The sequence below is a fragment of the Rutidosis leptorrhynchoides genome, unplaced genomic scaffold, assembly GCF_046630445.1.
Source record: "Rutidosis leptorrhynchoides isolate AG116_Rl617_1_P2 unplaced genomic scaffold, CSIRO_AGI_Rlap_v1 contig47, whole genome shotgun sequence".
Taxonomy (NCBI): domain Eukaryota; kingdom Viridiplantae; phylum Streptophyta; class Magnoliopsida; order Asterales; family Asteraceae; genus Rutidosis; species Rutidosis leptorrhynchoides.
The window spans coordinates 508-72,596 of record NW_027266702.1 but is presented as its reverse complement, the minus strand read 5'-3'; the positions used below and the strand labels follow the sequence as shown (position 1 = coordinate 72,596).

Here is a 72,089-nt window from a genome sequence, read left to right as displayed (position 1 = left end):
ATTTGACATTACAATTTACCAAACGGTGTAGCATTTCGGAAAACCCCTTTACGTCAAAGATATTTGCATTTTCTCAAAGTCATTTCCCCATAGCTGAACCAAACGAGCCCTTAGTACGGGACCACAAGTCCTTATTCATAATCTACCTGAAATCAAAAACTTTTCTACATAACATGGGATCGGTATGAATTGGGTCGGGTATGGCAAAATTAGCGATTTGGGTCCAGAAAAGAAATCACTTCCTTAGGTTCATTTGTTCTTCCCTTTGAGCCAATTGAGCCTAGTCGGGCTTGCCCCACCTACAGCTTGCGTACATACAAGGGGTGAACCCTGAACACGAGGTTCACCCATCGAATTCATGTGGATCGAAATGCTCTAGTCCATCCAACTCACAACAACTCTATGCCCCAATCATGGATGTTTTCAATAAATTGGGTCACCTTTGACGTATAATAGGAGTGGGAAAATCATAAATGGGGGATGAAGAGGGGATGGTGGTAATTAATTTCACATGATAATGGTGTAGAACACGAAGTCACCTTTGATGAATAATAGAAAGTGGGAAAAACCATAAATGGGCGATAAAAGGGGACTGGTGGTAATTAATTTCACGGGATAAGGGTGTGGAGCATGGGGTCACCTTTGATGAATAATAGGAAGTAGGAAAAACCATAAATGGGCAATGGAGGGGAGGGACGGTTGTAATAAATATCATGAGATAAGGGTGTAGAGCACACCAGATGGAAGTTTCAATGACCTTTGGGTTTGCCATCATCGTCATTCTCATCTTCTTCATCGTCATCTATCTATCAAATTTTGGATGTGTGAATGTTATCATGATCGTGATAGAAAGAGACCGAAGAAAGGTCTTGGTGTCTCTCGCCGCTCACCACCTATGTGGATTGAGAGCTCAAATGAGGTGGCTAGTTGAATGCCCTGCTATGTCAAGCTCAATCCCCCCACACCCATTTTTTTAGTTGTACGGCCACTCACTCTGCTTTCAAGGAGAGGCGAAGTGCTCGCCCAAGCATCAACAACTATCTTTAATCGAGGTGAAAATGACACAAATGGTCGTTGAAGTTTGATCAAATGCACAATGTTATTCATGAATTTTTAATCTATTTAATGAGGGTCCCTGAATTTGAGCTAATATATGATATCGTTTCTAAATCTTTAATTTGTTCAATATTATCCATAGACTTTATCTCAATATTTGACATTGTTGACACCTAAATTTTGTCATTTTTAAGGACTTAATTACATAGAAAATTAGATATTGATCTCTAAAAAAAGAGAGTAAAAAGTAAAGTAAATAATTTTCACTAAAATGCATCAGGTTCTCATTAAATCATATAGGCATTAGGAACATTTGCATTACTAGTATTAAAATTAAAATCAAAAATTGAAATTTTTTTAAATGTTATTATTATAATAACAATTAAATAAAAAAGGAAAAAGAGGGAAAAGCGAGATCGGGCCAGGGGCGGCCTGGCCTCTTTCTTTTCTTTTCCTTCTTCTCTCCTGCTTGGGCTTGGCCCACCCCATTCTTTTTCTTTCTTTCTTTCTTTTCAGCCCAAGCCGACCTCTCCTTCCCCCCTCCCTCAAGCTCTCATGCGTTCTACTAAAAAAAGAGAGAGAGGACCAAAGAGGGAGGCATAGGAGACAAGCAGAGGAGACAAGCGCGATCGTCACACTGGAGTTAGTGGTCAGAGGCAAACCGATGGCAACAGCTGATGTGGTAGGAGGCCATCCACATCGATGCTTAAAACAAGAGAGGAAAGAATGAGAAAGGGGGTCTTAGGTGAGAGTCCGAGCGAAAGGGGGGCTGGTTCTTTTCTTCGGTTGAGAGTGATAGAAAATAAAGATAAATGAACTAGGAGAATTTTCTGTATATTCATATATCGTGTATAATTACAATGATTCACTTATAGTGTAAGAATACAAGGAATTTAGGAAATAATATACAAAGAATCATAATCTCCATTAACTAAGGCAATTACAAATCTACTGAATCAATCACAATCAGCACCAAAGTCAAAATCTTCAGTTATATCTTCAACACTCTCTCTCAAGCCGGTGGCCTGTATATGTCAAGGACACCAAGCTTACTCAGTAAATATGCATGTTGTTTAATGGCTTAGTAAAAATATCTAATGGTTGATCCACAGTTCCAATTCCCTTTGCTACTAGTACTCCCTCTATGATCTTGTCTCGAGTGAAATGACAATCAACTTATATATGCTTTGTTCTTTCATGAAATACAGGATTTGCCACTAATTTGAGTGCAACATTATTGTCAAAAAACAATTCAGTTGGTACATTGACTTGTAATCCGAGGTCTGAGAGCAATCCTCGAATCCAAACTACTTTGTAAGTAGTTTTCACCATGGCCCGATACTCTAATTCAGCTAATGATAATGATACAGTTGACTATTTCTTCATTTTCCATGAAATCAACAAATCTCCCAATTTAATGCAAAAACCAATGATGGATCTTCTGGTCATTTGGCAAGTAGCATAATATGTATCACAAAAAGATGTCATTTTCTTCTTGCACTCCCAAGATAAGAATATTCCAAGTCCAAGACATCCCTTAAGATATTTTACAACTTTCAGAGTTACATTCATATGAAACTGCTTCAGACTATGCATGAATTGACTTAGAATTTGCACCACATAGCAAATGTTGGGTCTTGTCATTGTAAGATATATCAACTTCCCAACAAGCCTCTGATATGCCGATGAATCCTTGAGCAAAGGGTCATCAATAGATAAAGAGGAAATCATGTCATACTCATGAGTAGTCAGCTTTCTATTATGTTCAACTAGTATGATAGCTGGCTTACACCCTGACAATCCCGCTTCTAAAATGATTTCTAGGATGAATTTCCTCTGGCTAAGACCGATACCCTTTTTCAGAACGAGCAATCTCAATACCAAGAAAATATATAGGAGGTCCCAAATCCTCGATGTGAAAAGTAGAATGCAAATATTCTTTGAATTTTGCAACAAGCTGTGACACCCCTCGACGGCCCCTGAACCACTAGGGTCGCCATAGTCCGCTTACCTTTCACTTGACCTGATAATATAATACTCCGATACCAAGGAATTTCATTATAATTCATAAATCCTGGAGGTTTTACATCTTTTAGATCGGTTCCTACGCAATTTATATGGCAAAAGCACATCTATCAACTCCATTCCCTATATTCAGAAAACGATGCACACCTACTAAACATTTATAGGTAAAAGCCGGACACTTTTATTTACTTAAACCAGATAGACATCATTCATCAGTACATCAAAATACCATAGTCTTCTATACTCGGCTATACTTCAAAAGATGACCGACATCTCCTCCAACAGTCATATACTTAAAGTCCATCGGTCAGTGTCGGCGTCCAAAAGTTCGTTCATTTGATATCCTCCTTCTCGCGATCACATCCAACCCCTCGATCCATCTACCGATAGCAGTGGTAGCAGAGGTATCTTATCTAGTCAGAAATGTTAGTCCCCAAAAGGAGTGAGTATAACCACTCAGCTGTAAAAATCCATCAAACTACATGATGCAACAAGCAAGACAATCAAGATATCACGAGTAAAGCACATATCATCCATGCTATCAAGCATACATCACCATACAGTCGTGCATATATCGTCATGCAGTCGTGTATATCTCACCATGCCATCATGCATATACCACCATGCAATCATGCTTGTATTTCCATGAGGTTCATTCCATGCCATATGCACATACATACGCATGATTCATATTATCCAATTATGTATACATCTCCATGAGATTCATTCAAGCATTCATGATCGTATTTTCAATGTCAAATAGCATCAATTTACTTTCATAAGCAGATCATACATCATGCCACATGCACACACCCATGCGTATGATTCAATTTCAGATTTTATCTTTCAATAGGATCTCATCATTTTTCTTCCAGGGACCAATGTTTGCATCCCTCAATTTATCGCTCGCACCCAACCTGGCGTCGTAAGGAACCTCCGGCACAAACCTCTGGGCATCTCGCATCCCAACTAACATCACAAGAAATCCCCCTGCACAAACCTCCAGGGCTTCCGGGATTACGTACTGACAGGAATTACGTACCGTATACCACCGGACATCTCGAAACTCTCGAGGACCCTCCGGCACAAACCTCCGGGCATCCGGCGCACACACTCCAGGCATCCCAACACTCCCGGAGCATTATCGGCTCACACCTCCAACGATATCATTATTATCACAATATATTCACATATATGTCTCATTTTTAACATGGCTTTTGATGCAACAATGTCAAAGATCTAAACCAGCTTTTTGATATCATATAATATGCCAAATTTCACCATATATGTAGCACACATAACACCCACGATATCACATTTCATAGAGAAATTCATTGGTTTTTGAAAATAGAACCAATTTTCGGGTAAAACAGAATGCACCTCTTTAGTAAAAATTCTTGGAAAATTAGTAACAAATCTTCATAACTTCTGAAAATTTCACATAATGCAAAAAAGATCCAGAGGAAGATATTTCACGAAGAACACCATGTCAAAAAAGTTTCACATCAATCACATAAGCTCATACATCACAGCAAAAGAAATCCCAGCACCACTTTTTGCACAGTTTCAGAAATAATTTCAATTAAGCCCTTAAATGAACTCCAAAAATTCTAATATTTTAATATGTTTTATATGAGATCAAGAGGTAAAAGTCCCATGAATAAATTGAAGTCTAATTCTTTCTTTATTAAAAGATATAATTTTTATAACTCTCCCTGACTCTCAGTTCACTGTTCAGATTCATCCTCTTCAAAGAAAATCATTTTCCCCAATCATTACTTGTCCGTTTATTATAAAATTTTAGTATGTTTCTCCTCAAGATGTCTTATACAACTCTTATTAAGAACATGAGATCAAATTAGGACTGGATAATTTCACAAAATTCACAGAATCACAATAGACCAACATAACAGTTTCCAGATCTAGCTTTTTCAAAGAAAAATGGTTTCACCAACCTATACTTGTTAATTTCCTCTCAAATTTTGATATGTTACTCTCCAAGAAGTCCTCTACAACTTTCATCTAGAAGTAAAATTGATATTCCAACTAGAACATTGCATGCAACTCACGAAATCACCAAAGGTCGGACTGTTTTTCCAGAAAACAGAATACTAGGCTAGAACACAACTTCTATAACTCCAAAATTTCTCACCTCTACCACATCCGAAATTTCACCATTCATTACACACAAACACAGCAAGCAAAGGGTAGATCAATGGACTCTACTTGCCTTTAATCCAAAGAGAATCACAGCAAGCACACAGCAGGGCAAGGCGGCTCGATGGCGGGACTAAGTGCACGTATGACAGGCGGTCTTCTTCTCCTTTTTCTCCCTCACACGCCCTCTTTCTCTCTTTCTCTCTTCCTCTCCTCTTGTACGACAACTCTCTCTCTCTCTCTCTCTCTCTCTCTCTCTCTCTCTCTCTCTCTCTCTCTCGGTACCTTGCTAAATCCACCCCCTCCCCTTTTCCTTTTTGGTTGTTTAATTACTTGCCTTTGGTTAATTTTGCATGGAATGACACTTGTCTTTATAAGAAGGACACTTGGCTTCATGGGAAGGACACTTGTAGAGTCCCTCCCACCACTTGTCGTTCTCCATGCAAGCTGATGGGCTTTCTTTGGGCCAGATTTGGGCCAGCTTTTTTGGCCAACCAAATGGGGAGAAACGGTGGGGGATTCGGTGGGGCTATGGGCTGGTTTTGGCCTAAAAATTTCGGCCCACTCCTTCCTTTAATACTCTACTCTAAATCCCTACTTATATAAATACTTAATTACACTTATTCACTTGACCATAAAACTTTGTAACATCAATGAAAATCCAACCTATAAAACACATGGCCAAGAATAGAATTTTCTTTCCTATCAAATAATTCCATTGAAAAGCTTGGCCTTAATCTTATTGCAAATCATGGATCAAATGGCTACAATATAATTTGATGGTGCTTCCATCACCTATCCATGGTCCATATATATTTCTTCATCAAGATCACCATGGAGGAAGGCATTGTGGACACCCATTTGATGCAACTACCAATTACGAATGGCAGCAACAGATAAGAAGGATCGGACAGTGACTTCTTTTGCAACCAGAGAGAAAGTCTCATGATACAAAACCTTCTCTCTATGTAAAACCCTTGACCACCAAGCGAGCTTTGTAACGTTCAACGGAACCATTAGCTTTAAACTTGATTTTATAGACCCATTTACATTCGATTGGTTTCCAGTGTGGAGGAAGTGGAACAATATCCTAAGTATAATTCTCCATTAGTGCGTTAAGTTCTAATTCCATGGCACTTTACCATCGAGGATCACATGACGCTTCATAAAAGGAAGATGGTTCATGTTCTTCTGAGAGACAACTAATGCAACACATGTATTCTGGTGATAACCAATTAAATGAGACGTACGAGGAGACTGGATATTTTGTACCTAAAGAACCTAACACTAAGCAGATATAGTCCTTTGTCCAAGTAGGTGGGCAAGTTTGTCGACTAGAACGTCGAGGTTGATCAGCTATTAGATGTTGCGACGCTGGAGAAGTCTTTATATAGTCAGGTGAAGTCGTAGTTGCAGGAACTTCCTCAAATAATGCTTGAGATACGACTGGTGACCCAATTTCAGATGAGGCTAGAGAAACAGATGACTCCTATATAACTAGCATTGATTGTTCTGGGATGGCCAATAGGTATTGCGATGCCATGGACAAGTCTGCCTCAGATAGAAAAAGACGCTTGCCTTTTGATGATGGAGTAGAAGATATCATATCTTTGAAAGGGAATATATCCTCGTGAAATGTGACATCTCTTCTTATAAAGAATCACCTAGTAGAGATATCCATAACTCTATATCCTTTTTGAAGTGGAGGGTATCCCATGAAAACACATTAGGTAGCATGGGGACCCATTTTATCCAAAAAGCCAACATTTGTCGCATAGCATAAACGACCAAATACTCGAAAATGATCATTTATTGGTTGTTTCTTGTATAGCATCTCAAAAGGAGTTTTACCATTAAGGATTCTAGTCGGCATACAATTAATCAAATAAGCAGTTGTGACCACACAATATCCCCAAAAATCTTCTAGAATAGAAGCTTGGTATTTTAAAGCACGGGCTACTTCCAAGAGATGTCTATGTTTACGTTCAACAATTCCATTTTGTTGTGAAGTGTAAGTACATGAGTTTTCATGAAGTATTCCATGTGAAGATAGAAATTTGATGCAATTAGAAGTAAAGAATTCATGTCCATTATCTGTACGAATTCATTGCACAAATATATCAAATTGGTTTTTGACTAAAGAAACGAAATTCAATAGATGAGCAAAAGTCAGACTTTTTGATTGCATAAGATAGACCCAAGTGCCCCGTGTATAATCCTCAACAATAGTAAGGAAGAAACGGGAGCCATCATGATGAGGGGTATGATAAGGGCACCAAATATCCATATGAAGTAATGAGAAGGGTTTATTGGCTCAGGAAGTACTTATAGGAAATGATTTTCTAGATTGTTTAGTCAAAGGACATACTGGACATTCAGGATGCGGAAAACAAGCACTATGACCCAATCTTTGATGAAAAATATATTTTTATTTCTACTAATAGCATTACAAGAGATGATGTTATTCAATAATTCTAAATCTCCTGAGGAATCAATCAAGAAATACAGTCCTTAGGCAACACTACCCAAGCTCATTAGTCTCCTAGTCGAATGGTCTTGAAAGAAACAATTATCGGAATTGAATATTGCACAATATGAATTATCTATGCAGACTTTTGAGATAGAGAGCAGGTTGAATTCAAAATTAGGAATGTATAGCACATTCTTGAGAACAAAGTTTGGACCAAGATGAACAGTTCCAATCTTGGTAACATAAATGATGTTTCCATTTGGAAGACGTACTGATATGGGAGATTGTGATTTTCTATCCACATGGGAAAATAAATGTTCATTGCATACTATGTGGTCACTAGCTCCTGTATCGATTATCCATGCATTAATAGAAAAAAGGAATTCTTCTTTTGAAGAAAAGTACCTGAGAACCTTGCGCCTTTGTCATTGGTTTTCAGTTGATTCAAGATTTCAACAATATGTTGGTATTGATCCTCAATAATTGTCTATTGTTCCGCATCAATCCCTTTTGTAGAAACTTGATACACTGAGTGATTCTTTTTTGTTTTTGTCAGTAGGCTTTCCATGGAGTTTCCAACATGTCTCAATAGTATGATGGGGCCATTTGCAATATTCTTATTTCTAAATTTACCATTTTGCCCACTAATTTTTCCTGATGACATGGCCTGACGTGGACCGTAGGATCCCTTGTAAGAGGTAGACGTGGCCTAACAAGGGCCCTCTGATCCGATCAGATTGAGCAACGATCCTGGGCCGTCCATCAACGCGTGTGATCCTGAGCCGTCCATTCTAGCACGCAATCTTGGACTGTCCATCAGCGAGCGTTGATCCCAGCTACTCATTCCCATCTTCTAATCTAGACCGTCCATTGCGAGTGATGATCCAGGCTATCCGTGCAAGGAAACCTAGGGTTCTCGTCACTTCTTCTCCTTCCCGCAGCCACATAACCCATTTTTAGGTATACAGTAACTTCGTGAGATCTCTGCCTACAAGACCTCCGGCCATCTTGCCGAAGCCGACTCCAAAGGAAAGAGCCACGAGACTCATCCCTTCTCCTCCTCGGGTGTGTTCCGTCACAGCAAGACAGTGATTCTCCTCCTAGACCGCTAGCTGATATATGCTGTCGAGGGGTGGTGGAGGATCCATGGCAAGAATTTGAGATCGAAACGTCAAATAGGACTCATTTAAGATGACTAATAATCTCGTAGCCTTCTCTCATTCTTTGATTTCTTTATATTGCATTAACTTACTCTCAAGTCCTTGCAGGCATTCTTCAACGGCCTCGAGTTCATTCCATAGGGTAGAGAGGCTGTTGAAGCAAGTGGTAACCGAGAGGTTCCCTTGTTTCAACTCCGTTAGTGCTTGGGTGATAGCGAAAAGCTTTGCTCGGTCAAGGCGTCCGTACATCTACTTGATGCTGTCCAAGAATCGCTTCGCGTCTTTGGTTGGTGGAAGCCCACCCACGATGTCATGGGCGAGACAGTTGCCGATCCAAGTACGTACTAACCGATTGCATCTCCACCAATGCCTCTAGTTGCATTCATCTGTCGGAAAGGGGACAGCTCCATTAAGGAAGTTGTCCTTGTCTTTGGTGACGAGCACCCGACAGAGATCTCAAGCCCAGGTGGTATAATTGTTCAGTTCGATGAGCTGAAGGTCGATGAGGCAAAGTTCCAATCCATCAGCCGACAAGATATAGAGAGGATCGCCTGGTTCGGGGCAACCGCTGCTGCCAACGGGGAAGGTGTACGGCAAGAAACAGAGCGAGTAGGCTGGGTAGGGAGTTGTCCCTTGAACCGGCAAAGATTTGGGTCTGGACCCAGATTTGGTTGTCCTGAATCAATTGTCGGGTCATTCTCATCCGACGAAGGAGCTGGGTGGTTTACGCTGGGCTGATTTGCAAGCCCCAAATAACCAGATTCACAAGTAGATGCTGAACTCACGCTTGTCCGGGTCTAGTGCCCCATTGGGTTTGGACGGTATACCACTGAACTGGATGAAGCATGGGAGGTCATTAAATTTGACCCGAAGGAGGAAGTTGCCCTCGAATGGCTGGTCGTTCCTCCTCGGGTAGGTTGGTAATATCTAACGGTAATAAGGTTGGATTTTGGGGATTCTCCTCTGTTAAAGAGCTCTTGATGTTCTTATATTTTTCCATGGTAAAGATGAATTCCTAATCATTTGGCTGATTTGTTTTGCAAAATGAAGAACTGCAACAACACCTTAGAAAGAAAACGGAAGCAATTCTGGAATTTGTAGAAACTGGAATTTGCGGAAGCTAAGCCAAGATCAAGGGCTACTCTAATACCATGAAAGAAAGTAAAGATGAATGAAGTGGGAGAATTGTTTGTATATTCATATATCATGTGCAATTACAATGATTCACTTATAGTGTAAGAATACAAGGAATTTAGGAAATAATATACAAAGAATCATAATCGGTGCCAAGGTCAGAATCTTCAATTTTGTCTTCAATAAAGAGCTGCTTGATAGAGAATCCTAGAGAGAGCTTGAGGGAGAGACCAAGATTGAGAGCGAGAGAGAGTTTTTGGGCTTAGGGAGCTTGAGACTGAGAGGAGGGCGAGAGCGAATGCAGAAGGAGAGGTCCATGCGCCTGAGAGAGAGTGAGGGAACCTCAGCCAAAGCCTCGGCCGCACACCGCGTCTAATGACCTCCCTGGGCAACGTCCTCAAGCCGCACAGGTACGCTCAACTCTACTCTTGCCTTATTTTAGGCACGCCAGGCCAGAGCTCGTGACCGTCTGGCTCGCGCAAGATTCGGCCCGCATCTCCCCGCATTTTGCTTCGAGTGTTGAGGCCATCGGTGTTGGTTCGAGTCCCGCTTTTGGGTTAGGAACCCCTCGTTTCCGCAGTGCACCCCCTATGTTCGACGTAATGCCTTAACTAGATTTGCATTGGTTTTCTTGGTTCGTCTGATCTGGACACTTGCGAATTGAGAGACACATTTCTTTATGGAGTTTCATCACCGTCATTATTCTGGGTGTCACTCGTGTTCACGTCTTTGCTTCAGCTTCATCTACCTCGTACTACGTTCATTGGGGGCCAGATGGGATGACTCATGGCCAGTGTTGATGTGGTCGCCGGAGGAGTGACGGCGTGGATGAGAAGGTCGAGGGTGTGGTTGGAGACACGGCCAGTGGTTGCCCGTCATGGCTGTCCGTGGAAACCGTGGTTTGGTGGTTTGGGCGTTCGGTGGTCGCGGCTAGAGTTGTGGTGACTGGTAATGATGATTGAACATGACAACCAACGGTGGAGGCCTGGTGAACGAGCATATATCGATTGACTGTAAGACATTATGTTCACGGCTGGAGTTTTGGTGTTCTTGAATCAGTGCGCAAATCTTCAGGTGTTTTGGGCGCGCTCGAAGAAGACAAGTCGTGGGATTGGATAATTGGTGAGAGAGAGTAGTGGACTTTGGGCTTAGTTAGACTTAGTGAGCCTTGACCTTGGAGTGTTGATTTAGGTGAATTTCACACGAAGGAAATCATTTCTTCGCCCATGATCAACTTGTCCACAAGTGGATGACATACTTCTCTCATTATGGTTACTTAGGATACTTCTCCACCATGATGGATTAAACTGAATACGGATGGAGCGTCGAAAGGTAATCTTGGACTTACAAGAGTTGGAGGATTATTTTGTAATGAAGAGGGAGATTGGCTTAGAGGTTTTACCTCATTTCTTGTAATATGTTCGTCTCTACAGGTTGAACTATGGGCATTATGGATGGGACTCATCCTTGAGATGGACTTCAAAATTATTATCGAACTCATTAACCTAGAGAGAGTAGCGGATAACATCGATCCAACACTACTTAAGGATATCAAAAGGCTATTAAACTTCCATTTTGAGTTCAAAATTCATCACATTTTTTGAGAAGGCAATCAGCATACTAATATGCTTACTAATGTTGGTATAGTGAAGCATTTGGATACTACAGTTTACTTACAGCCTCCTAAATAATTATCTTATATTTTGCTTAGTGATAAAATTGGTATTGTAGACTTAAGACATTAATTTTTCTTAGTTTGTACCTTGTATTCACCCAAAAAAAAAAAAAAGCTGAATTTTGGCTTCGTTTTTACTATAGGAGTAGTGAGTGTTGGGCTTAAACTGGCTTGTTTGGGTTTAATTGGGTTGAGTGGGCTTTGCATTTGGTCTTGTAGTGGCCGAATTGGGTTTTATTTCATTGAGCCCGTTCCTTTTTTAAGGCCTTTGATGTCCGTGGCCCAGCTTGCAAAGCAGTGGTAGCCCATGCTCGTCCATGGGCCTAGCCCAACTCCCCATTTCAGATAAAAAAAATATTTTTAAAAGATATTTAAATTTAAAAAATCAAAAAGAAAATATTTTTTCTAAAAGTTATGAAAAAGCTTAAAACTTAGTTTTTGACTGGTTTTCTCTCAAATGTGCAAAAATCCTTGATAAAGAAAAACTTGTTATCAAAATTGAACAAGATGTTACAGTTTCACCAAAGGATTGGAGTGTTCTTAGAGACAAATGATAGGTTATCATATGCATATTTTCATTTCAACTATTATGTGATTGTGCACTTTTAATGTTGATTTTGGTTTCTCCTTAACCTAGTTAGGAATGGTATTTTTCTTATTCCTCATCGTTAGATTTTTGTTTTTTCTTACAATTTATTTAGTGCTTCATCAGTTGCCGATTGTTATTTCAATGATTGCACACCTGTATGATTGTGTCATATGTTAGTGAATAAATTTAAAATCAATCCAAACTATATGACAAATATCTTTTTAAAAAGAACAAAATTAGATATCGAAGGGGTATTAGTTATCAATTAGTATAACTAAGTCCTCGGCCCTAGATCTCCGATTGCATAGGAAGTACGGCATGCTCTCATACCTCACTTAGATTCTAGTCGACCTCTACTTTTTAAGCAATTCCCCTAAAACTATGTCTTTTCCTCCTCTAGACAGAAAAGGTAGTTCGCGACAATGGGGAGGCACCCAAGAGGTAGGTGGCATTAATTAAAATCCAAATTTTCTTGCTCCAACTTTGTAAATACCCAAGAAAAGAAAAAGAAAATCAAAGACTTATCCATTTGTTACAATTATATTTGACAAACGGGTAGGTTAGTTAGTTTTAGGTTAAGTTGAAAATGAACCTACCAAAATTGATCTATTTTTATGTAACAAAAATCTCATGACCCATACTCGACCCGATCCTAATTGTCAAAACACTTTTATATTTAATCCAATTTAGGAAAACTCATACCTAAACTAAAATCCATTCATTTTGTGGAAAATGAATGATTTGAAAAATATTTTCCCAAAAAAATGATAATTAATATTGCTTAGAAAACAAATTAATGGAAAAAAAATTCATCCACAAAAATAGTTACGCATAAATTGTTATCGATGAAGAAAATATTTTCTACTGACTAATTTTTCTCAATAATATAAGCAATTATTTTTTGCAAAATATTTTTCAAATCACTTATTTTCTGTGAAATGAACGCATCTATTATAAAGTATTTATTTAAAGGTGTATGATAACGTTTAATTCATTATCAAACCAAAGAAAATAGTCAAGCTTATAAGAGACTTGGAGTAGAACGTGGAGAATACATGGGCAAAAAACAAATAATGAATTGCAACTATCCTTTAAATGCCCATTAACAAAGTACTTATTTATTATAATGAACTCATGACAGAAAATGAAAATTTTATATTACGTGTCTTGAGTGTGAAAGTGTGTTTGCTTAATTTGACCCTAATAATATATATATATATATATATATATATATATATTATATTTTGACTACACAACCAACATGAAAACTTCTTCAATATCTCAAAAGATCATAGATGTAGATTTTCATAAGGAATTATTTGTTAGCATATAAAAAATAAAAAATAAAAGTCAGGGAGAGACAAAACTTTAAAGAAGAAAATGCGTTGGTCAACAAAATCCTTCCAATAATTGCAATCCTATTGACTTGTTTATATCGATTAAATAGTGCTATATTGCTCCGCAATTGAAGGAAAATTATGGATTTGGCTTTACCTCAAGAACAGTGCTAGTGTTGCCATGCCGACCACCATCCCCACATAATCCTCCATGAAAATGGACTGAAACTATTAGAAATAACGATTTGATATAGATTCCTCTTCATGAATTGATTGATTCAGCTAATCAATAATCGATTCACAAAATCCTTGATTGGCTTGGTAGATAGAAAATACAATCATGTATATTTTTCTTTTCCTATTTTACATTTTCTTTCTATTATTGCAAATAGAGCTTGTACATGTACATTTGATATACAGAAATATAGAAACCACAATTCCTTTAAACTTTTCCTCGATTCTTGTCATGGTACTAGAGCGGTCTATTCTTGCCTAGCTTCCACAACCCTAGAATTGCCTACGTTTTTTCTCAGACTTGTTGCATTTCCATACCTGCAAAACAAGCCAACCATCTTATAGGAATTCAGCACTTTTTTTTTAATACCGTGTCAACCAACCAACATCACCAATGGAGGAAACCCACAACTCACCTAAGCAAACCCCAAGTCCAATTCATTTGCATAATTTGGGTCTGGTTGACCCAAATAAGGAAGATAGCTTTATTGCGTCTACACCTGCTTCAGTAAAGGTTACTAGCCCAATTCAATGGCCCCAAGTATGGTACCCAGTTTAAGGCCAATGGACTGGCGGGCCAAGTTACACATGAGCCCAACATGGCCCATTTGAAGAGGAGTATGTTCCAAGTTTTGGAACTCGGCTTGATGGATGTGGGCAATTCCATCTTCATGAGAAAATATTTCAAATAGAGGTGGACCGGGTTGGATAGGCTCAGGTTAGGGACTCAAATCCATTCCACTAGGTCTAGGGATGAATCCCTATCCGGTTCTCTAACTCGAGTTTTTACCCTATGCTGTTCTAGTCGCCAACGACCCCCCTAAGCCCAACGGCCCACTTTACACATTACTGGGTGACGGCCCAAAACTCCAACTAATCATCCTACAGCTCGCCAAACTGGATAATTACAGCGCCTGGGCTCTGGACTTCTAACAAACACTTGTAACAAAGGACAAGGACAGCTTCCTCGACGAAGTCGTCCCCTTCCCAACCGACAAATGGCTTCGGTGGCACTAGAGAAGGTGCAACCAATTGGTTCACACATGGATCAACAATTGTTTGACACCGGATGTCGCAGCCAGTTTACCACCGATCGAGGACGCGAAAACGATCTAGGACAGCATACGAGAGGCTTGACTGAGCAAAACTCTTCGCACTCGCGTAGGGCCTCTCATAATTGAAGCAAGGGAACCTCTTAGTTACCTCTCGCTTCAATCGGCTTTTAGCTCTGTGGAATGAGCTCAATGCGGTCGAAGAACGGCTTGAAAGGCCTAAGGCTAAGCTTCAGCAGTACCACAAAATAAATAGAAAGGGAGAAAATTACTCGTTTTTTGTTGATTTTGAGCAAATCATACTCACCTTTAGATCACAGATCTTGACAATGGAACATATGTCGACTCTTAGTTGGATCTACTAATTGGTTGTCCAAGAGGAAAGCCAACGACTTGTCATAGCCAAGCAAGGGAGAGCTGGTGAAGGCATTGCTCCTACCGCCTTCACAATGAGTTCTGGCTTGGTTGAAGCAGCAATTGGCATCCATGGAGGTCTCGGCTCCATTTGTACAAGGGGGTTGCAAGAAACAATGATCAAATGGTTACCATTATAGGGAACCCTAAAAATCAATCAGATGGTTGGGATCAAAGAAAAATGAACGAATGGATCAAACGAGATTGGACAGCTGGGATCAAAGAAGATCGAACGGCTATTTTTCGCCCATATGTCCAACCAAATTGAACAGCCCATATCAAGCCACGATAGCACCAGCTTACAGATCATCCAATGGCCCACATAATGCCATGTCATTACAGGGAAATAATGGGTAAACTTCAAAAAATAAGGGTAAATATTATGAATATTGCAAACAACCGCATCATACTATTGATACATGTTGGAAATTATATGGTAAGCCAGGTGACAAGGACAAAATGGAGAAGGAACTTCTGCTTATCAAGTTTCAGCACAAAAGATTGTTGGGGCACATGAAACAATTACCCAAGATCAGTACTAGAATATTATGAAGGCCCTAAATCAATTGACAACCAATGACAAAAAGTGCAACTTTGTCAGGTACTTTTCTTTGCAAGACAAATGTAATATCAATTGATGAATGAATCATTGATTCAGCTGCTAGTGACCACACAATTTGCAATGAGCAATTATTTTCTTATATTCAAAAAATCTGGATTCTCCCATATATGTATGACTCTTGAATGGAAACGTTACTTACATCACCAAAATTGGTATTGTCCAAATCAGTCTGGATATTCTCTTTAAAAATGTCTTGTATAGTGTTGCACAAGGGTTGGGTAGTGTTGAGTTATGGCAAACCGATGGGCTTGGGTAGTGTTGCACAAAGGTTGTATTTTTGGACTAGCTTTCCAAAGGATTTGATTTATTGAATAAAAAAAGTTCTTATAATGCCATTGGCAATAATTAAAATCTTATTCATCATCAACGCTTGAGTCACACTGCACGTTTCTCTTATACTAGATGTCCAATCTGCCCTTTGACAAATAGTATCGAGCTCAATTTCCAATTAGCACATCTCGAGCTACTAATGCTTTTTCTCTTCTTCATATGGATATCTAGGGTCCCTATCACACCCCCACATCATGACGGTTCACGTTTTCTTTTTCACTATTGTCGATGATTAAACTCATGCCACTTGGGTTTATCTTATGCAATTCAAGAATCAAACTTTTTTCAAAATTTCGAGTTTTCTTTCTCTTGTCAAAAATCAATTCGACAAATCTTTCCAACAAACTTGGACAGATAGTGGACAATAATTCTTTTTTACTATGAGATCTGCTAGTGGGCCCAAAAATAAGAAAAAAAGGGAGAAGAGTTGAAAAGTCAAAAGAAAAGGGGGATATGGTGGGAGGGGGAGGGGGCTTCAATTTTGAGAGAGAGAAGAGAGAGAGAGAGAGAGAGAGAGAGAGAGCTTAGGAGAAACAAAAAGGGGAAAGAAGGAAGAAAAGAGATTAAAGAAGAGAAGGGAAGGAGGAGGTAGACATTGGTAAGTGATCAAAGCCTTTAATTGTCTATTCGAACGAATCATCGCAATTAGAATTCAAAATTCGAAATTATTGGAGATTTGTGTGGTGAAGTTCGTTTTTGAATCGTTGAGTTGCATATTTTTGTAGAAATAACAATTTAGAATAGTATGGAGATATAGCATTTTATGGATTTGATTTGAGCTTACCATTTGCCTAGAATGGAATTTTCAAGTTTGACGCAAGTTCTGGACACGTAACGCATAGTAACTTTAGGCATGAGTTTTAGCCATTTTCGATGAGGTTTTGGGGGAGGGGGCGAGTTGGGGTTGTTGTAGTGTATTAAGAGATATTCTAAAAACTGTAAGATGGATTGAAATGGAATTTTGTGGAGGAAGTTATAGCACGACGAAGTTTAACGCACGAGCTGCGCTTAATAGACAACAATAGGTTTCCGCTAGAAGCAAGCTTTTCCTTGGTGCATAGGTGTCATTTTATCAACAAATAGGCGTAGTATAGTCAAGCTGTTATTAGAATATCATTTTACTTGATCTTTGATATTTTTTTTCAATTAATTATTAGGAATTCGAGTGCTTCGACTCGAGTAAGCACTGTAGTTGGTTTTTAGCTGTTTGCAGGTGAGTGACTATTTTTTTTTTTTTTTTTTTTGTATTTTAAACTCATGTTTTAAAAAAACATTATGAATTACATATGCTATGAGCTAATAAATAGCATTTTTGTTGAATAAAACAGGATCAAGCTTTTACTACCATTTTGTCCTTTGAAAAAGATCATTATCCTTTGACTTCAGTTTGAATGATTGCTTGTAAATGGTTTGTAAAAATCTTTTATGAAAGAATCTTGAAATGTTTGTGGTTCTTAAAGGACAGTTTGATATTTATATATCAAATGTCTAAGTTTTGAGATGAATCTCAATTTGATGTCAAATTACTAGATATTTGTGATTGATGGTTGATGCGCAGTGTCTCTATGAACCCTGAGGAGTATGTGGGTATGCGCATACTAGTTTAGGATATTCTAGTGGGCTGAGTTACTGACTAATAATGGGTGAAAAGGTTCTTAGTCATCTTGTCACGGGCATTACGCATGACTATGGCTAAACATTTTAGCATAAGTTGGTCAAAGGAGTGGACCATTGATATGTGATTTTAGTTTGATCGATGGAATGGACCATTAACATATGGTTTGATAAGATTAATCAATAGAATAAACCATTGTCATATGTTTTTACGAGATTGACCAATAAACTGGACCATTGGTATTTTTGGTATTTGTCGTATGAATATATATTGGTGTGTGCGTTGTTATTATCTTGAGTATTTGGTTATGGACATATTATATGCTAAAGAAAGAAATATCCAATTTTCAATCTTAAAGGTTTGTTAAATTCTGGATTTGGCAAAAATGAGTTATGTTTAAATTTTAAATGTGCATAGTGATTTCTCGATCTGCTTAGAAGAAACGTATTACTTACTAAGTCGTGATAGCTCACTCCTCTCATCTACTTGATTAGTGAGCCATAAGTAGGCGTGAGCATTTATATCTGGGAGAACTTTTTGTGATAAGGACTATTTGGTATGATTTATATATAGTTGATATGTTGTGAGTTTTTGTGTGGAGGTATGTATATATAGGTTTGGTGGCTTATAGAAAACTCTGATATTATAACCAAATGCCCTCTATCATGTGTGTGTGCGCGCGCGCGTGTATGTGTTGATCTAAAGTTGAATTTTGGTTATGTTAAGGTTGTGTCCTTTGGTGAAAGGATTGCCGTGTCATGCCTCTATTCTTGTGAATTGGGGTGTGACATCTACTGAAAATGCATCTTTCTTATCATGTGAAGGCATATTGCTCGAGAGTTCATGGACTTACCCTCCCTAACAAAATGGGATTGTTGAGCGCAAAACATCAACACCTTTTAGAAGTAGCCCGAGCCCTCAAATACCAAGCCTCAATTCCTGAAAAATTCTAAAGAGATTGTGTAGTTACGAAAGCCTATTTGATTAATGGGTGAACTCCCTTTGAGTTACTATATGAAAAACAACCAGTGATTGATCATCTTAGAATATTTGGTTGTTTTTGCTATGCAACAATTGTAGGTCCTTGGAATAAGATAGATCTCTATGCCATTCGGTGTATTTTTATGGGGTACCCTCCTCTATAGAGAGGTTATCGGGTCATGGAAATCTCTACATGACATTTCTTTGTGAGTAGAGACGTTTTTCATGAAAACGTCTTTCATTTTTGAGAGCATGCATCTTCATCTTCTTCCTCAACATCATAATGTCGTCTTTTTCTATCAAAAGAAGATTTATATGAGCAACCTCAATATGTAATTATTGGCCCAGAGCAACAAGTTCCGATCACAACAATGTACACATACCAAGCTATTGATCACTAGGCTTCCCATCTAGAGACGAACCTCCATTGAACTCGATGTTAGCACCTGGGGACGATCTTCCATCTAATTCATCAGCAACTTTTTCATCGCAAGGTAGACATACATCATCTCCTGCAATTTCCATTAAGACAATAGTGGAACATCCTAGACGTTTTGGTCACCTTACTTGACCACTTACAAGAAAAAAGGACTATGTATCTCTTACAATGGATACTTCAGGTACACAATATCCTATATCTTCATATGTTTCATTTAGTCGGTTATCACCAGAACATGTGTACTGCATCAACCACATTTCCAAAGAAAATGAGCCATCTTCTTATTATGAGGTGGCACATGACCCACAATGGCAACGTGCTATGGAGGCTAAACAAAAAGTTCTAGATGAAAATCATACATGGGATATTGTCTCATTACCCCCACATCGAGAGCCCATTGGCTACAAATGGGTTTACACGATCAAGTTCAAGGCAAATGGTTCCATTGAAAGGTATAAAGCCTATTTAGGGCTCGTTTGGTTCACCTTTAGGGAAATGTGTCACGCGCCGATCCTTCGAGTATGCGTACATCCCTCTATGGTCGATTAATAACAACATCCCAAGACGCATCACCGACCCATTCATTTTAATACGCATGCAAAAGTATATAAATAATCCCCAGACAATAAAACAATGGAATAAGAAAGTAGGACCATAAATTTTAAACCTGAAATAGCCACAAATATATACATTGCACACCAAAATGTATATAGTACGATACAAACTATTAAAGTCACTCAAGCCAGTTCAAAAGCAAAGTCTACAAGTAGAGTAGGGGTTCCCGATCTACATTAGTTCATCATCATCCTCGATCTCTCCTTCTTCCACGCTCCAACTAGAGCCTTTAGCAGACTACACTTGGGACTCTGGTACTGCAAGAGCCGCATCTACTGCATCTATTATTGAACCTTAAGGAGGATCAGCCATGCCCTTCCCAAAAACGACCTCCTAAATGTATAGAGGAATCTCATATTTCGGAATAAGACCCTCTCTCTGGCCATCTTAAGCATGGTGGTACCACAATCTATATTAGTGAGGCACCATGTGGGTGAGACCCGCATTAACCCAAACCGTGGACCTCACTAGCTCATAGGTCCAACCCATTGGGCTCCTAGGCAATGGAAAATAAGATGCCTACTCTGTAACACTCTTAAGTCATCCAAAAAACTCTTGAACTGCCATCTAAGGACCTGAAATGTTATCCCATAACGGGGTAAGATGACGTCTCGGTGAGTTCTACCCCCTAAGACTCGATTAGAAATAAAATACACCATGAGTGTTGCCAAAGCATAACACGAGTCAGAGGTCTTATCTTTGCCTCTATTCCCTTTTGCAAGTTAGTATATCTCATAAATACACAAATCACATCAATCAATCAGATCAAACTATCAATCAATCAACTTAGTCGATTACGTGTCATCATGACCTCTCTCCGGTCGGCCAAATCAATACTATCTAATAAGTCCGATCATATCGAGATTGCTCGCTTTAAGCTGATATATAGAGAGAGCATAGCTCGTGCTAAGCTAATAAATAGTATATTGCTCGCAATCTAAGCTGACATATTAAGTTGATATAGTATACTAATAGTGCTCCCTCTAAGCCGATAAGGTATACTGCTTGCAATCTAAGCTGACATATCAGATCCCATATCTTGATATAGTATACCGGTATACTGCTCACAATGTAAGCTGACATATCGTCCACAAGCTGATATATATGACAATCTATTCAATTTACCACTTTTGTCATACTTGATAAAAATAATCGTGTATGGGTGTACGGTCGGCCTTAGCCAAAATACCATAATTTCCTTTCCATAAATCTCACCATTTTATATGGTCCACCAAAATATTTTCAGCGTTGTAAACCGACGCGCAGTTACTTTCCAATTAATTACGGAAATTAAATAAATTTAGGAATAAATTCCTAAAATATAAATCATACATAATTAGCACAAATTAAAGCTCAATTAAATAAACAAATCACACCATTGTAATCAGCATAAAATTTCAGCCACCAACTATCCCAGTCTAATTTTTGGAAATTAATTAATTAATTAATTAATTACGAAAGTTAATTAAATAATGCCAATAAATTCCAAAAAGGCATACTTAGGCCCATAGAGCCTAATTATATGCCAGAACGAGCCTAAAAAAATTCTGAGACTCGTCAAATAAATATTAGAGCCTATTTACTCGATAATTACACAAAACTAACCACCTAACATTCATCGGTAATTAACTAATTCACTAAACTATTCTAATTATCCATTAAATCAATATTAGTCTAAACTAATCAACCCCTAAGCATCATTAACCTACTAAGCGAGGATTAGTGAGTTAAACTCACTTGATCAACTAACTGCTCAGTTTGAAACGACGGGGATGCCACAGGGATCAACTCTCTTAAAAGTGGGCCTAGCTTTCGGGACCGGGAACACCTCCAAAACAAGCCAAAGGTGCTACTGGAAACCCACTCTGTTTGCTTCTATTCGAGGGCTACAGAGGGCTGATCCAGCGAGACCAAAGCCAACGAAGCTGCAGTAGCGTTCAGCAAGCCTCACGGTAGTGACACAGTGGCGGTTTGGCAGTGCAAGGAGGTCCGACAGCCACACGAAAGGACTCTGGGACACCACTAGGCTGAGACAAAGGCGTGAGGGAGGTGGAGACGTGGCTAAGGTGGGGGACATGCATGGCGAGCGGACGGTGGCACGAATAGGGTAGCTACAATAGCAAGGGGCTTCGATTGGCTTCTCTCTGGGTTGCTGAGCTTGAAAATGGCACAATGAAGATGATGGAAGGGGCGGTCCATGGTTGAGAAAGGGAAGAGGGGACCAAAAGCTTGAAGGGGGCCTATTATGGTCTCTCATTATCCTTGTGTTCCCTTAACCATTCATCTACCACCAGCTTCCTTTCTAGGCTGAAAATCAGCCACCAAGGCTCCTTCTTGCACACTTGAAATAATCTCTCTTTGAATCATCCTAATTTGGCTCTCAAAAATTCAATTGTCAAACCCCCAATCGAATTGGTATTTTTCCTCATCAATACAACCCACTTACTTCCCAATTGCACGATAAAAAAACGGTCCCTGGCATTTTCTACACAAAAGCAACCCTACGATGACTTTTTCTCAAAAAGTCTCGGTTTGCAAAAAAATCTTTGAAGACTGAGTTGACATTCCTAAAATGACTTGTGACATGAAAGAACTTTCAATTTCTAAAATCGGATTCAAATTCACGGTTAATTTCAATCCGGCGTGTTTTAAACGTGACATAAGCTACCGGGTGGCTTTCAGAAATTTTTAGTGCAAATGACCTATGGTCGATTTTCAACCTATTCGACACATTGGTGACTCTCGATTGTCGTGAAAATCTCGAGATTTCAAATACGAACACAAGATACCAAAATGATATAAAAATCAGTTTAATGCCGGTCGACGAGAATTTTTCAATTTAGTGGAGTCACCCACGTTTAGCCACACATCTCAGTCGAACCGACCTATCTTTGATCCCTAATCGATTTTTAATTATATCGTAATAGCCTCTAAAGATGAGCACGGTCGAGTAGCCGATTCATAGTCGAATTCTCAAGTCTATTGCATTAGAATTCCTTAATGACTTCCCTAGATAGTCTAGTTATCTCACGAGTGATCAGCTCTGAGAATAACACTATAGGCTCGTCGATCAAAAGCTCGATTAATTTAATTGAAAGCAGAAGTGAAAAATCCAAGATGTCACAACTCTTCCCCTCTTATAAAAATTTCATCCTCGAAATTTAAACCATTACAATACTTAAACAAAAAGATGGGGCTACATATATCCCATCGACTCTTCAGTCTCCCAGGTTGCTCTTTTATTGCCGTGGTGTTGCTAGATCACTTTGACCAACGGGATGGTCTTTGTACGCAGAACTTGTTCTTTTCAATCCACGATCTAAACCGAGCTTTCAACATACAACACACGGTCGTCCACGTCCAATTCCTCGAAATTAAGCACGTGGGTCAAGTCAAGCTCATACTTCCTTAACATCGACATGTGAAAGATGTCATGCACTTGCACTAATCTCGGCAGCAACGCAAGACGATACGTTAAAGTCCCAATTCTCTCAAGAATTTCAAATGGACCTATGTACCTCGGACTCTGTTTTCCCTTCTTGGCAAAGCACGAAGTTCCTCTCATTTGTGACACCTTCAAAAAAACGTAATAACCAACTTGGAATTCCAAAGACGTCTGGCACTTATCTATGTAACTCTTCTGTCTGCTCTAAGCGATCTTTAATCTGCCTCTAATCACTGAAACTGCATCCACTAACTGCTGCCAACTCTGGGCCTGTGATCTTTCTTTCCCCGGCTTCCTCCCAACACACGGGCATTTTATACGATTTGCCATACAACACTTCGAAATGTGCTATCTAAATACTCTGCTGATAACTGTTGTTATAAGCAAACTTCACGATATGAAGTTGTTCTTCCTAATTCCCCCTAAAATCTAGTACACAAGCTCGCAGCATATCCTCGAGGGTCTAAATTGTCCTCTTAGATTGGCCATTCGTCTGAGGATGATATGTCGTATTATATTGCAGCTTTGTACCTAAAGCACTCTGTAAGCTTTTCCAAAAGGCAGTGGTAAATCTCGAGTCTCGATCTGAAGTAATCGTAACCGGCACTCCATGCAAACGAATTATATGGTGCATGTATAACTTAGCATGCCTATCCAAACTGAGATCCTTTCGTACTACAATAAAGTGGGCCGACTTGGTTAGTCTGTGGACCACTACCAAATCGAATCATTTCCTCTCCGACTCCTGGGTAGTCTAGTCACGAAGTCCATTGTAATAAGCTCTCATTTCCACTCTGGGATCTCGAGAGGTTACGGAAGTCCTCCCGGCTCGCAATGCGGAGCTTTGACCTATTGACACGTCAAACATTTGGTGCCATGCTTTGCGATGTCCACCTTCATACCAGACAACCAGTAGTGTTGATGCAGATTCTGATACATCTTGGTACTATCAGGATGAATGATATAACTGCTACGATGGGCTTCTTATAAAATATCCTCTCTAAGCTCCACATCGTCAGGTACAACCAGTCGTCCTTGGAACCTCAGTGTTCCATCATTAGAAACCTGAAAGTTAGCTTTCTCTTATCTTTGTCCTCTTGCAAAATCTTCTGAACATCTGGGTCTATCGGCTAAAGTAACTTGATCTTGACCTACACATCTAGTTCAATTTTGAGGGTGGCCATTAGATTTGAAAGGTGGCCTACCTCAAATTTGAACACCAAATCTTGAGCTCTCTCGATCAAATTCCAAATCTTAACCAACATATGAGCAATTGGAGACTTTCGACTCAAAGCATCGGCGACCTCATTCGCCTTCCTAGGGTGATATAGGGTATCGTAGTCATAATCCTTCAGAAGCTCCATCCATCGGTGCTGCCTCATATTCAACTCCTTTTAAGAGAATAGATACTTAAGACTTTGATGGTTTGTGAAGATCTGGAATCTTTTTCCACACAGATAATACCTCCGAATTTTCTGTGCAAAAATGATGGATGCGAGTTTCAAGTCATGCATCGGGTAATTCTGTTCATGAGGCCTCAACTGATAAGAGGCATATGCAACCACTCTGGTATGTTGCATCAGCACACAACCCAATCCTCTGTACGAAGCATCACTGTAGATCTCGTATCCTCCGGGACTAGATGGAATGGTCAGCAAAGGTGCGGTAGTCAGCTTCTACTTAAGCTCTTGGAAACTACACTTGCACTTGTCTATCCAAACGAACTTCTCTTCTTTCTTCAGGAGTCCTAATACTAAAAACTCTTCTACGAACCTTCTGTAATAACCTGCCAAACCCAGAAAACTTCTAATCTCTGTCACTGTAGTCGGTCTCGGCCAGTTGATCATTCTTCAATCTTGGACAGGTCCACAAAAAGTCCTTCACTTGAAATCACGTGACCTAAGAAAGCAACACGAGTCAACCAAAACTCGCACTTGCTGAACTTGGCATACAACTGATGAACTCTCAGAGTCTGTAGTACCATTCTCAAATGACTCTCATGTTCCTCATCACTCCTCAAATACACCGGAATATCATTGATGAACACGATCACAAACTGATACAAATATTCCTTGAACACTCGGTTCATCAAATCCATAAAGGCAACTAGAGCATTCATCAACCCAAATGGCAACACGATAAACTCATAATGACCATACCGAGTACGAAATGCTAACTTTGGAATGTCCTCTATCCTGATCCTCAGCTAATGATATCTTGTCCTCAAGTCGATTTTAGAAAATATCAACGCTCTATGTAACTAATCAAACAAGTCATCAATCCTCGGCAGGGGATACTTGTTCTTGATCGTCACTTGATTGAGTTGGTGATAGTCGATGCACAGATGCAACGAACCATCTTTCTTATTCACGAACAGAACTGGTGCTCCCCAAGGTGATGCACCGGAACGTATAAATCCCTTATCCAACAACTCCTGCATCTGCACCTTCAATTCCTTCAACTCAGATAAAGTCATCCAATAAGGAGCCTTAGAGATTGGCTCTGTCCTGGGTGCTAACTCAATCACGAACTCTATCTCTCTCTCCGGCGGCAATCCTGGCAATTCCTTCAGGAATACATCTAGAAACTCTTATACAACTGAAATATCTTCGATCTTCAACTCCTCAACTGTCGTATCCACGACAGTAACTAAGTAACATTGACAACCCCCGTCTAATAAACGGGTTGCCTCTTGTGACGAGATTAGGGAAATCGAGGGTCCTCCTCGGTTCCTTACAAACTCGAAGCTCTCACCCTTTAATGGATTAAACTGAATCAGCTTACAATAGCAGTCCATTTTAGCTCATTGCTTGGTGAGCTAGTCCATGCCAATTATCAAATCAAAGTCATACATAGCTAGGACTAACAAGTCTATTTTCCCCTCTCACTCACCAATCGCTAACTTGCAACGGGAACAACCTAAAGCAGCTAACACCTTATCCTTGAATGGTGTAGATATGCTAACAACAGATTCCAACAATATAGGACTTAACCCTATCAGCTTAATATAATACTCGGCAATAAAGGAATGGGTTGCTCCTGGATCAAACAAAGCATAAGCAGAATGGTCGTTCAATGAAACGATACATGTGATCACGTCAAGCGCAGCCTCTGCCTAACCTTGAGTGATGGCATACACCATGGCTTGAACCAAGGGTCTGAGCTATCCACCCTATAGTGCATTCTAAGGCGCGTACCTTCTGATCTGACCCATCTGCGGCGGCGGCGGTAACTACGATTGTCCTTTTGGTCTCCTAAGACAATCTCTAGCCAAGTGACCCTATTGGCCACATTTAAAACAAGCACCCGATCTTCGAGGGCACTAGTTCACACCATGTCGTCTTCCACAGAGGCAACACAGGCCATTCTAACTTGGCCCTGACTTCCCAATTCCACCCTTCCTGCTAGGCAGAACTGGAAATCTACCTCTAGACATGGGCCTCTTTCCTTGTTGGATCCCTTTTCTACTTGAATTAAACCTCGATCTAGATAAGGTGACTTGCTCGTTTAGGCTTCTTTCGAGCAGCTATGCTCGACGGTAAATTTCTCGATGATCAATCAAATTGAATGGCACTAGCGGCTGCTTCAACTCTTGTTGAAGGCCATTCTTGAACCTTCAAGCCTTCTTTTCAAGATCTTCAATCAACCTCGGAGCATATTGGGAAAGCTCCGCGAATTTGACCCCATACTGGTCAACAGTCATTGTCCCCTGACGAAGACACTGAAACTCTTCCATTTTCTGCTCTCTAGCGCTCCTCGAGAAATACTATTCATTGAATGCCCTGAGGAAGGCATCTCACAGCGAGACCACTCCTCTTGGAAATACAGTCTCTCTGGCGGCTCTCCACCAGGTATTGGTGTTACCCTATAATTGATAGACTACCAAGGTTACCTTATCCTCCTCATTACACCTTAAAAGTGCAAATGCCTTATCCAAATCCCGAATCCAAATAGAGGCAGTCTCTGGATCTTCAGTACCCATGAACCTCAGCCGGCTCAGTTTCAAGAATTGATCCACCAACTTGTGGATCGATCTCTCCCTATCCACAACTATGTTCCCGGCTGGAACCTTGGCAAGTGTGGCGACAGGTGCGACGGCGGTTGCAGCCTCAACAGCAGCGGTAATGGCAGTAGTAGCAGTAGCTTGAGCGACGGCTGCAACAATGGCAGTGAAGGCAACAGCTTGATCCCGGGCCTATCGCCTCATCAATTGCCTCATCGCATCTAAGGCCTAGGTGATCTCGATGGTTCCCTGATCACCCAGGGCTGTTACCCCAGCACCAACGGGAAGTAGTGCTACTCCACTGGTGCTAGCCTATGCTGGCGCCTTACCTTCGCCTCTTCGGGTACCGACCCTGGTCGGTGTCCTACCCTGAGTCGCAGGCCTAACTAATCTCTTACTAGGAGTCCTCTACTCCTAATCGTTCATGGCTCAGCTTTACTGAAACCTAGCTTCAAAATCCTCACTAGATTAGAAGCTGGTCGATCCACACAACAAACAATTTACCAATCAACTATCAAAGACATGCACCGGCATGAAATTAAAGGCCATTCATACTATTATCCCATAGACCATCGCACATTATCACTCCAAACACTAACCTTGGCTCTGATACCATTAAACGGGAATGTCACGCCCCAATCCTCCGAGTACGTGTCCATCCCTCCATGGTCGATTAATAGCAACGTCTCAAGACGCATTGTAGACCCATTTATTTCAATACGCATGTGGAAGCATATAAATAATCTCCAGACAATAAAATAATTGGATAGGAAAGTAGGACCGTAAGTTTTAAACCTGAAACGGCCACACATAAATACATTGCACACCATAATGTATATAGTACGATACAAACTATTAAAGTCAGGTTCTACTCAAGCCACTTCAAAAGCAAAGTCTACAAGCAAGGTAGGGGTTCCCGATCTACTCCAGGTCGTCATCATCCTCAATCTCTCATTCTTCCACGCTCCAACTAGAGCCTTCAGCAGACTGCACTAAGAACTCTGGTACTGCAAGAGCCAAGTCTTCTGCATCTATTATCGAACCTTGAGGAGGATCAGCAATGCCTTTCCCAAAAGCAGCCTCTAGGATGTACAGAAGAATCTCATATTCCAGATAGGATCCTCTCTCTAGCCATCTTGAGCATGGCAGTACCATGATCTGTATCGATGGGGCACCTTGTGGGTGAGACCCGGTTAACCCAAACCTTGGACCTCACCAGCTCATAGGTCCAGCCTCTAAGGCTCTCAAGCAACGGGAAATAAGATACCTGCTTTGTAACACTCTTGGGTCGTCCAAAAAACTCTCGAGCCACCATCTAAGGACATGAAATGTTATCCCACAACAGGGTGAGACGACATCTCAGCAAGTTCTACCCCCTAAGACTCGATTAGGAAGAAAATATGCCATGAGGGCTACCTAAGTACAACATGAGTCGAAGGTCTTACCTTTGCCTCTATTCCTTCCTGCAAATCAGTATATCTCATAGATACACAAATCACATAAATCAATCGATCGAACTATCGATCAATCGACTCAGTCGATTATGTGTCATCACGACCTCCCTCCGATCGGCCAAATCAATACTATCTAATAAGTCCGATCATATCAAGACCACTCGCTATAAGTTGATATATAGATAGTATAGCTCGCGCTAAGCTAATAAATAATATATTACTCGCAATCTAAGCTGACATATCAGAGCCGGTAGGTTGATATAGTATACTAATAGTGCTCCCTTTAAGTTAATAAGGTATACTGCTCGCAATCTAAGCTGAAATATCGCCCGCGGGTTGATATAGTATATCACCCTGACCATCTATTCAATTTACCACTTTTATCATACTTAATAAAAATACTCATGTGTGGGTATACAGTTGACCTTAGCCAAAATACCATAATTTCCTTTCCATAAATCCAACCAATTTATATGGTCCAGCAAAGTATATTTGGTGTTGTAAACCAATGCTCGGTTACTTTCTAATTAATTACTGAAATTAAATAAATTTAGGAATAAATTCCTAAAATACAAATCATACACAACCAGCACAAATTAAAGCTCAATTAAATAAATAGATCACACCTTTGATAAAATTTCAGTCACTGACTATCCCGGTCTAATTTTCGAAAAATAATTAATTAATTAATTAATTACATAAATTAATTAAATAATGCCAATAAATACCAAAACGCATACTTTTGCCAATAAAGCCTAATTATATGCCTGAACAGTCCCAGAAAAATTTCGAGATTGGTTAAATAAATATTAGAGCCTATCTACTCGCTAATTACACAAAATTAGCCACCTAACTTGCATCGGTAATTAACTAATTCACTAAACCATTCTAATTATCCATTAAACTAATTTCAGTCTAAACTAATCAACCCCTAAGCATCATTAACCTACTAAGCGAGGATTAGTGAGTTAAACTCACTTGATTAATGAACCGCTCGGTTCAAAACGACGGGGACACCGCAGGGATCAACTCTCTCCAAAGCAGGCCTAGCTTTCGAGGCCGGGAACACCTCCAAAACAAGCCAAAGGTGTTGCTGGAAACCCACTCTGTTTGCTTCTATTCGAGGGCTACAGAGGGCTGATCCAACGAGACCAGAGCCGATGGAGCTGCAGCAACGTTCGAAGAGCCTCACGGCAGCAACACGGTGGCAGTTTGGCAGTGCAAAGGGGTCTGACGGTCACAGGAAAGGACTCTGGGACGCTGCTGGGTTGAGGCGAAGGCGTGAGGGAGGCAGAGACACAGCTAAGGTAAGGGACACGCACGGCGAGTGGACGATGGTGCGAACGAGGCAGCTCAGCATTATGGTGGTCCAGCGGCAGCTACGGCGACAAAGGGCTTCGGCTGACCTCTCTCTGGGTTGCTGAGCTCGAAAATGGCACAATGAAGAAGATGGGAGGGGCTGTCGACGGTTGAGTAGGGGAAGAGGGGACCAAAAGCTTTAAGGGGGCCTACTATGGTCTCTCCTTAACCCTTGTGTTCCCTTGACCATTCCTCCACCACCAGCTGCCTTCCTAGGCTAAAAATCAGCCACCAAGGCTCCTTCTTGCACACTTGAAAAAATCCAAAAGCCATATATGGTGGAAGGTTACGAATTTCATGTGATTTCCCCTCAATTGGACTTTAATCTCTCTTTGAATCATCCCAATTTGGCCCTAAAAAATTCAATTGTTGAACCCTCGATCGAATTGGTATTTTTCCTCACAAATAAAACCCACTTGCTTCCCAATTGCGCAATCAAAAACGGTCCTGACAATTTCTGCATAAAAGCAGCCCTACGACGACTTTTTCCCAAAAAGTCTCGATTTGCAGAAAAATCTTTGGAGACTGAGTCGACATTTCTAAAATGACCTGTGATATGACAAAACTTCTAATTTCTAAAATCGGATTCAAATTCGTGGTTAATTTTAATCTGACGCATTTTTAGCGTGACCTAGGTTACCAAGTAGTTTTCATAAATTTTTAATGCAAATGACCCGTGGTCGATTTTATTCGAGCCACAATGAACATATTCAACACATTGGCGACTCTCGATTGTCATGAAAATCTCGAGGAGTTAAATACGGACACAGGGTACCAAAACAATAGAAAAATCAGTCTATTGACGGTCGACGAGAATTTTCCAATTTAGTAGAGTCACCCATGTTTAGCCACACATCTCAATCAAACCGACCTATCTTTAATCTCTTATCGATTTTTAATTGTGCCGTAATGGCATTTAAAGAAGAGCATGGTCAAGTAGCCGATTCTTGGTCGAATTCTCAAGTCTATTGCATTAGAATTCCTTAATGGCTTCTATAGATAGTCTAGTTATCTCACAAGAGATCAGCTCTGAAAATAATATTGTAGGTGCGTCGATCAAAAGTCCGATTAATTTAATTGAAAGCAGAAGTGAAAAATCCAAGATGTCACAAAATGCCTTTAGCCAAATGCAAATACCTTTGGGGTAAAGGAGTTTTCAAGAATGCTTGAACATTTGGAAAATTATAATTTAAAGGGCATTGGAAAGTGGCTTTGGTGTAAATACCGTTTGGTAAACCCAACATTTGCAAACGACTTTTATTATTTTTTTAAAAAATAAAAATAAATCCGATGAAACTCCATCGCGATCAACGGCGGGCCAACCACCGGCGGCCAGATCTGGCCATCGGCGAGGCTGGTAGAGGTTGCATGAACCAAGATCTGGCCGCTGGCGAGGCTGCCTGAGGTCGCGTACCTCAAGCGGCGCCGCTTGGGCCTCGCCGACGGCCAGATCCGGGTCCGCGCGACCCAAGCAGGGGTTGCCTGGGTCGTGCGTCATGCAACCTCAGGCGGCATCGCCTTAGTTCACGCGACTCAGGCGACACTTGCCTGGGTCGCGCAGACCCGGATCTGGCTGCCGGCGAGGCCTAAGCGGCGCCGCCTAAGGTCGCGCGACCTCAGGCAGCCTCACCGGCAGCCAGATCTAGGTTCCCTAGACCTCGAGCAGCCTTGCCAACGACCAGATCTAACTGCTGGCGGTTGGGGTATGGGGAAGATGCTCGGTTAAAGAAAAAAAAAAACAAAGAAGTCAACAGATGAAAAGTAAAGGTGGACTCGCATTTCAAAGGGAAGCATTTGGCCAATGAGAGTTGCAAATGTTGAACCAAACACCTAAAAAATTTCCCAAGGGCCTTTGGGCCCCCAAAGCCCCTTGGAAAAGTTGAACCAAACGGGGTAGTTGCAAAGGGATTCACACAAGCAAAAGGCTTTGATTATCGTGAGACTTTTTTTACCATGGCCAAGGAACTTATTGTTTGTTCATTCTTGTCCATTGCTTCTTTTCAAAATTAGCCACTACACTAGAGAGACCTCGATGAAGAAATTCTATGGATCTTCCACAATTTATGCAAATAAGGGGAGTCTCGTGTATGCCGTCTTTGTAAATCCTTATATGGGCTTAAAGAAGCTTCTAAATAATGGTACTCCAAATTCACCACGGTGCTGACCACTGTAGGATTCTAGCACTCCAAGCATTATTACACCTTATTTGCAAGGACTGAAGGTGATTCATCAATTTATTTATTAATATATGTTGGTGATATTCTAGTCTGCTTTTACAAAGTTCGAGAAATATCTACACTCTTCTTTTCACATTAAAAACTTGGGACCCCCTAAATACCTTTTGGTATTGAAATAGCTCGATCTAACAAAGGGATCTGTCATAGCCAATGTAAATTGATTATGGAGATAGTTTCAGAAGCAAGATTGTCATAATGTAAACCGACTATTATACCAATTGATCAGAATGTGAAGCTAATGACACATGAATATGATGAGAGCTCACCTTCACCAATCAAAGATTCATTACTCAAGGACCCATCGGGACATCAGCACCTTGTTAGGAAATTAATCTATCCCACAATGACAATACCTTATATATGTTATGTGGTACAAATACTTGATTAATTCATGCACAAAACAAAGCAGTCCGATATGAATGCAACACTAAAGGTTGTAAAGTATTTGAGAGGATGCTCAGGACTCGGTATACTTCTGTCTCATGAATGTAGCGATATAGATTATGCTACTTGTCCAATGATGAAAGGGTCTATTTCTAGATAATGTATCGAATTGGGAGAGTCACTTATCTCATGCAAGATAAAGAAATAGTCAATCATATCGCTATCGTCAGCTGAATTTGAATATTAGGCCATGGTCAAGACTGCTTGTTAGGTAGTTTGGACACAAGGACTTCTCTTGAATCTTAGTGCAAATTGATGGACCGGGCAATTTGTTCTATGCCAACGTGCCACGCTTAAATTAGCGGCAAATCTAGTTTTTATGAGAAGACTAAACATATAGAAGTTGATTGTCATTTCACTCAAGACAAAATCCAAGAATGGATCATCACAACAAGAGTAATTAGGACTATGGAGCAACCTGCAGACATATTTACCAAGCCATTGTGTGAAAGATGGCGTACATACTTGCTAAGCAAGCTTGGTGCCCTTGATATATACAAACCACCAGCTTGAGGGGGAGTGTTGGAAATATGATTTGGTATCGATTCTCGCTTGTGAATTGAATGATTTAGCTAATCAATAATTGATTCACAAAATCCTTAATTGGCTCAATAGATAGGAAATACAATCATGTCTAATTTTCTTTTCCTCTTTTACGTTTTCTTTCTAGTACTACAAATATAGCTTGTAAATGTACACTTGATATACAGAAATACAAAAGCCACAATTCCTCTCATATTTTCCTTGATTCTTGTCAGAAACAGAGCTAGATTGTTGGCAACGAGGTACAAGTAATCGTTGGCTCTGATGCTAACCATGTAAATGCCTCCGAAACCATTCTCTTCGCCTTCTTGTCCTCTAGCTTCTTCCTCAGATCCTTCACTAGTTTCTTGAATTGCCTGAGCTGACTCTTGAGATCCACCACCTAAAGAAGCAAAACTAAGTAAGATGACCCGGAAGCGGAACATAAAAAAACATCAAAGCAAAGATAAGGAAAGAGACTCGACATACATATCCTTGGTGAGTTTCAAGTAAAACGCCGACTCCATTGGACGCGAAATTCGCCCCTCACAAATTCGCCATTCTTCAGCTGGAGATATGGTGGGATTGGGTAGTTTTGCATATTCAGCTGAATCACCTAAAAAAAATTTGAGTTGCAATCAATCATTTATGGGGAAGAAAATGCTAAAGCATGGAGAAGTTATACCAATAAAATCAGCCATAAGACGATTGTTAATGAATCTGCCAGTGGGATAATGGAAGAAAGTCTCGTCATACGAAAGGAAGCTTGCCCTAAAAGACGCGATAGTCTTTATTGAAGCAAAAGATCAGAAAGGAAAAATTCAGATTATTTGCAGTGCAAAATTTTCTACAAATCAGCATGAATATAACAAATCAAGTAAAGTATCAACGAAATGATCATTTAGAGATCTTTTGTGATTTGTTTTCCTTGTAGATAGAATTGTAATCTTTTATTTTTATATTTCACCATAATTATAGGTGGTGATAGATATATATATTGTACAACATATCAATAAAAAGTAACACTTCATTAACTCAATTTCAGAGGCTTTTTATGGTATTAGAGCCATGCAACGACACACTGATCTTTTCTTGTAATCAAGTCACTTTCTTCTTCAAATCTGAGATTTCCATTTCCTTCAAACATCAATGTGTCAAAATTTGTTTAATTGAAGCTTAATGAAAACATATTTTTGCTTTAGAAGACACAAGTACTGTCTCTGATTGAAAGTTGGGAACTACTTGATTTCCTTGCCGGAGAGACCGTTGTGCCAACGCAGACTCGAACATTAGAGAATGGACCTGAAGTCAGTAACCCAAAATACACATCATAGGTGCGGAGTGACCGCCTTGTAAAGTCTTGGATCGTCGACCCACTCTCGAAAGAGGTTCTCAGACATGCAGTTGGACTACAAATAGCAACAAAAGTATGGACAGCTCTCACCGTTCATTTCAAGCAACGCTCGGTGACTTGTGAACTTGACCTCCTTGAACAACTTCAGCACATCTGGAAAGAAAATAAGCCTTTATCTATTTATCTTCGTGACTTTAAATCTATTTGTGATCAATTGCATTCCATGGTAAACCGGTGTCAAATGCTAATAAAGTCTTCAGATTACTTGAATGACTTAATGATGGCTATGAGTCATTCAAAACGACTATGTTCAAGCCTCCTCTTCTATCTCATGCTGAAGTGGTTGCACAACTTCAAAGTTATGAGTTGCAAAACAAGCGCACTTCGACCATGCTCCTAGATAGTTCAATGGCGATTATCTCACAGCAATGCGATGGTGGCTACAAAAACAACCCCAGAGGAAAGGGTAGAGGATCCACATTTAATTCTAGGATCGTGGGCTTTCTCAAACAAACCAGAATGGTCAGCACTATTCAAGAAACTACTATAACACTCGCCAAACCAAAACTGCCGATGCAATGCCAAATTCAAACATAGGAGTGCCATCTTTCATCTATCAAATTTGCAAGAAGAAAGGGCATGATGCATTGAATTGTTAGTATCGTTTCGATAATATTTATCAAAATGTTAATATACCCCAAGGCCTGGCTGCTCTTCATATCTCAAACTCACTAGATGAGGAATGGCATACAGACAATGGTGCTACTACTTATATGACTAATAATTCAAGTAATCTTGTGAATGTAGTTCCTTACCTTGACCATGATAATGTGATAATTGGGAATGGTATATCATTGCCGATTACTTATGTTGGGACTGGTCAATTTAGCGACTAAATTGGTCAATTTTCACTTAATAATGTTCTAGTTGTTCCACAAATTAAGAAAAATCTTCTGTCTCTCAATTGATGAGAGATTATCCTTGCTATTTTGAGTTTGACACATCTGGCTTTAATATCAAGAACTCCAGGACACTCCGGGTACTGTTGACGGGAAGTAATCATCAGAGATTATATACCAATAAGGACTTGCATTCCATGGCATTCTTTTCTCAAAGAAACAAGGTTGCAGATGAACTTACGTGGCTTCGCCGATTAAGCCATCCTAATAGTCGTGTTTTACAGCTTTTGCGATATGATGATTTGATTTTAGTAAATAAATCCACCGGTACTTTATGTACAAGTTGTCAAATTAGTAAAAGTTCAAGATTGCCATTTTCTTTGTCTGATTCTCGATGATCCCATCCATTGGAGAAAATACATTGTGATCTTTGGGGACCAAGCTCAATTTCTTCTATGCAAAATTTCGATATTATGTGATATTTAATGATGATTTCTCTTGATATTATTGCTTGTATCCATTGAAGCAAAAGTCAGAATTCTATGAGATTTTCCTAGCCTTTCAGAAATTAGTAGAAAATCAACTTGATAAGAAAATTAAAGTTTTTCAATCCGATGGAGGAAGTGAATTCACAAGTAATAATTTTCTCACGCGTCTTTGTGAATGCGGCATATAACTACAACTCTCTAATCCAGGTACGCCAGAGCAAAACAGTGTTGCTGAGAGGAAACATCAACATATTGTTGAACTCGAGCTTGCTACATTGTTTGAGGCATCTATGCCACTGACCTATCGGGCGGAAGCTTTTACAACAATGAATTATTTAATAAATCGGCTTCCTTCAACTGCTCTAGGCAACCGAAGTCCATACTTGGTCTTATTCAAGAAGGATCCTAATTACTCATTACTTCGAGTGTTTGGCTCTCGTTGTGATCCACATTTACACAGCTACGCAATGAACAAATTTGACAAGCACTCTTTGCCATGCGTATTTTAGGGATACAGTGCAAAGCACAAAGGATATCGTTGTCTTCATCAATCTACTAATCGTGTTTGAGCTATTGCAATGGAATTCAACTATATGTCCATCACAAACAAAAGTTTCTAGCCAACCTTGTCCAGAAGTTGATCAAAATGTTGGTTCACCAACGGATCTTGAATTTATAAGCGAATGTGCACGTCTATTTGCTAAGATAGAACCAAATTCAAATGCTTCATCTACTACACTCTCTAATCATGTGTAACAATCAATAGAAAGTGAACCTTTAGTTCAATCTCCATATGAAACTTTCACATCCTCGGCACATCCCCTGGTTACATGTTCAAAGGCCGAGATCTTGAAGCCAAACCCCAAGTATGCCAATATAGTTGTATCATCTATCCCTCCCGAGCCAACGCACTGTCCATTCAGCATTAAAACACCCTAGTTGGACAACCACTATACTTGAGGAGTTGGATGCTCTTGCAATCAATAAAACACGGGAACTTGTTCTCCGTTAACCCTCGATGAATGTAGTTGGATGTAAATTGGTATAAAAGAAAAAGCTACACACAAACAGTTCACTTGACCTTTTGAAAATGACTTGTTGCAAAAGGGTTTCATCAAGAAGAATGTGTCAACTTCCTAGAAACTTTTAGCCCAGTAGTTAAACAAGCCACAATTCACATTGTACTATCTGTTGCTACTATCCAAAACTGGAAATTCGCCAATTAAATGTCAAGAATGCCTTCCTACACAAAGATCTAGATTTTCCTGTCTATATGGAATGATAAGTGATTCGTCTTATCCTGACCAATTCGCTTACTCCAATGGGCGCTATATGATCTCAAACAAGCTCCCAGGGTATGGTTTGACAATTTCAGTAATTTTCTTTTTGAGTATGGATTCTTTTGCAACACTACTGATCCATCACTATTTGTTTATCATCGTCATGGTCATACTATTATTCTATTGCTCTATATGGATGATATAATCCTCATTGGTGATTCTACAAAATTGCTTAACCATCTTGTGCAGGCACTTGGTCAAGTGTTTTCCATCAAAGATCTTGGTGCTCTTCATTATTTTTTAGGCATTGAAGTCAATCACTCCGCTAATGGACTCTTTCTCTCCCAACATAAATGTGCATTAGATCTTTTGAGTCAAGCATCAATGGTGCAATGTAAGCCAATTTCTACTCCAATAGCTACCAAACAACCACCTCTCAAAAATGGTTGTAAGCCCTACGTTGATCCATCCTATTTTCGAAGCATTGTAGGCGCTCTTCAGTACCTTACATTTACTCGTTTGGATCTCACTTGTAATCAACATAGTTTGCTTATATATTCATGACCCAACTATTGCATACTATCATATGGTAAAGCGTATTCTGTGATATGTTCACGGCATTTTATACCTTGGACTTCGCATTTTGTCTTGTAGTTCTCTCAATCTATATGGTTTTGTCAATGTAGATTGCACTAGGTGCAAAATCACCTGACGATCTACTATTGCTTATTGTCATTTTCTTGGATCAAATTGTATTTCATGGTGTGCCAAAAAACAAGTTACTGTGGCCCACTCCACAACTGAAGCCAAATATTGAGCTCTTGCTTCTACAAATACTAAACTCACTAGGATTTCATACATACTACATGACATTGGGATTTACCAATGTCAACCTTTGTTACTTTTTTCAGACAATATCGGCATTGCATCTCACAACTAATCCAGTTTTTCATGTTCGGACAAAGCATATTGAGATTGATTATCATTTTGTTCGGGAAAAGATTGCTCTTGGTTCTATTGTAACACGCAATGTCACGTCTTCCTCACAAACTGCTAATATTTCCATCAAACCATTGACTCGAGATATGTTTGTCGGTTCACGAATCAAACTCGATCTCTGGTCCCTCCCTATTGACCGATTTGAAGGGGAGTATTGAAGCAGAAAATCATAAGGGAAAAATTCAAATTATGTGTAATACAAAATCTTCTACAAATCACCCAACTATGGGCCGTTGGTATTTGTTCTCTCCCGCTTCGATGCGATCGAGAGTTCGAATCCCCACATTGCTATCGCAATTTAAGTGGGGAGCCTTGGCGGTGGGTTACTGGGGAAGCTTCCCCCAAGGTATAGTCGTCCAAATAGCTTTGGCGAGGTCCGCCGGTGTCACCGGGCACCAAAAGGCCATGTGACCCCGACTAGCATAAACGAAATGAGGCTAAGGCGGATCCTCAGTTACCAAAAATAAATCTTCTACAAATTAATATGAAAATAACAAATCAAATAGAGTATCAACGAGTTGATCATTTGAGATCTTTTGTAATTTGTTTTCCTTGTAGACAAAATTGTTATCTTTTATTTTTATCTTTCACCATAATTATAGGTGGTGATATCTCTATATATATTATACAACATATGAATGAAAAGTAACGCTTCATTGACTCGATTTTTGAGTTTCTTTAACGTTTATGTAGTTGTTGGTCCCCGCGTCGTTGAGCGAATCATCGAAGATGAATAGAGCGATGTTGTGTTGGGGTCGATCGACATCGCAGTGAGCCGAGAGGAGGAGGCTGGCAAAGACGGGAAAGAAAAGGACGTGGATATCCGGAGCCGATATGGGGCGGCGTCTCTTGGGATTTTGGACAGATGCTCGGGTGACTTGAATAAGTAACTTGGGAAGAGGAAGGCTCGTTATAGCTCTTTCCTCTTCTGGCCAAACATATGACGTCATAAATTGGCAGAGTCAAATTTCTGGGGCCATTTAAGATGTTTGCTTGCGTAATTTGCATTCTGGCTTTCGCTACGCAGTTACAGCAGGTGAGGTACGTTTGAACAACTCTTTGTTCCGTACTTCACCTTTTTTTATTTTCGACTTTGTGGTCCAGCGCCAACTTTAGCACATCTACGCGGAAGTTTCAGTCAAAACAACTCATTATCAATTTGTAAATTATAATACTTTCCCTGCTCGCCCACACCCTATGCTCGGATCACATTATTGGACCATTGATGGTTTCAATGATCTATTTCTATATCTGCAGACATTAAACTAAGAGCAAGAAGTCTTGACTGTTCGAGATAGTTTCTTTCGATTTGGATCGTTTTGGCAACTCGTGTCAGGTATGCATGCTTAATACGGCCAATGATGAACAAAAAAGCAGCCAATGAAACACCGACAAAAAGAATGATGGATACACAAAGTGGGTTGCAGATGTAAGCAACTAACTCGAATAGGACTAGAAAGCTCGTCATTTTCGGAAGAGCAATGCTAAGCAACCTAAAATTAGTCCACGAGATCGATATCTTATATTGGTCACACCTTCAATACCCAATAACAATCTGTCTCGATATCTTAATGTGCTTGTCATTTCTCTTATGATGTTATCCTTTCTTAAATACTTTGGTAGGCTATTCGTGAAATTCTAAATGCGATGAATGTGTCGAACAAATAATATAATAATGAGAAGGAATATCATCTCATAAAAATTGATGATTAATAAACCAATTAAATATTAACAATGGACTAATTCTAAAATTTATCTAACAGATCAAAATAGACTTGAGAATAAATTAAAATTCACAAACATAGAAACAAAATTTTGAAATTGAATATAGTAAATCAATCAAATAAAAATGTTAGAATATATGACTTCACCATAACCACTAGATATTAATTTTACATTATTACACATACAAAAGCAATATCAAATATGTGAAAGCAAAATTTCCAAATCTTTTTACTATAATATCTCTAGGTATAAAAAATCTATTCAATTTATCTATCCACCATATCTTTATGTTAATTTAAATAAATATAAGTGTATTAAAATCTATAAATATTTTCGCTTTATAATGAATCTTTTGAACCACATTGTCACCGAAAGTTACACAAATAACATGGTATATATATTCATATTTAATTCATGGTTATATATTATAAAAAAAACAATTGCATATTATTGCTTCCCAATCTCAAACATACAACTACTTAAAAGCATTAAATGCAATAATATATAACTCACATGAATGAAATCACTTACAAAACATAAAAAAAAAACATGAAATTCATATCATCATAGTCATGCAAAGAAAATTGGGACATGATAGAAGAAGAAACGAACATATAAATTAAACACATCATCTTGAATCAAAGAATAAGAATTTCGTTACCAATTTTGTCTTCTCTTTAAAACACTTGAAAAACTATCAAAACAATGAAAAAACATTTAAAACTAAAAACCTAATTGTCTTCCCAAGTTCACAATGTTTTCCTATTTATTGGATACATTTAAGACTCCTATCCAAAGGCAATTGGTTATTTTTTCACATAAAATTAGGGAGTAAATAAGAAAATCTTTAATTTGATATCCACCTTCCAACACTTAATGATAAAATTAGGGATTGAATTACAAAATCCTTGATTGGATATTCGTCTTCCAATGTTTTCTTATTTGAAATTCCTAGATCACTAAATTCTTCATTTTCCATCTTTCTACCATTCTTTTCCTTATTTTCTCCCTATCTCATTGTGTTGCATAAACAAGGAAAATTTGCCTAAATATAAAGAAATCTAAATATTTTCTCATAGATATTGCATTTTTTGTTGACTAAAATAGGTAATATAACTTTATTTTTACAGATATCGTAAGCCTAGACTTGGTTCAACACATAGGAATGAATGGATAACCAATGTGACCCATAACTTAATGGGCTGTATAATGTAATCAACTTTCTTCCCTATTCTTTTTCTTATTTGTTCTTTCACATTTGCCCTCATCTTAATTAAATGCATTGTGTTGCAGCCCTAAAATCGTAGTTGAAAGCACAGAACCAAAGCGATAATGAATTTCATTTATTCAAACTTACCCTGAAACATTTAAGTAATTCAAGTTTTGTCGATGTTTCAGCAATACTAGGGCTCATTTGAACATCCTTGTTCTTTAACAGAAGGGCAACTGTATAGTCAAATCCAACATCATCCCTCGTTATTCATAATATAACGTTTAAGTGGGATGTGATTCTTTACCTACAATTTCAAGTACAATTTCAAGGAAGGAAGAAAAAATTCAAGTACCCTCATGCTTCAACAATTCTTTCAGGTTGCGAGGTCTGATTACACTCACACTCCCATTCCACATCAACTGTGCATATTGTCGGTTAGCCCGCTCACTTGAATGGCCAGAATCAAAGAACACGTACTTCTCAGGATGACGGCATAATGAATATTCCTTCACTCCTCTTTGGCCTCCACAAGTCGAATTTGCCCTATAAGGACCCGAACCACAACACGCACTTTTTGCTTCCTTAAAACCTGAATCGATTTCATATATCGAAAATGAGGACTTCTATCCAAGACATGAGCGATGTAAAAGGCACAAAATCCACAACTAGTGTAGAAGTATTGATGCTTAAGATAAGTGCCCACAGCACAAACAACTTACCGTATTTTGATGGGCATTGGATTCTCTCACTCTCTGAAGTGTAGAAGTCGAAGTAGGAGTACTCGAATCCTTGGAGTTGCGTCTCCAGTTTTGCAAGAATTGAAGTAAGCGCAACGTTGTGAAGCTGTGCGATCTTATTGGCTTCGCCTGAGCAAGAACCATTTCTGGTCAATCGTCTCCCGCTTGGCGCACACCCAATTTGCCCCACTCCAATCATTGCAAATTTTCTTCCTCCTACCTCATATATTCCCTGGAAAAGAATCAGAAAGCCATATTATCCCCCTGAAATGCCATAACAATTAACAGATGTTTAGCAAGTCTAATTATCACGAGGCCAGAACAAGGTTCCTTGCAAACACACACTAAATAGTGCGTGCATATAGTGGAGTAAACCTTTAAGATTTCTCGGAAAGATGAACAGGTTGAGATACGTTCAGATGCCAACTTAACATCGAATAAAAAGACACCAATATACTTGCACAATTCTATGCTTGTGCTACACATGGAGCCATATAAGAACAACTAAGTAATATAAGAGATCTTAATTGGATATCAAATCATGGCATATGGAAAAAAGGAGAAAGAATTACATTTAGAATGTACTTAAGGGTCGGCATCATGTACTCACCTGTCAGCTCGGATTAAGCACTCATGTTTAGCTATGTCAATGCAATATATCTCTATTGAGCATGCTTAAAGATCATGTAATTTGAATTCGTTTCACTATCGAGTTTGTCGATATAAATTGGGCTTATTTACATAGAGCTACAGAATCGTGTCCATCTGTGCCAGAGATTGCAAGAAAACACGAGGTGTATAAAAATTTATCTTTAAGTGAAACTAGAAAGTACTTTGTCGAGAGTGGGTGGATAATGGAATTCTTGTTGCTTCTAACCTTGAGCACAGAGGTGATGTTCCCAATCACCATCCCCACGTAATCTTCCATGGAAATGGACTGAAACAGAGCAGGATTAAGTAGAGGCTTCGTGTAATCATTGGTTCCGATGCTAATTAAGTAAACACCCTCCTTAATTATCTTCTTCGTCTTCTCGCTCCCCATCTCTTTCCTCAGCTTCTTCTCTAGTTGTTCAAGCTGCTTCAGCTGCGTCTTCAAATCCACCACCTGATAAATTGAAAACATGAGCTTGCTCATTTCCGAGGTTTCTTGCAGACTCAAAAAGTGTACAAATTTATGTTAAATAAAGCTTCGAGCCAAAAGACATAAATAAAGAACGTACAAATCCTTCATAAGTGTCGACCAAAGCACCAGCTCCAGCGGACGCAAAATTCGCCCCTCCCATGAATTCATCATCTTTCATTTGCAGATATGGTGGAATCAGCGGTAGATTTGCATATTCAGCTGCATAACCAAAGAAAAACAAAAACAGAATAGAACAACAAACATATTAAGCAGTAATATGAGGAAATAAATAGATTTTGTGCCCAAGTTACCCGGCAAAGAAGTTACCAATAAAATCGACGATAAGACGACCATCTGAGAATCTGCCAGTGGGATAGCGGAAGAACGTCTCCCCATAAGGAGGAAAATTTGCTCTGAAGCCGGCAGTGGTGTTTATGTAGTTGTTGGTCCCTGCGTCATTAATGGAGTCGCCAAAGATGAAGAGAGCAACATCTTCCCGAGACTGATTGTCGCAGCAAGTGGAGACGAAGAGGCTTGCAAGAACAGTGAAGAGAATGATGTGGAGAGTCGGAGTCGACATGATGACCTGTGTTGGATGATGTTCGTCCTCTTTAGGTGGCTACATATACACTCAGGGATATCAAAAACTGAACTAACAACCAAACCAAACCGAACCGAAAGTTTGGGTTTTTTAAGTTCAGTTCTCATTAAAAGCTGAAACTTTTTTAACCAATTCGGTTTTTATCGGTTCGGTTAATCAAACCAAACCGATAAAGTCCAAAAAAAATTTCTTTTATTTTTTTTTTATTTTTGTTCTTTTACTTTTTTTTCCTTTTCTTTCTTTTTTTTTTCTTCTTCTTTTTTTTCATTGGCCAGTAGCCGGTGACCGGCTTATGATGAGGCTCTAGCTCGCCTCTAGCTGGTTGCCGATATGGCCAACGACCGACCGGCCAATGAAGAAGAAGAATAAGAAAAGGAATAAAAATAACTTTAAAAATCGATTTTTTTTTTAAATTATTGAAAGGGGTGAATGGAGGAAACAAATAAAACAAAACCAAAAGTAAAAATCGAAAAGCCGAACCGAACCGAACCGGAATTTTAATTCAGTTCCATTACGGTTCAGATCGAATTTCAATTCAGTTCAATAAATTTCCCTATCAATTTAATTTAGTTCGGCTTTCCAAAAAAATCAAATCGAACCGAATCACTTACACTCCTAATACTCCTATAGGAAAATATGGTGATAAAAAGTATTTGCTATGAAGTCTTCTGTCGGTGCATTGAACAGGACTTACGAACTTGGGAGATACATTGGATAAACGTGGGAGGTACGTCTGGACAAGTCGAAGGACGGCGATCTGTTTTGACTTTTATTCCCACGTTGGCCGGCTTGCTCGACACTTAGGCGCAAGAAGGATTTTCGTCGAGGAGACAAGTCTCTAACTAATTTAGGGTGTGTTTGATTCAACATTTTCTCTTGAAAAAAATTTGAGGCATTTGGCAATCATTCTCAAAGGGCTTTGGGGTGAAAGTCATCATTGGGAGTATTGAAAGTTTAAGACAAGTGGGGACTTACTTTGGGTTTCTAGCATTTTCATATGACAGTGATGTTCATGATTTACCAAAAATTAACAATTAAACACAGACCTTGTTCTTTTGGACGCACTACAGCACTCGCCTTATCTACTTTTTTTTTTATTTTGATCAAAGCCTTATCTACTTCAATGAGTGTGAATTACCTCAAACCTGTCCCGATTGGAGGATGTAAATCGTATCTTTATACATGAACAATTTCAAAAGTGTTGCATTTGCTCAGGCTCAATTTGTTTCATGAAAAAATTAATTTTTCTGGAAATTATTTTGTAGAAAGTTAATTTACAAGATAATAATAATATTTTATGATATTTAGTTTAAACCTGAAAATAAACTAAAAAATATTCCATCATTTGGTATGGAAAATCTTATTTGATTTTTTAAAAATAAACACATACTATTTAGATGCTAGTAACTCGTGTATGGGCAATCGAGGACTCAGGGAAATCGAGTACAAGCACTAGAGGGATCTCAACCCAAGTGCCAGGATGAAGGCACGGGCACTAGGATCTTGGGCGCAACCTCGATAAACCTAAACATGTCTAGTAAGGCCCCAAACCTGGCCTCGATCGACTTGAGAATAGCCTTTGTGAACTTGGTTGTAGCCTTTGTGGATCCGAGCCCAAGTTTTGAGGATTCGAGCTCAAGTACCAAGATCCCACTCTCGATCTTGGTGGACCTAGGCTCATGTGCAAGGGCATCAAGGGCTGGGGCTTAGCTAGCGAGGTTTCAAGCTCAACCTTGATGGACTCGGATGTAGGTGTTAGGGATCTAAGCATGGGCATCTAGGTCCTAGGCCCAACCTCGATGGACCAAGTCTATGCATTGAAGACTTGGTCTTGGACTCCCAGGATTTGGGAACTAGCGTTGGGATTTTTGTGCCCAAGTGTCAAGTTTCAGATCCAAACATCAATGTCTAGTTATATTTTTAGAAATTACCATCAATTATCTATATTTTTTTAGTCGATCAAATTTTTAAATTTAAATATAGATTTTTCGTTGACTAGAAAAAATTTGTTGTTTCAATCATTTTTCTTAGTGAATCAAATGTCAGAAAATGAGGAAATGTAAAAACAATCCTAAAAAAAATTTGCGTTGGTCCAAGTTTTTGATGGATTCCATTAGGAGAAAAAATCCAAGCACGCTTTCTTATTGGGTTCTCTTAAGCCCATATCTCATACGACATCAAGTGTTTAAAATTTTAATCAATTAAGCTTATGCAAATTTTGACTAAGAAGTCATCGCTAACTTTTTCGATTGGCTAGAAATCAAGTAAAATACAAGAGGATATCTCACTATTTACTCAATGACTTAATTACGTAGTCAAACTAACGCCCCTTTTTTTTTGTCGAATAACTAACGCCCCTTCAATACCTATTTAATTGTGTGCTAACTAATGTCGTGGCAGCCTATCCAAAAGAGATCTAAGGTTCGTCCTAACCATTTTGGAGCAGGATAGTAATATTCGAAGTATAAAAATGCGCAATCAATTATATTCACAAAAGAAAAAATACAAGCATCCTAATATTGTCCCTAAAAAGAAAAGACAATCCAAAACAAAGAACCCTATTCTAAAACTCTAAAATTTTGTCCAATTTTAGGTTTTAATTTCTAAGGGTTTCTAATTTTTTGTGAATTTTTTTTTAAGAATTTTCTGAATTTTTACTGATTTGTCTCTTCTTCTTCTTTTTTGTTATTTTCTGGATTTTTAATTATTTTCTTAATTTTCTAAAAAAATTTAATGATTTTTCGAATTTTCTAAATTTTTGTGAATTTTCTGATTTTTCAATTGTTTTAATGTTTTCCCGAATTTTTAATTATTATTATTATTATTATTATTATTATTATTATTATTATTATTATTATTATATTTTATTTATATATCATTATATTGGGGGAACGGGTCCGGACCTCTTACCCGATCCGGCCATTGACCCGACCCAAACCCGGATCCTACCCAGTCGGATTAAAAAAAAAAGAGTATATTTTTTTCACTTTTTCTACTTTTTAAATGATTTTTCTATTTTTATTTACTTTCTCTTTTGCCTTTTTCTCTATTTTGTCCTGTTCCCCTGCACGCTCCTTTTCCCAGAATCACCTTCAACCTCTGGCTCCTCCTCCAATGGGGCCGAACTCCTGCTACTCGCCTCCGCCGTCGAGAAACACTCGACAGCACCGCCATCTGGTCGCCGGTTACCGCCCTACATCATCGCCGGCCAACACCACCGACCGGTCCTTCCCACCGACTGGTGCCTACCTTTTCGGATTTGCTATTCCGGCGACCACCGAACATTAAAATGAACATCCCTCGGAACTCAAACTTCTAATATTAAACAAATTCAGCAAAGAAACCGGCACAAGAACGTGAAGACAGAGAGAAAGGCTGACTCGAGTAGCCTTGAACCATGGACAGAGGCTCGCCAGCGAGGGAAAGTAACTCCGGCGGGGTATTCCGGCGTGGGAAATCCGTACGCGACCGACTCGAGCAAGATTTTTCCACCAAATCACACAAAAACAAGGAAAACACGAATGATCAAACAAGATTCAACGAATATGAACGTAGATGCTAATCGATTTCAAGCTCCAACATCCAAAAAGAATTTCGGTCTTCTTTTGGGCATTTGAGAAAACGGTTGGTGTGCAGCATCAAAAGCCAGCCTCCAATCCGATTTCGCCATGATTATCAGTATGACAGAGAAATGATGTACATACATCTAGGTCAATTTACTCAGCAGCATCCTATCTTATCCCAGTTTTGTTGTGTTTTCGTCATTCAAACTTCATGGCCCATTCTCGGCTTTTTTCATTAAAAGAAAAGACAAAACAGCTCGTACACAGAATACGCCTGAGGGAGAGAGTGTTCAAACACCTGGTTCGTTTGGTGAAATGGACTTGCTGAAATGGGCAGCGATGGGGTTCGAAAAACTCTACGGGAGATCACCGGGCTTTTCTCCTCCTAACGGGTGCTCTGGACGACCTTGCTCCAGTCGGACCAGCTTCAGCTGCCCCCTTGAAAATTGAAGGTCTCTGCAATTTCTCCCGCTTGAGCACTTCAATGGCCAGAACTCTCTCCCCCTCTGGTTCTCACACTCTGCAGAACTTTACTCTCCTCCTTACCCAAAAAGAAAAAGAAAACCAGAAAACCCTTCCTCCGGGGAGCAAAAGAGAAAAATGGTCAATCTCCCTCTCAACCAACGCGCTCTCTCACGCCCTGCTTATGTAGCACCCATACCAATATATGACACGTAACACCAGAAGATAGAGGGACATTATTATAAAGCTTGAAATCAATTTATATTTATTATAAAGCTTAAAATGAATTTACACTAACAATATTAATAAATCCATTAAAAACATACTTATAGAAAATGCATACTCATATTTGGAGACATGTTTTTGACTTTAATAAAAATAGATACTATAGTCAACTTATTTAAAAAGAAATCTATGATCTTTTATGGTGATCAAAACTTATCATTATTTAACATTTAGTACTTTTATTTCCCAAAATCACTTTTTAGCTCTACCAATTTATTTTGCCCTCTTGTTTCTTCCCCAGCACCACCTGTGACTTTCTTTCTTTAATCACCCTCCATTCTTCCCTTCCTCCAAAAAGGAAAAGAAAAAAGAAAAATCTAGTCAAGTTGGACTGGCATCCCCATTTTCAATTTTGCCGCCTCCTCCTTCCTACACGGCATCCCATTTTAAATTTATTATTCTACTCTTCTTCCTAAAACTAAAAAGAAACCTTGAAAACCCAAACTTTAGGTCCCCAGCCGCCGCCGCCTCCTCCTCGTCCTTGCATGGTATCCCCATTTTTAATTTTATTCCTACTCTTCTTCCTAAGACTAAAAGAGCAATCTTGGAAACCCAAAAACCCTAGCCACCTCCTCGTCCTTCTCACACGATCCTCTTCCTCTCGATCTCTACTCTCTCTTGATTGCCTCATCATAGTCGCTGGCCACCTCGCCTCTAGGCTTCCCTCCTTCGTAGTCGTAGCCTCATCTCCGTCCCTCCATCACGGCATCACAATTGTGGTCCTCTTGATCACCTTCTTCAACGATTCTCTCTCCCTTCGCACTTGCAATCCCGCCCTAGAAATGCATCATGTCTCTTGGAATTCCGGATCATGCCTCTCACAATTCTGGACATGCATGTCGAAGCATGTTGACAAGAGTTAACTATGTATCGGATTTTTAGACACTTGTTGATCACATGTCGAAGTATGTCCAACACGACTCAAAAGTTCCTAAAGATTGTCCGTGCTTCATAGGGTTTCAACCCCCCATGATAAGATTTTTGCCCAAAAAGGATCCTAGATGCGGTAGAGGATTTCTAAAAAATGAAAAAAAGTCAAATTTATAATAGGCTCAAAGTAGAATGTGGTGAATACATGAGCAGAAAACAAATAATAAATTGCGAGTGGCCTTACTTATTCATTATAACAAAACTCATAAAAAATGATAATTATATATTATATGTCTTGAGTGTGAAAGCTTGTTCACTTAATTTGACTCTAATAATAAAAAAATATTTTGACTTCACAGCCGACATGAAAATATCTTCAATATCTTAGGAGATAATAGATATAGATTTTCATAAGGAATTATTGATCTGTATCAAACAAAAAGTCAGGTGGCGACTAAACTATAAAGAATAAAATGCGTTGGTCAACAAAATCCTCTCAATAATTGCAACCCGGTTGACTTGTTTATGAGGATTAAACAATGCTGTACTGCTCCAGATTGATTCCACAGCCGTCGTTCTTCAGCTGGAGATATGGTGGGATCAGTGGTAGCTTCGCATATTTAGCTGAATCGCCCGAAAAGAATTTGAGTGTGCAATCAATCATTTATGGGGGAAGAAAAGGCTAGAGCATGGAGAAGTAATACCAATGAAATCAGCTATAAGACGACCGTCGGTGAAGATGCCAGTGGGACAGTGAAAGAAAATCTCGCCATATGAAGGGAAGTTTTCCCTGAAAGACACGTTGTTTATGTAATTGTTGATCCCTGCGTTGTTGAGCGAGTCGCCAAAAATGAACAGGGCGACGTCGCAGCGAGCCGAGAGGAGGAGGCTGACGAAGACGAAGACGGCGAAGAAGAGGATGTGGAGATCCGGAGCCGACATGGCGATCTTGGGTGGGACGATGCGGCGTCTCTTGGGATTTTGTACCGATGCTCGGGTTACTTCCATAAGTAAGTTGGGGGAAGAGGAAGGCTCGGGATAGCTCTTTCCTCTTTTGGCTAAACACATGACGTCATAAATTGGCAGAGTAAACTTTGTGGGGCGTTGAAACATATTTGCTTGCGTAATTTGCATTCTGATTTTCGCTATGTATTTATTTTCCATCTTGCGGTCATAAGAGGAGGCTGCTGAGATACGTTTGAACAATTCCTGGTTCCATACTTCACCTTTTCAATTTTCTATTTTGCGGTCCACCCGCGATTTAGCACGTCTTCATAGAGGTTTCAGTCAAAACAGCTTATTACCAATTTAAAATCCCTTCCCTTGCTTATCCAGACTTTATGCTTGGATCACATTATGGGACCATTGATGGTTTCAATCTTAATATGCTTGTTATTTCTCTTATGCTGTTATCCTTTCTAAAATACTTTGGTGGGCCTAGGCTCTGTCCAACATATAGGAATAAATGCATAACCAATGTGACCCATAACTTAATAGGCTGTGTAATGTAATCGACTCTCTTCCCTCTTCCTTTTCTTACTTTCAGCTCTTTCGCGTTTGACCCTATACAAAAAACATTAACTGTGCTAGGGCTCATAAAATCATAGGCAAAAGTGCAAAACTAAAGCGATAATAAATCTCATTTATTCAAACTTATTCCGAAACATTTTAAGAAATCAAGTTTGTTGACATTTGAGCAATGCTAGAGGCTCATTTGAACATCCTCGTTCTTTAACAGAAGTGCAATCATACAATCAATCCAACATCATCCCCCATTATTCATAATATGATGTTCAAGTGGGATGTGATTATTTACCTACGATTTCAAGGAAAAAAATTATTCAAGCACCCTCATGCTTGAACAATGCTTTCAAGTTGCGAGGTCTGATTATACTCAAACTCCCATTCCACATCAATTGCGCAAATTGCCTATTAGCCCTCTCACTTGCATGGTCAGAGTCAAAGAACACGTAGTTCTCAGGATCATGGCATAATGAAAATTCCTTCTCTCCTCTTTGGCCTCCACAGCTTGAATTTGCCCTATAAGGACCCGAACCACAACACGCAGTTTCCGCTTCCTTAAAACCTGAATTGATTTCACATTTCGAAAATAAGGACTTCTATTCAGTACACGAGCGATGTAAAAGGCATAATATCCACAACCGGTATAGAAGTGATGATGCTTAAGCTAAGTGCCCGCAGCATAAATAACTTACCATATTTTGATGGGTAGTGGATTCTCTCACTGCCTGAAGTGTAGTAGTCGAAGTAGGAGTACTCGAATCCTTGGAGTTGCGCCTCCAGTTTTGCGAGAATTGAAGTAAGAGCAACGTTGTGAAGCTGTGCGAGCTTGTTGGCTTCGCCTGAGCAAGAACCATTTTCGGCTGGTCTCATGATTGGCACACACCCAAGTTGCCCAATTCCAATCATTGCGAATTTTCTTCCTCCTACTTCATATATTCCCTGAAAAGAAAAATGAGAAATCGATATCATCCCCTTGAAATGCTGTAACAATTATCAAATGTTGCCTTGTAAGCACACACTATATAGTGTATGTATATAGCAGAGTGAAGCTTTAAGGTCTCTCGGCAAATAAACCGGTCAAGATACTCTCAGAACCAACTTATAATTAAATAAAAAGACACCGAAATACTTGCACAATCCCATGTTTGTGCTACAAATGGAGCCACACAAAGACCAACTGACTAAGTGATAAAGTAGATCCTAATTGGATATCAAATCATGGCTTATGGAAAAGAGAAGGAGAAAGAATTGCATTTATAATGTACTTAAGGGTCAGCAACTCGTACTCAATTGTCAGTTCGGATTAAGCACTCATGTTTAGTCATGTCAATGCAATTGGGCATGCTTAAAGATCATGTAATTTGAATTTGTTTCATTTTCGAATTCGTCGATAGAAATTGGCTTCTGTATATGGAGCTATCCAATCGAGTCCATTTGTACCAGAAATTACAAGAAATCACGCGGTCCATAAAAATCTTCCTTTAAGTGAAACCAGAAAGTACTCTCTCAAGAGCGGTGGATGATGGAATTCTTGTTAGTTTCGTACCTTAAGCACGGTGGTGATGTTTCCAATCACCATCCCCACGTAATCTTCCATGGAAATGGACTGAAACAGAGTAGGATTAGAGAAGAAAGGCAGGGCGTATTCACTGCTTCCAATGCTAATTAAGTAAACACCCTCTTTAATTATTTTCTTGGCCCTCTCGCTGCCCATCTCCTTCTCCAGCTTCTTCTCTAGTTGTTCGAGCTGCTTCAGCTGCATCTTCAAATCCACCACCTGATAAATTAAAAACACGAACTTGTTAATTCCCATCTTTCTCGCAGTTGGAAATTTTCATGTTAAATAAAGCTTCGAGCCAAAAGACATAAATAAATAACATACAAATCCTTCATAAGTGTCGCCCAAAGCACCAGCACCGGCGGATGCGAAGTTCGCCCCTCCCATGAATTCATCATCTTTCATTTGGAGATATGGTGGAATCAGCGGCAGATTTGCATATTCAGCTGCATAACCAAAGAAAAACAAAAACAAAATAGAACAACAAACATATTAAGCAGTTATTTATGAGGAAATAAATAGAATTTGCGTACAAGTTACCCGGCGAAAAAGAAGTTACCAATAAAATCGACAATGAGACGACCGTTGGAGAATCTTCCAGTGGGATGGCGGAAGAACGTCTCGCAATAAGGAGGAAAATTTGCTCTGAAATCAGCAGTGGTGTTTATGTAGTTGTTGGTCCCCACGTCGTTAACGGAGTCGCCGAAGATGAACAAAGCAACATCTGTCCGAGACTGATCATCGCCACGAGTTGAGATGAAGAGGCTTGCGAGAACAATGAAGAGAATGATGTGGAGAGTCGGAGTCGACATGATGATCTGTGTTGGGTGATGTTAGTCCTCTTTTAGGTGGCTACATATATAGGAAAATACGGTGATGAAAGTAGCGGTTACAAAGTCTCCTGTCCGTGCATTGAACAGGACTTACGGACTTGGCAGATACATTGGATAAACGTTGGAGGTCCGTCTGGATAAGTGGGAGTACGACAATGGGTTTTTACTTTTATTCCCACGTAGGCCGACTAGCTCGACACGTACGCGCAAGAAGGCTACTCGTCTGGGAGAAAAGTCTTAACAAATTTATAGTCGTTTTCCTGTACTCATCCAGAAGCCCACTTTGACAAATCATAGGCTTAGATGATTCGAAACGTGTTTCATGTGACCACACCATTGGTCAACTCAATGTGGAGGCATCCATCATTAGTTTAAGGTCGCAGGGGAGTCATTCGCTAGCACGACAGCCTCTATCTAGACGACGGCGTCCTGGGAATGTAAGACCAATGAGCACCCTCACTCTAGTTCTAGTACTGCTGAAGGCAAACCCGAATCGATACCGTCCCAAGCGCCACATGGGGTGCTTCTGATCCCGGCTAATGCGAAGCATAACGGCTTACAATACTTCATTTTATTAGACGTTGCGTGAAATTTGTTCAATCAATTGAATAGCTCATAAATCAGCAACATGGGATAAAAACTTATCTGACACCCATCGCAATGATAATAAGAAAACAATCAAGCAGAGACCTTGTTTTTTCCCCCCCTCTAATTTCTAAGTACAGAAAGAAGTATGGTCTTCGGATCTTTCGAGATTAAACGGACCAGTGGGAAGAAAAGATGGGCTCCTCGCTGTCTATGGTCCGTGGCCGGGCTATGCGATGGGTTGTTCTGTGGAATCTAGCAAGTCCAATAACTGCACCACATGCCAACGACATTCTTAACCAAGTATGCATATAGGTCTATCGCAATCTATCAAAAATCATCAGTTCCCCAGCGCTCTCGGCATGCATAAACGTCTAAATTCCTAATGATTCGGCATTTTGAATTCATGTTAGCTCGTTACATCATGTCTATAGTTTGAACTCATCAAATATCATTTTCTAAGTGCCAAGGTGGATCTAAGCTTCAGGCATCTCACCGGATAAACAGAGTGATCAAGCCCGTATAGAATTTAATGGGCTGCATAATGAAATCAATTAGTATTACAATACCCTAACATCCTTGATCTTTTTCTTTTTCTTTTTTCTTTTTTGAAATGTTCATCGCCCTAAGATAAGATTATTGACATTTCATTTTAAATTATTCCTATGTTTTGTCGCCACAAAATGGAACTAAAGGCATAGAATCAAATGATGTACCTTTATTTCCCCAAGGGTCCAAGAAAAAGTTCAAGTTTGCTCAAGTTTGAACTACTCTTCTGCATTACAAGGGCCCGCGATGCGTAAACTTCCATTCCACATTAGAAAGGGCAAACTATTGATAGGCCTTTTCAGTCGAATGGTTGTCAAAAAATAAAAATAAAAATTGGGACAACAACACAATATGTATTCTTTCACTACTCTCTTGCCTTCGCAACTCGGACTCATGCTATATGGACCTGAATCACAACGTGGCATTTTCACCTTGTTTAAGCTGGAAATTAATTTTAGAACAAAAAATGTTCACATGGTTCATTGTCTATATAAGACGTAGGCAAAATTAAGGTTTAAAAGACTTGTATTACCGATAATATTTCGATGGGTTTCGGATTCTATCCTGGCTGAAGTGTAGAAGTCAAGGTACAAGTACTTGAATCCTCGTAGCTAAGTCACTTGCTTTGTGAGTGTCACACCCCAAAACTATCAAGAATGGGGATGACACGGCCGTCCTTCTACTCAAAGGATGCAGCCTCAAAGCTCCAAAAAACCCAACTCTTAAAAGTCCCCACATCCATATCGCTTTCATATTTATTCATCGTTAGTCGAGGAACCTAAAAAAGATTGGAAAATAGAGGAGTGAGCAACCACGGCTCAGTGAGTAGTGCATCTCTTCTACGCGGATCGAGCATCCACTATGCATATTTACAAAATCAAATTACAACTCTTTTGACTCAAATCTAGAATATAACAAACATACAGTAAAAAGAATAAGTTACATATGCTTCAACATGGCTATATTTATAGGAAAAATAATCATTTCATAATAACATCGAAATAAATATCAGTGGTCTAATCTACTGACCAATCTCATTAATTCACACACCAATGGTCCATTCCATTAGTTAATCTCATACTACACCAAATCCAAAAATTTAACAAACCTTCAAGGCCAAAATATTACATTTCTTATTGTAACACAATATGTTTAAAGCAAAAATATTCAAGATAATAATAGGCAAATGCCAATAGTCTAACCCATTGGTCAATCTCATAAAACATGTATTAATGGTCTATTCAATTGATTAATCTTATCAAACTGCACATCGATAATCTAATAAAATTACACGTCGATGATCCATTCCAACGACTAATCTCAAATTACACGTCGATGGTCCATTCCATCGACTAATCTCAAATTACACGTCGATGGTTCATTCCAACAACCCAACTCATATCACATGTCAATGGTCCACTCCATTGACTAATCCATTGCTTAATATCAAACCATGGTCACAGTATAACGCCCGGTGACGAGGTGACCAAGATTTCCCCATTGGCAAAGTCTTACACCTATTATTAACCGGTGGCTCGGCCCACAAGGATATCCTAAAATAGTATGCACATACCCACAAACCTATCACTGGATTCACAGCAATATTGAGCATCGACATCAATCCAGAACAATACTATCCATAATTCTTAAACCAAATCCATAAAAACATTTCATATATCACGAAAAGATTTCGCAACTCAACTTATCCAACCAGAAATATATATATATATATATATATATATATATATTTTGGTGACCCAAGAACCCCGTATAGCCGGCGGCCGACAAGTAAATCTGGGGGGACACGTAAGCAGGAGGACTCACTACCCCCAATGTCCCACTTAAGATCCCAAGCGACCGTGAGGTATTCAAACTCCTCCCCTTCATGAGAGAGAGAGAGAGAGAGAGAGAGAGAGAGAGAGAGAGAGAGAGTCCAAACTATCACGGCCACCAAGGCGGTGGTGCCGCCGGAAATACTTTAAAACATTCTCAAATAATTTCAAGACCCGTCTCATAAATCAATTTTAAATCAAATACATTTCAAAAAGCTTATCATAAATCACTATATAGCCTTCCATAAATCATCTCAAAGTCGAGCTTTTCGTGAAATGGTTTCACAAACCCAAAATATGTAATATTTCTCAACTTCGTTTACTAAACAGAATATATGTTCATAAAGAAGTTCTTACACTATTTTCAAATATAAAAACTTAGTAAATGCCCGATCTAACTTTTATGCAATAAACATGCTTATTTATAACTCATAAAATATCAAATTTTTATCATTTTGAAGACATGAGCTTATAAATTCTTAAAAGAAATAGCACTACTCACCTGGGAAAGTCGAAAATCAACCTATGTGGTTACTTGAGCCAATACACTCGTATTCCTATTAATAAATTGAAAATAATATTAAAACCAAGTAATATGCCACTCTCCAACTAATGACTCAACTAAATTATGTTTATTCATCGATAAAACGAAATCTACGCACTAATAAATCACTCAACTAAAACAATTACTCAAAGCCGTCCTTAGCACGAAATGCAAGCGCGAAACTTCATCATGCCATAATTTTCTCCACCAAACTCCGTTTAAGTGTACTTATAATCAATGGAAAGCTCATCCAACATACTACAAGAACCCCAATTTAGCCTACCCAAAATCAAGCCAAAAAGCAACCAAATATAGCCCCAAAGTCCTGGTCGCGCACTGTTCATCACGCGCGATAAACTTCAAAATTTTGTTTTGGGCAAACCGTGAGCTCAAATCATGATTCATAAAATCCCACAGCTTCACAACATCACAAGCTATCATTTCTACAAAAATACGCTGCTCAACGACTCAAAAATCATATTTCGCCGCTCGATTTTCCCAAAATTCCGAATTTCAAGCCCTAAGTCCAAAATTACTCCGATTGAACGAAGGGGGGATAACGAGTGCTTGCCGAGTGTTGCATTATGTAGTTAACTTGGCGAGGCTTCCATAACGAGAACGGGTGAAGCCTCTCTTTTTTCTTTTCTCCTCTTCTTCTTCTTCTTCTTCTTCTTTCTCTCTTTCTTCTTCTCTCTGTGTTCGAGCTCTCTGCCGTCCCTCTCTCCCCTTCTTTCATTCTCTCTTTCCCTTTTATCTCCTCCTTTTTCTTTTTTCTTTTTTTTTTCTTTCTGTCTTTTCTTCCTCTCTCTCTCTCCTCTTTTCCCTCTCCCGAAAACTCTCGATTCCTCTCTCTGTGCTGAAGCTTCTACCCTTTTTTTTTTTTTTCTTTTTGACTGGGTCAAAACCCATATTTTACAGTGAGAATTGAAATGAGAGCTATGTTGTGAAGTTTTGCAAGCTCGTCGGCAATATGCTGTGTTTGATACAGCCAATGAAGCAACGACAAAAGAGAAAGATCGATAATACTGGATGACACACTTGAGGTACTAATTTGAAGGGGGCTGAGAACCCTGCGAGTCAACAAGATGGATATATCGAGTGGGTCACGCATTCAATACCCAATAACAATACGTCCCATCTATTAATATATTAATAACATTTGTACCCGTAGCCTCAGTCCGTTGCGGAGGAATGGGTGGATTATAAATCTGGCTCATAATTTAATAGGCTGCATGATGAAATTAACTTTCTTCCCTCTTCTTTATATGAGTTTTCATTTTTTTTTCTCGATTTGCGTTACTTGATGATTAACCTCGTCTTAAGAACACTCACTGAGTTGTGGGCCATTGAAATTTTGTTAGAAGCATAGAAGAAAGCAATAATCAATCGTGTCATTCCAGCTTTTCCCAAAACTTTCAAGTAATTCAAGTTTCTCCACCTGAACAGTGCTTGAGATGGTTTAAACATCCTTGTTCTTTAATAGGAGTGCAATCATACATCATTCCAAAACTATTCCCCGTCAATCATGATATGACAGTTGAGTTAGTAGTGGTTATTCACTTACGACTTTGAGAAAAAAAAATTTAAACATGCTCGTATTTGAACAATACTTCTAGGTTGCGAGGTCTGATTACACTCAAACTCCCATTCCACATCAACTGAGCAGATTGCTTGTTTGCCCTTTCACTTGGATGGTAGGTATCAAAGAAGAGGAACTTCTCAGGATGACGGCATAATGAATATTCCTTCACCCCTCTCTTGCCTCCACACGTCGGACTTGCCTTATAAGGACCTGAACCGCAGCACGCATTTTCCGCTTCCTTAAAACCTAGACCGATTTTGCGCATCGAAAATAAGGAGTTCTATTCAGTACATGAGCAGACATTAAAAAAAAAAAAAAGAGTACAAATCCACGAGCGGTATAGAAGGGCCGATGCTTAAACTAAAGCAAAATTAGGTGGCACCAGAGCATGAATAACTTACCATACTTTGACGGGTGTCGGATTTTCTCACTGCCTGAAGCGTAGAAGTCGAAGTAGGAGTACTTGAATCCGTGTAGTCGAGTCTCCAGTTTGGCGAGAATTGAAGTAAGAGCAGTGTTGTGAAGCATTGCGAGCTTGTTGGCTGCACCTGAGCAAGAACCATTTCTGGTTAATAGTCTCATACCTGGCACACACCCAAGAGGCCCTATTCCCATCATTGCAAATTTCCTCCCTCCTACTTTGTACATTCCCTAAAAAAAATATGAATTTATTCAGTTTTCATCCACTTTGAAAGATCATGACAGTCAACAAAGAATGATTATAAATAGACATAAAGTTTGGTCAGTACCTTGAGCACGGTGGTGATGTTTCCAATCACCATCCCCACGTAATCTTCCGTGGAAATGGACTGAAACAGGGCAGGATTATAGACGAGAGGCATCAAGTAATCGTTGCTTCCGATGCTGATCAAGTAAACGCCCTCCTTAATTATTCTGTTCGCCTGGTCTTTCCCCTCCTTCCTTAGTTGTTTAAGCTGCTTCAGCTGCATCTTGAAATTCACCACCTGATAAATTAAAAACACGAACTTATTCATTTCCCATGTTTCTTGCTGTCTCGTAAAGTGGAAATATCCACGTTAGATAAAGCTTCGAGCCAAAAAGAAGAGGGAAAAAGAACATACAAATCCTTTGTAAGTGTCGACCAGCGCACCTGCTCCACCAGACGCGAAATTCGTCCCTGCCATGAATTCACCATCTTTCATTTGGAGATACGGTGGAATCAGCGGCAGCTTTGCAAATTCAGCTGCATAACAAAAGATAAAGAATTTCACCAAAAAAAAAAAAAGATAAAGAAAAAAATAGAACAATAAATAGAATTTGCACACGACTTACCCAGAAAAAATAAATAAATAAAAGGAAAGAAAGAAAGAAAGAAAGAAAGAAGTTACCGATAAAATCAGCAATGAGACGACCGTCGGAGAATCTGCCAGTGGGGTTGTGGAAGGTCTTGCCATAAGGAGGAAAGTTTGCTCTAAAGTCTGCAGTGGTGTTTATGTAGTTGTTGGTCCCAGCGTCGTTAATGGAGTCGCCGAAGATGAACAGAGCAACCTCTTCCCGAGATTGATCGGCACGGCCAGTTGAGACGAGGAGGCTTGCGAGACTTGCGAGGAGAATGATGTGGAGAGTCGGAATCGACATGATGACCTGTGTTGGACAATGTTAGATCTCTTTAGATTTCGTCTACATATATATACACACACAATATAATGGAAATATGGTGATTGAAGTATTTTTTTACGAAGTCTTCCTCCCGTGATTAACCGGCAGCTTTACGAACTTGACAGAAACGTTGAACGAATGTGGGAGAAACGCCCGAACGAGTCGTCGTCTGACAATGTTTTTCGACTTTTTCGCCGTCGACGGGTTCAACACTCGCAGTGCAAGAAGGCTTTCGTCAAGGAGACTTAACTTTCTAACCCAATTACAATCGCTTTTAGTTCTTGTCCAGAGGCCCACTTTTATAAATCATATGTTTATATGATTTGAAAGACTATGGCCAACACAATTATGAGGCAGCCTCACCCTGGCGTATGCTCTAATCACGGCTCACTCGCATCCGGACATTATAATAAGTATCTTGTTAGTCTATAGTCGCGCGAGACTTACCCACTAGCTTAACAGGCTATATCTACATGATGCAGGTTCTAAGTATTCAAAACCAATAAGTGTTGAAAATTTTCTATAATATGGGCTTACATTAATTAATTGATTTTTTATTTTAAATAATCAGATTAATAGATATTCCAATATTTATTAAACCCTAAAGTGATCTTATTGAATTTGGTATTGGCATATATTAATAACGGGTTTAGTTGAGTAGTAAAATGTAGGTAATTGTGTTTAACTAAAGCCCATAATATGAGGAGCCTAATTAACACGTTATTGATTAGGGTTTGCTAAGTCCCATCTCTAGTAGGCTATGCCTATCAGTTTCTGGAGTTCCATTGAAAGTTGCTATATTGAAATAAATTATAGAGAAGAAGATCTGACACTCCAGTAGATCTCTAATTATCATAGTAATTTGTTTTTTTCTTTTCAAATGAAGCAATGGCTCAAATGATTGGGGTGTTCTTAAAGACAAAGAATAGGTTATCATGAGTGTAATTTCATTTCAACTATTATGTAATTGTGCACTTTTAATGTTGACTGTGGTTTCTCCTTAGGCTAGTTAGGAATGGTATTTTTCTTATTTCTCATCATCAGATTTTTGTTTTTTCTTACAATTTATTTAGTGCTTCATCAGTTGCCAAATTTCAATAATTGCACACCCGCATGATTGTTTCATATGTTAGTGGATAAGTTTAAAATTAATCCAGAGTGCCTAACAAACATTTTTTTTCAAATGAACAAAATTATATATCGAAAGGGCACTAGTTATCAATTAGTATAACTAAGTCCTTAGCCCCAGATTTTTAATTGCATAGAAAGTAAGGCATGCTCTCATGCCTCACTTGATTTCTAGTTGATCTCAAGAAACTAGTGGTGACTCCTCATTAAAAAATTATTATAGCGTCAATTTGAATACATAATGTTGTGTAAGGTATGGGTTTGGGAGAGCCTACGTCTAAATAGGGGCCTTAGATCCGTCTTTTGGGCAATACCTCTGAACCTATGTCTTTTCCCCTTCAAACGGAAAAGGTAGTTCGCGACAATGGGAAGGCACCCAAGAGGTAGGTGGCATTATTATAAATCCAAATTTTATTGCTCCAACTTCATAAACACCCAAGAAAAGAAAAATAAAATTAAAGATTGATCCATTTGTTACAATTAGATCTGTCAACAAGCAGGTCGATTAGTTTTAGGCCAAGTTGAAAATGGGCCTACCAAAATTGATTTATTTTTTTGTAATACAAATCTCATAACACATATGCGACCCGACCCTAATTGTCAAAGCACTTTTATATTTAATCCAATTTAGGAAAACTCATACCTAAACTAGGATGCATTCATTTCGTGGAAAATGAGTGATTTGAAAAATATTTTCCCAAAAAATGATAATTAATATTGCTTAGCAAACAAATTAACGGAAAAAAAAAATTTCACCCACGAAAATAGTTAGGCATAAATTGTTATCGATAAAGAAAATATTTTCTATTGACTAATTCTCAATAATATAAGCACCATTTTTTGAAAAACATTTTTCCAATCACTCATTTTCTGCGAAATGAACGCATCTGTTATAAAGTATTTATTTAAAGGTGTGTGATAACGTTTAATTCATTATCAAACCAAAGAAAATAGTCAAGTTTATAAGAGGCTTGGAGTAGAACGTGGAGAATATATGGGCAAAAAACAATTAATGAATTGCAACTGTCCTTTAAATGTCAATTAACAAAGTACTTATTTATTATAATAAACTCATCACAGAAAATGAAAATTTTATGTTACGTATCTTGAGTGTGAAAGTGTGTTTGCTTAATTTGACCCTAATAATTAAAAAATATTTTGACTACACAACCGACATGAACATTTCTTCAATATCTCAAAAGATCATTGATGTAGATTTTTATAAGGAATCATTTGTTAGGATATAAAATAAAAGTCAAGGAGCCACAAAACTATAAAGAAGAAAATGCGTTGGTCAACAAAATCCTCCAACCAACCACAAAAAAAAAAAAAAAAAAAAACACAAAATCCTTCCAATAATTGCAGTGCTATACTGCAATAGAAGGAAAATTATGGATATAGCTTTACCTCAAGAACAGTGCTAATGTTGCCAACCACCATCCCCACATAATCCTCCATGAGAATGGACTGAAACTATGGGAAATACAATTTGATATCGATTCCTGTTCGTGAATTGATTGATTCAGCTAATCAATAATTGATTCACGAAATCCTTAATTGACTTGATAGATAGGAAATACAATCATGTATATTTTCTTTTCCTATTTTATATTTTCTTTCAATTATTGCAAATAGATCTTGTACATATTCATTTGATATACAAAATACATAAACTACAATTCTTTTAAACTTTTCCTCGATTCTTGTCATGGTACTAGAGCAGTCTGTTCTTGCCTACCTTCCGCAACCCTAGAAGTTTTCTCTCTGACTTGTTGTTGCATTTCCAAACCCACAAAATAAGCCAACCATCTTATAGGAATTCAACACTTTTTTTTAATACAGTGTCAACCAACCAACATCACCAATGGAGGAAACCACAACTCACCTAAGCAATCCCCAAATCCAATTCATTTGCATAATTTGGGTCTGATTGACCCAAATAAGGAAGATAGCTTTACTGTGTCCCAAAATCATATCTCTAGGTATGGCAAATCTATTCAATTTATCTATCCATCATATCTCTATGTGAATTTAAATAAATATAAGTGTATAAATTTGTGAATATTATTGGTTTATAATGAATCTTTTGGACCACCTTATTACCGAAAACTATACAAATAACATGGTATATATATCCACATTTAATTCATGGTTATATATTATAAAAAAAAACAATTGCATATTATTGCTTCCCAATTTCAAACATATACATCAAATTATTCAAATGACGGCCAATTACTTAAAAGCATCAAATGCTATAATATATAACTCATATGAATGAAATCAATTGCAAAACATAAAATAAAATAAAAAAATGAAATTCATATTATCATAGTCAAGCTACATTTAGCCCTAACAAAAGAAAATCTATTAGAACAATGAAAAAACATTTAAAACTAAAAACCTAATTGTCTCCCCAAGCTCTCAATGTTCTCCTATTTATTGGATACATTCAAGACTCCTATCCAAAGGCAATTGGTTATTTTTCCCATAAAATTAGGGAGTAAATCAGAAAATCTTTAATTTAATATCCACCTTCCACCACTTATTGATAAAATTAGGGATCGAATTACAAAATCCCTGATTTGATATTTATCTTCCAATGTTTTCTTATTTAAATTCCTAGATCACTAAATTCTTCATTTTCCATCTTTCTACCATGTTTTTCCTTATTTTCTTCATATCTCATTATGTTGCATAAATAAGGAAAATTTGCCTAAATATAAGGAAATCCAAATATTTTCTCATGGATATTGCATTTTTTGTTAGCTAAAATAGGTAATATAACTCTATTTTTACAAAGTATCGTAGGCTTAGGCTCGGTCCAACACATAGTAATGAATGGATAATCAATGTGACCCATAACTTAATGGGCTGTATAATGTAATTGACTCTCTTCCCTATTATTTTTCTTATTTGTTCTTTCACATTTGACCTCATCTTAATAAAATGCATTGTGTTGCAGCCCTACAATCGTAGTTAAAAGCACAGAACCAAAGTGATAATGAATCTCATTTATTCGAACTTATCCTGAAACATTTAAGGAATTCAAATTTTGTTGACGTTTCAGCAATACTAGGCTCATTTGAACATTCTTGTTCTTTAACAGAAGTGCAACCATATAGTCAATCCAACATCATCCCTCGTTATTCATAATATAACGTTCAAGTGGGATGTGATTCTTTACCTACAATTTCAAGGATCGAAGAAAAATTCAAGTACCCTCATGCTTGAACAATTTCTTCAGGTTGCGAGGTCTGATTACACTCGCACTCCCATTCCACATCAACTGTACAAATTGTCGGTTAGCCCTCTCACTTGGATGGCCAGAATCAAAGAACACGTACTTCTCAGGATGACGGCATAATGAATATTCCTTCACTCCCCTTTGGCCTCCACAAGTCGAATTTGCCCTATAAGGACCTGAACCACAACACGCACTTTTTGCTTCCTTAAAACCTGAATCGATTTCATACATCGAAAATGAGGACTTCTATCCAAGACATGAGCGATGTAAAAGGCACAAAATCCACAACTGGTGTAGAAGTATTGATGCTTAAGATAAGTGCCCACAGCATAATCAACTTACCGTATTTTGATGGGTATTGGATTCTCTCACTCCCTGAAGTGTAGAAGTCGAAGTAGGAGTACTTGAATCCCTGGAGTTGCGTCTTCAGTTTTGCAAGAATTGAAGTAAGAGCAACGTTGTGAAGCTGTGCGATCTTGTTGGCTTCGCCTGAGCAAGAACCATTTCTGGTCAATCGTCTCCAGCTTGGCGCACACCCAAATTGCCCCACTCCAAGCATTGCAAATTTTCTTCCTCCTACCTTATATATTCCCTGGAAAAGAATCAGAAAGCCATATTATCCCCCTGAAATACCATAACAATTACCAGATGTTTAGCAAGTCTAATTATCACGAGGCCAGAACAACAAGGTTCCTTGCAAACACACACTAAATAGTGTATGTATATAGTGGTGTAAACCTTTAAGATTTCGCGGAAAGATGAACTGGTTGAGATACGTTCAGATACCAACTTAACGTCGAATAAAAAAGACGCCAATATACTTGCACAATTCTATGCCTGTGCTACACATGGAGCCATATAAGAACAACTAAGTGATATAAGAGATCTCAATTAGATATCAAATCATGGCATATGGAAAAAAGGAGGAGAAAGAATTACATTTAGAATGTACTTAAGGGTCGGCATATCGTACTCACCTGTCAGCTCAGATTAAGCACTCATGTTTAGCCATCTCAATGCAAAATATCTCTATTGAGCATGCTTAAAGATCATGTAATTTGAATTCGTTTCATTATCGAGTTTGTCGATATAAATTGGGCTTATTTACATAGAGCTATAGAATCGTGTCCATCTGTGCCAGAGATTGCAAGAAAACGCGAGGTGTATAAAAACTTGTCTTTAAGTGAAACTAGAAAGTACTTTGTCGAGAACGGGTGGATAATGGAATTCTTGTTGCTTCTAACCTTGAGCACAGAGGTGATGTTACCAATCACCATCCCCACGTAATCTTCCATGGAAATGGACTGAAACAGAGCAGGATTAAGTAGAGGCTTCGTGTAATCATTGGTTCCGATGCTAATTAAGTAAACACCCTCCTTAATTATCCTCTTCGTCTTCTTGCTCCCCATCTCTTTCCTCAGCTTCTTCTCTAGTTGTTTAAGCTGCTGCAGCTGCGTCTTCAAATCCACCACCTGATAAATTGAAAACACGAGCTTGCCCATTTCCGAGGTTTCTTGCAGACTCAAAAAGTGTAAAATTCATGTTAAATAAAGCTTCAAGCCAAAAGACATATAAATAAAGAACATACAAATCCTTCATAAGTGTCGACCAAAGCACCAGCTCCACCGGACGCAAAATTCGCCCCTCCCATGAATTCATCATCTTTCATTTGGAGATATGGTGAAATCAGCGGTAGGTTTGCATATTCAGCTGCATAATCAAAGAAAAACAAAAACAGAATAGAACAACAAACATATTAAGCAGTAATATGAGGAAATAAATAGACTTTGTGCCCAAGTTACGTGGCAAAGAAGTTACCAATAAAATCGACCATAAGACGACCGTCGGAGAATCTGCCAGTTGGATAGCGGAAGAATGTCTCCCCATAAGGAGGAAAATTTGCTCTAAAATTGGCAGTGGTGTTTATTTAGTTGTTGGTCCCTGCGTCATTAATGGAGTCGCCAAAGATGAAGAGAGCAACATCTTTCCGAGACTGATTGTCGCAGAAAGTTGAGACAAAGAGGCTTGCGAGAACAGTGAAGAGAAAGATGTGGGAGAGTCGTAGTCGACATGATGACCTGTGTTGGATGATCTTCGTCCTCTTCAGGTGGCTACATATACACGCAGGAAAGTTTGATTATTTTCAGTTCGATTCTCATTAAAAACTGAAATTTTTTAACCAATTTGGTTTTTATTGGTTTGGTCAATCAAACCAAATCAATAAAGTCCAAATTTTTTTCATTTTATTTATTTTTTTTACAAAATCATTTTTTGATTTTTCTTTTCTTTATTTTTCTTTTTCTTCTTCTTCTTCATTGGCCAGTTGCTGACAACAGTGGCAACCAATGACCGGCCTATGACGACACTCTAGCTCACCTCTAGCTAGTCCCTGGCCGCTGATATGGGCAAGGAACCGACCAATGAAGAAGAAGAAGAAAATGAATAAAAATGAATAAAAAATAATTTTTTTTAAAAATAAAAAATTTATTGAAAGGGGTGCATGTAGGAAACAAATAAAACAAAACCAAAAGAAAAAACCAAAAAGCCAAACCGAACCAAACTAAGATTTTGATTCGGTTCCATTACGGTTCGGATTGGATTTCCATTCGGTTCAATTCAATTCTGTTTTCCAAAAAAATCAAACCGAATCGAATCACTTACACTCCTAATATATAGGAAAATATGGTGATAAAAGTATTTGCTATGAAGTCTTCTGTCCATGCTTTGAACAGGACTTACGAACTTGGAGATACATAGGATAAACGAGGAGGTACGTCTGAACAAGTCGAAGGACGACAATCTGTTTTGACCTTTATTCCCACGTTGGCCGGCTTGCTCGACACTTGGGCGCAAGAAGGCTTTTCGTTGAGGAGACAAGTCTCTAACTAATTCAGGGTGCACTTGGTTCAACATCTTCTCCTGAAAAAAATTTGACGCGTTTGGCAATCATTCTCAAAGGCTTTGGCTGAAAGTTATCATTGAGAATATTGAAAGCTTAAGGCAAGTGGAGACTTACTTTGGATTTTTAGATTTTTCATATGGCAGTGATGTTCATGATTTACCTCAAACTAACAATTAAACACCGACCTTGTTCTTTTGGACACACTACAGCACCTCGCCTTATCTACTTCAATGAGTGTGATTTTGTTTGATTTGTCGATCCAACACTTATAAGGCCCATGTTTTGTTGGATCACTTGCATCTTTTCTTCTAATTTCGAGAAAGCCACCCAACCTTTTCTTCTAATTCATTTGGACACCCTTTCACGAAGCCTAGTCATTTGACGAATCTCGAGCTTTGCTAGAGCTCGATTTGGCTTTTACAATAAATGAGTGCCAATCAAAGTATCGGGAGAGCCAACATGAAAAATGAGCACTATGACTTGACTACAAACATTAGACCAAGGGTAGAATAGTTATCCAGATTGAGATCATGGATGAAACCTGACCCGATTGGAGGATGTAAATCGTATCATTATACATGAACAATTTCAAAAGTGTTGCATTTGCTAAAATTCTATTTGTTTTGTGAAAAATTTAATTTTTCTGGAAATTATTTTGTAGGAAGTTATTTTACAAGAAAATGATAATATTTTATGATATTTGGTTTAAACCTGAAAATAAACTGAAAAATATTATATCATTTGGTATGGAAAATCCGATTTGATTTTTTTAATAAACACATACTATTTAGATGCTAGTAACTCGTGTATGGGCAATCAAGGACCCGGGGAAATTGAGTACAAGCACTAGAGGGATCTCAACCCAAGTGCCAAGATCTTGGGTGCAACCTCGATAAACTAAACGTGTCCACTAAGGCCCCAAACTCGGCCTCGATGGACTTGAGCATAGCCTTTGTGAACTTGGCTATAGCCTTTGTGGATCTGAGCCCAGGTTTTAGGGATTTGAGCTCAAGTACCGAGATCCCACTCTCGATCTTGGTGGACCTAAGCTCAAGTGCAAGGGCATCAAGCATGAGGACTGAGGCTTTAAGCCCGATTTTAATGGACTTAAGTGCTGACATCAAGGGCCAAGGCTTAGCCAGTGAGGTTTCAAGCTTGACCTCAATGGACTCGGCTGCAAGTGTTGGGGATCTGAGCATGGGCATCAGGGTCCTAGGCTTGGCCTCGATGGACCAAGTCTATTCGTCGGAGACTTGGTCTTGGATGCCCAGGATTCGGGAACTAGCATTGGGATTTTTGCGCCCAAGTGTCAGGTTTCAGATCCAAACATCAATGTCTAGTTATATTTTTAGAAATTGACAATCAATTTTCTAAATTTTTTTAGTTAGTCAAATTTTTAAATTTAAATATAGATTTTTCGTTGACCAGAAAAAATTTGTTGTTCAATCATTTTTCTTAGTGAATCAAATGTCAAAAAAATGAGGAAATGTAAAAACAATCCTAAAATTTTTTTGAGTTGATCCAAGTTTCTGATGGATTCCATTAGGAGACAAAATCCCGGCACGCTTTCCTATTGGGTTCTCTTAAGCTCATAGTACGACATCAAGCATTCAAAATTTTAATCAATTAAGCTTATGCAACTTTTGACTAAGGAGTCGCCACTAACTTTTTCGATTGGCTAGAAATCAAGTAAGATACAAGAGGATATCTTACTATTTACTCAGTGACTTAATTACCTTAGTCCCAAGACCAACACCCTTTTGATATCTATTTAATTGTGTGCTAAATAACGTCATGGGAGCCTATCCAAAAGGGATCTAAGCTCATCCTAACTATTTTGGAGCAGGATAGTAATATTCCAAGTATTGAAATGCACAATCAATTATAATCACAAAAGAAAACATACAAGTATCCTAATATTGTCCCTAAAAAGAGAAAATCCAAAACAAATAATGCTAATCTGAAGCTCTAAAAGTTTGTCCAATTTTAGGTTTTAATATTTAAGGGTTTCTAATTTTTTTTGTGAATTTTTTTTATTTTCTAAGAATTTGCTGAATTTTTAATGATTTGTCTAATTTTTTTTTTGTTATTTTTTTTTCTGATTTTTAATTATTTTCCGAATTTTCTAAATTTTTAAGAATTTTCTGATTTTTCAAATGTTTCAATATTTTCCCAAATTTTTTAATTTTTATTATTTTTTTGAATTTTTTAAATTTATCATTATATTGGGGGGGATCCGGCTATTGACCCAACCCAAACCTGGATTCGACCCAGTCAGATTTTTTTTTTTTAAAGAAGAAGATATTTTTCTATTTTTTTTTTAGTTTTTCAATGATTTTTCTATTTTTCTTTACATTCTCTTTTGTCTTTTTCTCTATTTGTCCTTTTCCCCTGCTCCTTCTCCTTCCCCGAATCACCTTCAACCTCTGGCTCCCCCTCCAACGAGGCCGAACTCCTGCTACTCGTCTCTGCCGTCGAGAAACACTCGACAGCACCACCATCTGGTCACCGGTCACCGCCTTACATCATCGCCGGCCAACACCACCAACCTGTTGTTCCCATCGACTAGTGCCTACCTTTTCAGATTTGCTGTTCCGGCGACCACCGAACAGAAAAATGAACATCACCCGGAACTCAAACTTCTAATATTAACAAAGTCACCAAACAAACCAGCACAAGAACATTAAGACAAAGAGAAAAGCTGACTCGAGTAGCCTTGAACCATGGACAGAGGCTAGCCAGCGAGGGAAAGTAACTCTGGCGGAGTATTCCGGTGTGAGAAATCTGTGCGCGACCGACTCGAGCAAGATTTTGTGAAAGCTAGTATGAGCACCTAGAGGGGGGTAAATAAGTGTAAAAACAATTTTACGAAATAAGTGTGTAGCACTAATCAACAATAGATTATGAAAAGAAAATCCGTCTCTAGTAAACAAAACAAGTTACGATCAAGGTAAAAGAGCGTAGAGAAGAGAATATGAACACGGAGATTATAGTGGTTCGGCTTAATCCAAGCCTACGTCCACTCTTCTGCATTGACAGCCCACCGGCTGGATTTCATTATGAACAAAAGAGTTGTTACAGAAATGCTCTTCTTTGATTCCACAATGTAGAGACTCTACTACACTTCCTCAAGGTCTCTCAAAGATTTAAACTTTCTTTTGCGTACAAGATTTCGCTCAACAGTTTAATAGACAAAGAACAAGGAGCTTCAGACTTTGAAATTCTTCTATCGCGCACATACTCAAATAACTAGAACGTCTTCCTTATATACTCCTTTATGCCATCACACCCGTTGGCACTTACCAAATGAATTATTCTAATCTACCTGTTGGACAGAATCAATTAGGAAGATCTTCGAACTATTTAAGGAACATGACCATAGCCCATCAATCCTGCTCACCTATACAATCAGAATATAAGTTTCCATAAGTAGAACCTTCCAAGTATACTTTGCCAATCAACGGATCCAAAATCTCCGAGTCAATCTTAATTTGAATAATGGATTCCGACATGATATATTCAGCCAAGAGATCTTATCTAGTCGATAAAGTCAAGTCCTTAACGAAACATTCAGTTCTGGATAAGCCTTCTTTGATAGTTTAGAAACTGTCAATGAGGATAGACTTTGAGTCTTAAATCTGGCAGTCCGGAGTCTTCAGACTTTGGTGGAAAGTCTGCAAGTTTTCAGACTAAACTGATGGAAACGTTTTGTCAGTTTCAAAACACTCAAGGAAGTTTTCTCCAACAATCTCCCATTTTTTGATGGTGACAAAACTTTCCTGCAGATTTGGATAACTTTGACCTGCAAAACATTACTCAAGCAAATATGGATATCTCACAAAGATAAATGGCTTAGTAAAAATAACACTAGAATCTGCATCCACCAAAAGTAGGTTAGTCTTGTAAATGAACAAAGCCATGAGATGTCAATAGTACTTAAGATAAACAAATGTTCAAACAGTCAAATCCAAATCCAGTTCAAATCCAAACAGCCAAACACAAAAGTCAAGTCAATCAAACATAAAGTGAGTTCAAAGTTCAAAATCAAATCTGCACCACATCATCTCTCCCCCTTTTTGTTATCATTAAAAAGGTAGAGATGAAAAGAGAATGGAATTAAGATTGATTGGGAACACGAACAAGCTGGAAATCTCCCATTGACTGGACAATCCCCTCTAGCTTTTTCAAATCCTCCTTCAGTTGTGCCACATCTTCACCCTTGGCATTTACTTGAACTTCAAGAGCAAGGGCATGAATTTGATCATGCAAAGAAATTGAAGAGGTTTGACCTGCATTTTGCAAGTTCTGTACTTCGCATCCTAGAGCATATATTTGACCCCGCATCTCCAAGAGAACATCAAGTATTCTGCGAAAGTCTGCTGAATTATCAGTCTGAGTACTGGCTTTTGCACGATCAGACGGAGTATAGGCAGATGATGGCAAATCAGCATGGTCACGCAAATTGGGCGATGAAACATCATGTCCCTCCTCAGGAAATTGAGAGGCATAGATGTCCTATGGATCTGCTGGAGAACGACTTATTCCTTCACTTGTGGCAGGGAATGAGGACATTCCTCTTTTCTCAGGATCTCCCCATGTTTCCATGCCTTCAGGTGGAGAAAAGTGTTCCTCATGCTCTGCTTCCGCTTGATCCCCTCTCTCCTCTTCTTCTTCTTCCTCAATTCTTTCCTCCTCTGCATTTCTCTCCTCTACTTCTTTATCCAAATCTTCTCTCTCTCCAGTCCTCTGTTCTGTCTCATCCGTGTCTTTTTCCTGTCTCTCCGTCGATTCTAGAACAAAACGACTCAAATTCTTCAATGTCATCACAGAAACGGTGATATCATCCTCATCCTCTTCATCCTCAATGATAAGAGCTCTTCTTTTCTTGGATGGAGCAACCATGGGCTCATTCCCTTTCCTTTTTGCAGCCGAAGAGATTGGATGAGTCTTGACAGGGGTTTTCTTCTTGAATTGTTCCAATGCCTTGTTGAGTTTCCTTCAAACGCATTTTAGAGACCATTTTCAGTCCCACCACCATTTGATCACATGTTCGAACACAGAGAATCCAGGGAGGCTGAACATTCAAATGTCTGAATAACTTGGTCACAAGAGCTGGGTAAGAAAGTTGACCCTTGTCCTTCACCACTGCTCTGTACATGTGGAACATAATAGTGTGTGGAAGAGAGAACTTTTTCCCAGCATTGATGGCATACATCA

The 72,089-nt window shown here is 38.8% G+C and overlaps 4 protein-coding genes and 1 pseudogene across 4 annotated transcripts; 1 reads left to right on the top strand and 4 right to left on the bottom strand.

The window, feature by feature from the left end:
- Positions 1-2,430: 2,430 nt before the first annotated feature.
- On the bottom strand, positions 2,431-3,747 carry LOC139883899 (uncharacterized mitochondrial protein AtMg00810-like). Its single transcript, XM_071868003.1, has 2 exons — positions 3,682-3,747; positions 2,431-2,910 (listed from the first exon to the last, which is right to left on the bottom strand). The coding sequence occupies exons 1-2, from the start codon at positions 3,745-3,747 to the stop codon at positions 2,431-2,433; spliced, it is 546 nt and encodes a 181-aa protein (XP_071724104.1).
- Positions 3,748-37,582: 33,835 nt separating this feature from the next.
- On the top strand, positions 37,583-38,547 carry LOC139883898 (uncharacterized mitochondrial protein AtMg00810-like). The gene is made up of 2 exons (XM_071868002.1): positions 37,583-37,876; positions 38,077-38,547. The coding sequence occupies exons 1-2, from the start codon at positions 37,583-37,585 to the stop codon at positions 38,545-38,547; spliced, it is 765 nt and encodes a 254-aa protein (XP_071724103.1).
- An 11,775-nt stretch (positions 38,548-50,322) lies between these two features.
- On the bottom strand, positions 50,323-52,862 carry LOC139883897 (GDSL esterase/lipase 5-like). Its single transcript, XM_071868001.1, has 6 exons — positions 52,610-52,862; positions 52,375-52,496; positions 52,039-52,269; positions 51,185-51,431; positions 50,818-51,054; positions 50,323-50,531 (listed from the first exon to the last, which is right to left on the bottom strand). The coding sequence occupies exons 1-6, from the start codon at positions 52,860-52,862 to the stop codon at positions 50,323-50,325; spliced, it is 1,299 nt and encodes a 432-aa protein (XP_071724102.1).
- A 3,810-nt stretch (positions 52,863-56,672) lies between these two features.
- LOC139883896 (GDSL esterase/lipase 1-like) lies at positions 56,673-59,574 on the bottom strand. Its single transcript, XM_071868000.1, has 7 exons — positions 59,325-59,574; positions 59,058-59,179; positions 58,725-58,940; positions 58,377-58,626; positions 58,028-58,221; positions 57,310-57,366; positions 56,673-56,810 (listed from the first exon to the last, which is right to left on the bottom strand). Exons 1-7 carry the CDS (start codon positions 59,572-59,574, stop codon positions 56,673-56,675), a joined length of 1,227 nt encoding a protein of 408 aa, XP_071724101.1.
- Positions 59,575-63,937: 4,363 nt separating this feature from the next.
- LOC139883895 (GDSL esterase/lipase 1-like) lies at positions 63,938-68,077 on the bottom strand (annotated as a pseudogene).
- Between the last annotated feature and the right edge of the window lie 4,012 nt (positions 68,078-72,089).

What these genes read in the sequence shown, in the direction of transcription:
- LOC139883899 (XM_071868003.1), bottom strand. Translation starts at nt 3,747, where the DNA reads ATGGCATGGAATGAACCTCATGGAAATACAAGCATGATTGCATGGTGG. An exon ending in GGTATATGCATGATGGCATG is followed by an intron (nt 2,911 to 3,681) that starts GTGAGATATACA and finishes GTTCTGAAAAAG; the next exon opens with GGTATCGGTCTTAGCCAGAG.
- LOC139883898 (XM_071868002.1), top strand. Translation starts at nt 37,583, where the DNA reads ATGGATGATATAATCCTCATTGGTGATTCTACAAAATTGCTTAACCAT. An exon ending in CATCCTATTTTCGAAGCATT is followed by an intron (nt 37,877 to 38,076) that starts GTAGGCGCTCTT and finishes TTGTCAATGTAG; the next exon opens with ATTGCACTAGGTGCAAAATC.
- LOC139883897 (XM_071868001.1), bottom strand. Translation starts at nt 52,862, where the DNA reads ATGTCGACTCCGACTCTCCACATCATTCTCTTCATTGTTCTCGCAAGC. An exon ending in ACATCACCACCGTGCTTAAG is followed by an intron (nt 51,432 to 52,038) that starts GTACGAAACTAA and finishes TTTTCTTTTCAG; the next exon opens with GGAATATATGAAGTAGGAGG. An exon ending in AGCATTGTTCAAGCATGAGG is followed by an intron (nt 50,532 to 50,817) that starts GTGCTTGAATAA and finishes TTTTTTGTATAG; the next exon opens with GGTCAAACGCGAAAGAGCTG.
- LOC139883896 (XM_071868000.1), bottom strand. Translation starts at nt 59,574, where the DNA reads ATGTCGATTCCGACTCTCCACATCATTCTCCTCGCAAGTCTCGCAAGC. An exon ending in ACATCACCACCGTGCTCAAG is followed by an intron (nt 58,627 to 58,724) that starts GTACTGACCAAA and finishes TATTTTTTTTAG; the next exon opens with GGAATGTACAAAGTAGGAGG. An exon ending in TGTGGAATGGGAGTTTGAGT is followed by an intron (nt 57,367 to 58,027) that starts GTAATCAGACCT and finishes TATCAAACACAG; the next exon opens with CATATTGCCGACGAGCTTGC.